The 72,089-nt window shown below is 38.0% G+C and overlaps 3 protein-coding genes and 2 long non-coding RNA genes across 5 annotated transcripts; 1 reads left to right on the top strand and 4 right to left on the bottom strand.

Annotated features, from left to right (window-relative positions):
- Nucleotides 1–36,151: 36,151 nt before the first annotated feature.
- LOC145765404 (uncharacterized) lies at nt 36,152–37,730 on the bottom strand. Its single transcript, XR_014288564.1, has 3 exons — nt 36,620–37,730; nt 36,365–36,438; nt 36,152–36,264 (listed from the first exon to the last, which is right to left on the bottom strand). It is a non-coding gene; the product is annotated as an uncharacterized LOC145765404 (long non-coding RNA).
- On the bottom strand, nt 37,731–43,261 carry LOC145788364 (uncharacterized). The gene is made up of 2 exons (XM_082600138.1): nt 37,785–43,261; nt 37,731–37,734 (listed from the first exon to the last, which is right to left on the bottom strand). The coding sequence occupies exons 1-2, from the start codon at nt 43,259–43,261 to the stop codon at nt 37,731–37,733; spliced, it is 5,481 nt and encodes a 1,826-aa protein (XP_082456264.1).
- Nucleotides 43,262–43,324: 63 nt separating this feature from the next.
- LOC145765577 (uncharacterized) lies at nt 43,325–44,217 on the bottom strand. Its single transcript, XR_014288589.1, has 3 exons — nt 43,820–44,217; nt 43,565–43,638; nt 43,325–43,464 (listed from the first exon to the last, which is right to left on the bottom strand). It is a non-coding gene; the product is annotated as an uncharacterized LOC145765577 (long non-coding RNA).
- A 51-nt stretch (nt 44,218–44,268) lies between these two features.
- Nucleotides 44,269–59,552, top strand: LOC145765082 (protein unc-93 homolog A-like). Its single transcript, XM_082576823.1, has 8 exons — nt 44,269–44,704; nt 45,595–45,744; nt 46,650–46,831; nt 53,168–53,512; nt 53,717–53,884; nt 54,714–54,948; nt 57,696–57,863; nt 58,253–59,552. The coding sequence occupies exons 1-8, from the start codon at nt 44,557–44,559 to the stop codon at nt 58,336–58,338; spliced, it is 1,482 nt and encodes a 493-aa protein (XP_082432949.1). The 5' UTR covers nt 44,269–44,556; the 3' UTR covers nt 58,339–59,552.
- A 6,321-nt stretch (nt 59,553–65,873) lies between these two features.
- On the bottom strand, nt 65,874–67,967 carry LOC145788363 (ceramide kinase-like). Its single transcript, XM_082600137.1, has 2 exons — nt 66,702–67,967; nt 65,874–66,513 (listed from the first exon to the last, which is right to left on the bottom strand). The coding sequence occupies exons 1-2, from the start codon at nt 67,965–67,967 to the stop codon at nt 66,019–66,021; spliced, it is 1,761 nt and encodes a 586-aa protein (XP_082456263.1). The 3' UTR covers nt 65,874–66,018.
- Nucleotides 67,968–72,089: the final 4,122 nt, after the last annotated feature.

The following is a 72,089-nucleotide window of genomic DNA, read 5'->3' as shown; positions in this document are numbered from 1 at the left end:
GCCTGATGCTGCGGGTTCTTTTTGGCAATATCAAATTACACTAGCTTTCGGAACACAGTTCCCTAGTCATGTGCTATGACGAATGGTGTTGAAGTGTTTTCAAGAGTTAATTTGTCAGAACAAGAGCTAGTAGTAAGAATATGGGTTTATTTCAATACATCACACCATCCATACACTGACTAGTATCATTGACTAATCCAATGTAGCTTTGTGCATATTAAATTGTGCTAGGCCATAGGCAGGTGAAGCAGTTGCCCAGGGCTCTATCCAGTGATGGGCATTATCGGCGATAATTCATCGGCGATAATTATCGGCGATAAATTTTTATCGCTTATCGTTATCGCTCAATTATTTCTTCAGTTATCGTTTATCGTTATCGCCAAAGGCAATATTTGATTATCGCCGATAATTAATCGCCGATAAATTTTATTTCGGATCAACACACAAGTGGTAAGACCATGAAAAGTAATATTTTTACTAGCCACCTAGTTAATGAAACTAAAATTAAAACCAGTTCTTCTTCAGTGCCTGAAGTGTGTGTGCACAGGTCGTTATCAGGGGAGGGGGCACGCCCCTTTGCAGCGACGGCCCTGCAAACACAATATTTTTTAGAGTTGCAAATTGCAATGCAATGAAATGCATGCAACAAGTCTCTTGTTGTTTTGCTGCAATGGGCAATCACGAGTGAATTTTACAATTAAAATGTAAGCGCACAGGCGGAACAACCTCCTTTGAAGCGAAGCGAAAGAAATTGGCAAGTGGTTTGTGAAAGTGTCGCAAGACGAGGCCGCTTTTACATCGGAAACGTGGTCTTTCGCGCCTCCTCACGATCAACTATTTTATTTTTGTGTTTTCTTTTTTTGTTGGAAGTGTTAGTTTTTAGTAATTGTCGTAAAAAAATAAAATCTCTCTCGTCAAAACATGAAACTTACTGTTTTAAGCGCATTAATCTTTAGATGAGTAGATTAACTAAAATTGCAAGAACTTGCCTTGAGACGTGCGGTTACGTCACAAACTCAGATTAAAAGACAAAATTCACACATCATAACAACACAAGATCGGTTATGGACTGTAAGATCGATTTTTTTCTAGCTTGGCGATATAACTTTAATCCAAAAATAATAACCAAATGCATAAGTGCCATTTAACTTAAAAAGTTAACCCATTTGTGCCGAAAGTGAAAGTACTTAAAAAAAATTTCGGAAAATTTAAATATTGCATAATTATGACCTAAAAAATATATCACAATTATTTTTTTCCTGATTATGCTTGTACTTTTTGAGAAAATAGCCGTCCTATATATAAGATGCTAGGCAAATCCGTTATCGAATTTCATAAGTTTCTTGTGCGTAATGCTTAAGCGTTATTACATTTTACTTATCGCTCAAAGTGATAAATGGGAAATGTCTTGTTCATGTCTTGTCATGTCATTATTGTCATTGAGCATTTTATTGAAATGAAAGTTCAAAAAATATGAAGATGAAAATTAGCAAAGTAACACAAAATCACTGAAACAAGTCATTGCGGAATATGATATTACTTGAAGCATTTGACATGCAGACCGACATCACATTTTTGCATCTTGTAGTAGTTTTTGCATGACAATAGGCGCATCGAGTTGCGTGGTAAAATTATGCTAAATACAGTATAACCTTTCTCATTTACCTATGCGACATATCCTACCTGTACCTCAATCAAATATTTTTATTCCCACTAATACAGTGCCTACATTGTAATTCTTATCTCAACAACCCAGCGTTCTGCCATTGCTTTGATGATGGTGTTCACAAAGAAAACAAAAAAAATTATCTGAAATTATCAGTAAATTACGATAATTATGTTATTGTTCTTAAACAAATCCGACTAATTTGACAAGCTTGATGGATTTCACAGTGTATGCACATTTTTACTACCAATAATGCTTAAGATTACTGAGAAATTTTCAAGCATTTTGCGGTTTTGGAAATTTTTTCAATTATTGCTGACTTTGCTGTAAACAGCCCTTTTAAGCAGAAAGCAAAATACTAAGTTTGGAATTTTTTATGGTATTTTCATTTGATTTAATTATTTTGCCTACTGCACGTAAGCGGCAGTGTAACTCAATTGATAAAAGCATCCAACTGCTGGTATCTGAAGGTATAATTATAAGCACGGCGGTTACCTCGGTGGTTTGATTCTGGATCAAGAGGTTAAAGATTCGATACCCACTGTCGCTATTGCGATTCTATTTATGCATAACTTACAAAAGCGCTTATCAAGAAAAAAAAAATTATCGTTATTGGACATTATCGGCGATAATTTATCGTTTATCGTTATCGCTTAACTTTTTTTTGATTTATCGTTATCGCTTTAGGCATTTTTCGTTTATCGATTATCGTTATCGCTTAACTGAAAAATGAGTTATCGCGCCCAACACTGGCTCTATCATCAACAAAGTCACTAATTTTGGCAAAAATGTATGTAATTAAGCAATGTTTGGGAAACTACAAAACTAGCACAATCTGATAAAGTAGGCTATGTTAATTTGTTGTTTGTAGGCTACAACTTCATAACAGGATAGCAATATTTACACCCACAGACATGAAATCATTTGTAAACCTTTGTGCATCTGCCTAAAATAGAAATTGCAAAAACCTGTAAACATACTGAATAGACCTACACTTTTTGCTACTTCATGTCCACCTGAAGAATTGTTTACTTGATTAAAAATGTTAAAAACTTTCAATCACTCCTTTATGAAACAGAAACATTTCTTCAGTTTAGGAATAAGAAATATATATTATGGAAAGACCTTGTTTTAGAGAAAATTGACATGCAGCTCTGCTCATCAGTTTTGAATACCATATATACTTTGTTTGCTTAATACTAGCTAATACAATACGATACTTTGTTAATATCATACTGACCATAGTTATTTTTTTATTCTAAAGGACCAAGGTCTTAGTAGTCTACTGCATAACAGACAGAGTGAACGTAAAGTGCAGAGTTGGCCAGTTTCACAGTAGCCGTAGTTGTAATATACGCTAGGCCTATATATTCTTAAACTCAGTCGATGGCTGTTTTGGTATTTGGGCACTTTCATTAAAATTGCACACATTTTTACCCCCTAAAGTGGCTCTGTACGGATATAGCTGTAGGCCTATGCTATAATATGAAGTACCGTACCGTACATCAGTATAGGCTAACTAAAGGGCTAGCTTTTTAGTAGTCCAGAAAGTTATTTATAAACAAAAGTATACATATGTTAAATTTTAGTAGCAATCCAAGGTTTTAATCTGATCTTTCATTTAGGTTTTATTGTGATAAATTCAGTGCTTTAATAATCTATATTTTTGAAATGGGGTTTGTGTGTTGTGTAACAAGCTGTAAAAGTGGGTACAAGTCTTGCAAGACTGCAGTGAAAGTACCAATGTTTTGATTTCCGAAAGATGAAGAACTGAAAAAAAGATGCTGCCTGTTTCATAAATTTAATTGCAATGTGTGGAAAATCATGTCTGTTACAACACCTACAAAAGGTAAGAATAAGATCAAAAGAATGGCTTTAGTTTGGTTGTTAAATTTATTTAATTAGGTTGAAATTGTGTAGAGTGACAACAGTACTTATTACGGCCCAGCAAATAAGTTTCTTTTCTCATTTATTCACCGTCTTCTGACTTTGATTCGAGGCAAAAAAGGTTCGTTCTGGCGAGGATAGTCGGTCTAAATTGTATGTTGTGTACCAATGGGTGTACAGTAGTACACTACTCAGAAATTACTAATGTGCACTGCATTTTTTCAGCTTTTCGAAAAAGAGATGAGATTTCAATTGAAGCTGATGGAATCAAACAACAACCGAGTTTGACCTTCTTGGGAAAAGCTAGAGATCTATTTATACTTTGGAAAAAAAGAAACCTTTCTGGGCTCACTTCACAGACATTTACTGCATGCATTTAGACCATGGGTGCGGTTCCGGAGTTGGCGCAACATTGATAACCAACCATCATTTCACCTATGTTCTCACTGGAAAATTTTTGTCCAATTTAATAAAAGGACGGTTTGGGTGGTATCAGCAAGCCAATGGTGGTAATTTTTTCATGTTTCTAAAACAAGTTCTGGAAGCTGAAAAAAAATTTGCACTCTTAGTTTGTTGCAGCAAAATGATCTTCTTGCAGCAGGTAACCTCACAACCCTTGATGCTTTTCCACTCGGCTTTGACGTTTCGATATCAACTGTTTCGTTTACAGATGTTTGATGGTTTACTAATTTTTTTCTGCGGTTAATGTGAATGACCTCTCCGATGCTGATGCTAATGTGACGTATTTTGTGAGCGGATACATTGGCCACAGTATCTCTCGAGTGCTTGTAAGATGTTATTGGTAAAAAATGTTGATGGGCCGAGTCTCCTTGAGTCGGTACCACATTATCGTGCACATCTTTTTGAAATAGCTGACCGTGGTGGTTTATCCGCTCCCACAGCATACTGCTTTGCAGTGACAGCGCTGGCTGTTCAATATTACACTGCTATATTGTGTGATGACTTGGCTAAGTCAAAACTGTTTAGTTTGTTGAATTAGCGTTTTATTTTTACTTCTTCAATCTTGAATGTCGAAGAGTCTCGTGGTATTGGCGATTTAGTTCAACAAAAGTGTGATAATGGACATTCCGACGTTAACTTAATTGTGTGCACTGCATTTAACTGTTTCGCTAAAAATGAACTGAAACGATTTAATGCCCCGGAGATTGCACCTTCCACAATGGTGACTAATCGAAAGGTTCGAAAACTTACTTTAAAAAGCACACACAAAAGTTAGTTATGTTTTGTTTACACGTTTTTATTGCTACTTTATTCTTATTTGTTATAGGCTACCTCACAATCACAGCCAATAGAGTTGCTACTCTCATAAACATCTGAACAGTTTTTTCAAGCTTGCTTGGTATTGTACTGTAATGTTTATTATATGCTTACTTCACATTTATTTACAACCAATCGTATGAAGTGAGTATTGGTGAAGTTGCTGTTGTATATTTACGTCTACTTGTCTATATTACGAAACATAGTGTAATCTAAATGGCGACATAAAGTAGACATTTACACTGTAGAATATTTGACTTGGGTAAAATTGATCAAGGTGTAGGAAGCATTAATTACGTTGTTCAAATTGCTTGTATCATCAATCTTATCATTTACTTGCTTCCTTGGTTGTCACTATTGCATGGTATTGTGCTCTGTCATGTTACACCATCTGATGTATCTTCTTGAAGAAGTCAATTATATTGATTGACGAAACGCACGAAAATAGATGTTATCGTTTTCATTACTGTGTAGCTGTTAATAGTGTTAGGTAACATGCGTATTGCGTAACTATAATGTGTCAATGACAGTAGTCTATATACGACTTGTACGTGCTTCAGTGCATTCAATGTTGTGCTGGACTAGTGCGCGTATATATTAACACCGTATAATAATGAATACCGTATAATATAATATTTACAAACCTGCAATAAATTTATATTTTCAACTACAATAGTCATGTATGCTTTTTGCGCATTAAAATGCAGTGGAACGGTTACGAGCAACCTATTTGTGCAAAAATAGTTGTTTGCTACAATCGCCCTTCTCCCAACAACGCCTGAAATCGCCTTCGCGTCCCGATACTCACTATGTCCCCGACAAGGTTGGTTGATTTTTTTTACTCAAGCAGCATTGTGTGTTAATTCTCTGTGTGTACTCTTGAGCAATGCATGTCAAAACAGTTATCCTTTTAGCGGCACCAGTGAATGCATGGCTTATCATCAACAGGCCTCAACAAGCGAAAACTGGACCATCCATGTCATCGCTAAAGGCTACAGAGTACATCGAGGGGCACTGGCTATGCTTTTGCGCTCAACATGGCGAAATTGCTAACGAAACTTGCAAATAGGAACGTAAGCATGAAAAGTGATATTTTAACGTAGCGTAAGCTGTAGCCTATTAGTAAGTTTTGACAATCACTTAATTTTGAACTGCTACTTGCTACGGAAAGTAATTTAACCAACAACAATTTGAATTACAGACACCAAAAAATTCATAATTTTTATCGTTTACTTTATGCAGTGAAATGTTGAGCCAATGGAGGCGCAGAAACTGAACCTTTTCTTAGGTTGCAAACTCGCCTTCCCAAGTAGCAAAGATTGGCGTCTAGCCAGCTCCACGCTAGCGAAGTTATTGGCGACGCGCCAGCGATAATCGCCAGCCAGCCGCCACCGATCTGCTCATCGTTTAACCGGCGTAACGCTGGCGAAAATCGACAATAAAGTTGGCGGCGCGTAAACGCCCAGAACACGAAAGTCGCTCAAGTCAGTTAACGGCGCGCTGTCTGTATGTCAACGAATTTCGCTAAACTTACTGGCACGTTTTTCTGGCTGCGCGCGCTGTCGCTTGGCTGACGAATGCCGCCCTGCTGAAGCCCTTTTTTTCGGCCACCAGCAGCAGCTGTTGTTTTGCGAAATTACCAAAACAAAACACTAAAACTTTTGGAAGCATTTTGTGTATTAATTGTCTTTTTGTGATTAAAGCCAGACGCAATTCAAGAATGTCAAACAACGAAAACAATGAAGATTTTTAATACACAGTCTTCCCACAGCTCCATTTTCGTAATAGCCTACAATGCTAAAAAATGTTTCAGTAATTAATAAATGGCGGTTTTTATGATCATTTGTAATACAAATAACAAAACAATTTACAAGTCCAAGCCATGTGAGAGCAAAGCTAGACTATAAACATGAGGTTATTTCATAAAAGCCCAACAGCTGTCAAGTGAATTTTGACAGTTATCGCGCAAACAATAATTTTTAAGGAAGAAATTCTATTAAAAAAACTTTCTTGGTTTTCGAAACTATAATGGGTGTGAGTGTGATTCAAATTTTTGCTTGCACGATTTACCCTAGGGTAAGGGGTAAGTAAAATTTACTCCCGATCATAAACGAATTGTGTACTACATACTACAGTATCATAACTATAGTTATATATCGTTATATATAACTATAGTATATATAGTAATATATAACTGTAAAGTTATACAACTAGTTTCGAAAACCAAGAAAGTTTTTTTTAATAGAATTTCTTCCTTAAAAATTATTGTTTGCGCGATAACCGTCAAAATTCACTTAACAGCTGTTGGGCTTTTATTAAATGTTATTATTATTATTTCCTTAAAAATTATTGTTTCCGCGAAAACTGTCAAAATTCACTTAACAGCTGTGGGGCTTTTACAAATAAGCAATAAGCATATATGGTAGGTATTCCAATACGTCACAGCACTGGCACTGGAAGAAAATACACAGCAACATCAAGAACACTATTGCTTCCATTGTACTCTATGAGGTAATTAATATTAATACACAGCCAGCAGAGAAATTCAAATTAATGAGTTTTTCGTGCTATCTGGCTTTGATGGTTGCCAACACGGCAACCACAATTATAGGGAAGGGCCGCCTGAACGACGACCACAACGCATTTTCGTTTGCACATTTGTTGTGGCTGTCATGCTGGTAACCTTCAAAGCCAGATAACACAAAATTCAAACCCTCATAACATAGCCTACCATTGCATGAAAAAATCGTAAACCCACTTAGGATATATGCAGTATATCAACAATCACTAGTGATTATTGCGTTTCGACATCCATTAGGTAAATATGAAAAAAAACTGGGAAAAGGTCGTTTTGACGACAAACAGCTTGGGTTCGGGGCAATGTTAGGGATTAGGACTGGCGGCAAAACACCCCTCCGAAAACACGTTTGAATAACAACAGTAAACATATTAAAAGTGAACACTAAAAGGTCAACAAACAATCAAAAAACAGATAGCGTTCATGTATTGTCGGAATTTTTATCTGCGCCGGAAGTTTTGTTTGCCCAGTTCTTTTTTTTTCGTTTCTGTCACCAGCCGCCTTCAAATATTGCTTCATTGCAGATTCGATATCTTTGTCCGTCGCCTTGGCTTGCCTTCGAATCACATCTGCAATAATACAAAATGAGCTCTCTGTGAAAACAATTTCGCTCACAACAACTTAGTTACACTACTAACTCACAATTAAATGTACTGTATATTGGTATAAACCTCCAATGACGTAGCAAGACGGGTAGTAATATAAAATATACTTCAAAAATTGTAATTAGGGAACGTTCAAATATTACGTAACGCCTTCGACGGGGGGGGGGGGGGTTATGCAAAGCGTTACGTTAGCGTCACATTGGGGGGAGGAGGTTCAAGCAAAGCGTTACGTAACGTTTTCGATAACGTAAGTGATATATATAATATACCGGTAATTCATCAGTGATAAACTCAGCATTATTGAAACATCTTTTGTGATAAGGTACTGCTGAAACCCGTGTTTTATCCAGCAACAACAACCACGCATGTGATATTGGGAAGGCAGGGCTAAATAGTAGAAGCTGATCTAATACTGGACGTTGTCACATTTTAACGTTTATATTACAGAAAAATATTCCATTCCTTGATAAAACTTCCAATTTGTCAATCCTCAGTTGATTTGATTTATATTTAACTTGCATTCATAAAAACAAAGAGGCCTGGCATTTTCCACCATCGTACTGTAGTATGCATGGTGTTAGCATTGGCAGCACTTATTACTGACGATAGCTCGTGAAACTACGTAAATATACAATTATATAAATACAAACTTACCAAATAACACTTTTTTTATTTTCAGATCAAGAAAGGCAGTTTTTACATTTTTTCCAGTCCAATTAATCTGAGCGGCCAGATCGTCATTCATTAAAAGTCGCATAACTCTCCAAACAAACAAGTTTTAAAAATTAAAACTGAGCAGTTGAATAATTAGAAGGTTCTAATCTTTTTTAAGTATGATTTACCGTAGTTACCACCTGCAAAGCGAAAAAAAAAACATGAACATCTGTAATGTAACATTAACTCACTTTCTGAAGAAGCAGCAGCTAAACGTTTTGATGCACCAGGTTGATATTCAGACGCATGAGCATGATAGAGCAATTTATAACTAAAATATAAATCAGGAGACAGACAAAGCTTAAATCTAAAATGACAGTCAATGGCGTTAGTGAGTGTTAAAAGTCCTTAGAATTTCGAAATAGAACTGAATTTCCTTGATAGTGAGAGACCTGAAATCATAGCCGTTGGAAAGTAAAACATTCTTTTTTGGGGGGGGGCGAACAAAATTTTTCCAAATTTGGCCTTTGCAAATATATTGTCAAAAATGCAATATTACTCACTATCTCTGAGGTAGTGTAGTCTAAGAACTCCATACTCATCAAATGTAAGCCGGCAAAATGCAAGCCTACCATAAGGTACGGTAGGCTACGCTAGCTACTTTAAACACTTTTCACATTCATTTGAAAATTTCAAGGGGTCAATCTTAACTTTTTTTTCACTAGCCCGCACGATTTTTCACTAGTCCCACCAGTTTACTGACTTTTCACTTGTCTGATGACGTATTAAGATAAGTGTTTTGGATTGCTGGCTTCTCTGGCCTCTGTGCAGGCGTGCTCACTACTACACGTGTCATGTCTAGCAAAGTTGTGAGAAAAAAGTAGTCACGTGCCCATTGACCTACTTTGCAGCCTTCTTCGCGCAATTTCGCCTCTGGCAAGCAAATATTTGAAGTATTTCAGAGTGACGTCACCAACCGCCATTTTGTAAACCAAAACTTTTCACCAGCGAATATTTTCACTAGCCAATCGGACTAGTAGCCTACTGCATTATTTCTACTAGTCCGCGCAAATTTTCGCTAGCCATTGGCTAGCGGACTAGCGTTAAGATCGAACACAAATTTTGTGTGTATTCTTTAAAGTATTTATGCTAAATATCTCAAATTTGGTCATCATTGGGTGTTACCAGACAAAAAACTTGCTGTCCACTTTGAAAAGCACTACAATCACATTGATACAACCAAAAAAAAAATAGATAAGGCTACTTTAAACACTGTCCAAACTTATGCACACCAACATAAAGCTAAATCGCTAAAAAAAAACACTAGAACACTAGATGCAATCCAAAATCACTAGATCTGGTGAAAAACACTAGGAGTGGCACCACTGACAATTAGACAAAGAACAAACAGGCTTCAACTCAAATCAACCGCTTGTTTGAAATGGCACGTGACTTCAATCAAGCGCAACTAAAACGGTATGATGACGAAATTTTTCTAAGGCCTGTCATAGGAAACTCGACGGCGCGTTGTCAGCGGAAAACGAGCGAATATCGAAAGCGCGTCTCTCGCGCGAAAGTCGATGGCGTGAAGCCAGCAGAAATCGATAAACATTAAAGAAAAAAATTCATGACGATATTCGCCATTCAAGCGCTAGCGCTAGCTAACGATTTTCGATGTCGCCAATGTGAGCGCTCGCCGCCCTGATGACGCCAGCTGCACGACGACTGTTGCTACGTGGGTTGGGCCGGGCCGCAAGTTTTCAAAAGGTACCATTAAAAAATCCCCTTCGAACTTTGTTTGGTAATTACGGAAGAAAAAAGAACATAGCAGCGGAGGGAATCAAACCCACGTCAATGCAATGACTGGGCCTACCACCGCCCTAACCCTCTGCGCCAAGTCAGGCAGTGGCAAACCGATGAGTTAATTTCGCTATTATATGCCTTTTTCTTTTGTTGCTCAAAGGGGATTTTTTAATGGTACCTTTTGTAAAGTTGCGGCCGGGCCCCGAAATTTTTTGCCACAAACTTTTTGTTACCTCTAATAGCGTTTGGAGGCTATTAATACAGTGTGAATGCAAACATTTTTCTTTGGCGTGTTTGGTTCAGTGGTTTCATCTTGTGCCTTATGTTCGTGAGGACAACGATTCGACGCCCATCGAAGCCAATTTTTTTTCTTTACATTAATTTTTGCGTGCACAAAAGCTATTCAAAAAAAGGAAGGTTAGGGTTAATTCTTAATCAGTTCGGAAAATCTTACTTTTAGAGTGACCAAAATCAATTTCAGTTAAAAACAGTTACGCGCGCCGCGCGGTAACCAGTAATGGCTACACTAGCAGAAATATGCAAATGAAACAGAAAGTTCGTGAAAAAAAATTCACCGCCGGGCCTGCATGTAAATGCTTATTGCGTAAAGATTTCATGACTTGTGTGTTCTTCAAACAGAGTAGTTTGATAAATTTAGAACCAGACTTGTCTTTAAAGTCTCTATCTGACTTATTTGTTAATCCATTTGCCCTTAAGCAAGATTCACATGGCCTACACATTAAGCCTATTCTAAAAAAGCAAAAAAAAGCATGGAAAATCCCTTTTCGAATCATTATTTTGGTTTTTAGACTACACGAAAAGCTATTTTCGAAAAAAATATATAATAAGTTAGAAAAACTTATATCATTAGAGAATTAGTATAATCATACTTTAAATATATTGAAACTTGCTCCCGGATTTTTAAAATATTTTCAATCGTAGGTTTGTCCTCAAATTTTCTAGTAGGCTTAGATGAATTCGATTCTAATTATTTTCTATTTCAGTGGTAGTGATTATGTTAGTTGTAAGTTCATGCAGTGGCGTATCCTGGTTGGTTGAGCAAGGGAAGCAATATAACTCGTGGGGGGTTAGAGCGTGCCGAAGGCACGTGTATTCTAGGGGGTCCGGGGGCATGCCCCCCCCGGAAATTTTTTGCAAAATTACACTCAAATAATGGATTATAATGCTTTCTAGAAACACTTTTCTAATATTTGTATGAAATTTATTAGCAGATAAACAGCTATTAACTTATTAAAGGTAGCTCTTACACACAAACGGGCAAAATATGCTGCTAAAATTAGAGAACACCAAAAACTCAGCTACAGCTACCTACTGCTGAAGTAGCTTAAGCCAGAATTCATTTCAGTCAAGTCAATTCTAGCCTAGACCTCACATATCATGTCTTATGCCAAAGTCTACCCAGCCAAAATAACAGTGTAAAGCCAACATTTGGCTCAAACTTTTGCTTACTAGGCCGATATTATAACCATAACAGCGCCTTAGATTTTCTCATTACCTAGCGTCCTAGCCCACTGACACAATATCCAACAAATCAGAATTGCCAGACTATGAAAAGGTCTTAAAGCCAAAATAATACAACAAAGGCCAAAACAAGGAAAATATTAGACAAAAAGGCCAAATGGATATAGGCCTATTTACCTGATTCTATTAAAAATTATAAAATGTAGGCTACATATATTTTATGACTTGTAGCGGATTTTAATAAACTGTAGCAAAAATAATTCTGAAAGTAGCCCAAAAAATAGCAAATATAAAAAGACTGTAGCGGATGAGTTTTAATCGGCCACATTACGAGTATAAACAAGTACAGAACATGTATTGAACAATGATGAATATGGTTTTATCTGGTAAGGTTACGATATTTGAGAAATATTGATTATGCATTTTGAAGAGTTAATTTAAAAAAAAGCCTAATTCGAGGAATTCGTCCAATCTGGCAACTCTGGAAGCAATTTAAATATTGCTTCCATCGATTTGTTAAAAGAAACATAAATCTCGCAAACTTTGCGCTGCTTTTTTTCCTTTCTCTCTCGCTTGTTTCTCCTTATAGCAAAAACGAGAGCAAGGGAAGCGATACAATCTTTGCATCCGTAAGCTTCCAACTATTTTAAAATTAAAACCGAGCTGAAATCATACGGGGACGTGAGTTAGAAACTGTTCTAATTCGTATTCAGGTAAAGAAATTACGAAATCGTTTTACTTAAAAATATCATCTTTCCTTTTTTCAGTTTTGGCAGGGGAAGCAATGCTTCCCTTGCTTCCATTGAGGGTACGCCCCTGAGTTCATGTTACATTGTTTTTCTATACTAGCATTGTAGCCTATAGATTAGTCTTATACTCTTACCATCTTTTTTATTGTTGTTAGCCGAAATTTGTTTAAACTTTCTAGTCTACTTAGGCTATAGTGTTGATTTTGTTTTCAATTGTATAGCAATAACAACGTAGTCAATAATTTCTAGAAAAGGGCAGAGAAGTGAACTCATTATGCTCCAAGGCATTTTTTACACCTTTATCGGTTCAGTACAAACGTCTTTGATTTATTTCTTTTTGCCAGATTCCTTCTCCACATAATATGTCTTCATGCCTTTCATTTCTGATCTGTACACAAACGCATCAAGCTTCTTAGCAACTCACGCTGATTGATTCTTCAACTGATGCGGTAGTGCCGAATTACTCATATAAAGGCATACGGGCCACGAGTAGAAAAGTCTTTCGACGATAAATCATTCAAGTTTTTGTATATATATATTTATCTGTTGATTGACGTCGTCTTTTTTGGTACAGCAATCATTCAAGCTTGCGCAAATGTAGCTTTTTCTTTTCAAGATCATGCTTTTTTCAATATTGGTTTGACTTGTAGGTCATTTGGGCGTTTAGCTGTGGCTTGTTTGTGCGATATCATTACTCCACATAATAGCCTATACGCATTTGGATTTAAATAAAAGATACTGATCGATGAAAAAAATTGTAATGTCAAAACTTTAAGATCTTTTCATAGAATGTAAGACTATTTAGATTGATAACAGCATGCATAGTTGCAACCCCTTGAAAAATATCTCAAAACTTATTAATCAAATGTGACTTGACATTTAGGCTTGTGTGTCTTTGGTTAACAAAGACATGCTTTATTAAATCTTTAAGCTTGAACTGTTTGTAAATGTCAAACGTAATATAAATTAGAAATGGCAAACGTAGAAGAAATCGAAAAGTTCATGACCAACATGGAATTTAACCTGAAAAAAGACTTCAAACAAATGCTGAAAAGAGAATTGTCAAATTGCATGGAAATTGTTGAAAAAAAATTAGAAGTAGTAATGCTTCAACTCAATACCCAAAACAATGAAATTGAAGAACTAAAAAAAAGTAAGCAATTTATAAGTGCAGAATTTGAAAAGATAAAAAAGACAACAAGAGTGGCTGAAGAAAAGTACAAAGAAAAAAATGAAATTTTTCACAGGACTATCAAAAAATCTGAAGAACTACAAACTGTTGTTGATCAAAATGGAAAGACACTCGATGACGTTGAACAATATGGGCGCCGTGAGAACTTGGAGTTTCATGATATCCTATCAACACAAGAGGAAGAGACTAATCTTATTGTAAAAAAATACTAAAACTTATCAATATCGATGTGCATGATTATCATATTTCAACATCACACCGACTACCTTCAAAGAAATCAAGTGGACCACCTGCTATAATTGTCAGATTTGCAAACAGAGACATTAGAAACAAAGTATTTGCTAGCAGAAAACAATTCTCAAAAATTAAAAACTTTGGAATAAAAGGTATGTCATTTTTATATATCAATGAAAACCTAACTGCAAAAAAGAGAGCTCTTTTTCAAAACCGTGCAGGCCAGGAATGAATTAAAATATAAATACATTTGGACTCATAACGGAGAAATTTTTGTCAAAAAGGATGAGACATCACGACGAAACAAAATATCTGATCATGCAGATGTTGCAGGGATGTAGGTATTAAACTTCTGTTAAAACCTTCTATGGTACCAAAATAATGTTTGTATAGCCTGATGGCTATTAAATTTCCCTGTTTAAATTGCAAAAAAAGCTGCAAAAGTAACAAAATTCGATTTATTGTGATATTTATGATAAATGGACTCGTTTAAAGTGTTCTAACTTGACTCTTTCTTAATTCCCACAATCTCTCCAATAATGTTGATACCTACTTCTGCAACATCTGCATGATTAAAACTTTACCCTTTGGCAATACGGATAATGTTGTGTTGGACAATCTTCTAAATGTTCATAGAAAATTGTAAATTGTAATAATAGAAAATTGTAATAATAGAAAATTGTAAATTGTAATAATAGAAAATTGTAATAATAGAAAATTGTAATAATAGAAAATTGTAATAATAGAAAATTGAAAATTTAAATGTAACAAATTGTCCAAAAGTACATTTTTGCCACAAAACGTAAAGTTAAAATTACCAGTTAAAACCTCAGATAGTGAATATTTTTTCCACAGGGATTTAAAGGAAAATTTAAAAAGCCACAGCAAAAACAGTATTTCCTTGCTCCATTTTAACACGAGAAGTCTAGGAAAGAATAACACAAATATTGAAGAATTCTTTGATACAAGTGATCATGTTCCAGAGATTTTGGCAATATCAGAAACCAAAATTGGCCCTAATTCAGTGTACAATTATGCTTTGCCTGGTTATAATATGTTGCATAAAGACTTTTGCAGTAAAGCCGGTGGTGTAGCGCTGTATATAAAAAAAACACTATGGTATTTATAACACGTACCCTCCAGACAAGGAAGGAACAAAATGATGATGATGAATTATCTTGAAATTGATGCGCCTGAATGTGAGAATTTATGGGTCGAACTTAAGCAAAAAAACTCAAAAAGCCTCCTTGTAGGTGTTGTATACCGCCATCCCACCAAAAGTTTTTCTCTGTTTCAAAACAAGTTAATTGCCTTACTAGATGATTTTGAGAATTTCAAACACAAATACCTGCTTTGTGGAGAAGTGAACATTAATTTGTTGAAAAAAACTGCATCCTCTGTAATATTTGACTATGTAGATTGTAGAATCACTTGAGTCAATTGGCTGCAACTCTTTAATAACCAAGGCAACAAGATTCTGTGGAAATTCTAAACCTTCTTTGTTAGACCATATGTATACCAACACCGATGTTAATAAACAGCTGCATGGGGGATGTTTGCATGATATATCCGATCACCTTCCTATATTTTTATGTGTAAAACAAAAATCTATTACAACAGAACCGCCGATTAAATTGACTCGAAATTTAAAGAATTTTAATCTAGAAGAATTTTTAACTGATTTGGCTGCTAACCTAAGCATTACAAATCCTGACAATAGCAATGCAAATAATTTAATGCGTACATTTATTTTACAGTTTCAAGAAACACTTGAAAAAACATGCCCAATTAAAAAAGATGTCCAAGCGTGAGATAAAACTTTCAAAAAAAGCATGGATAACAAAAGGTTTATACAAATCTATACAAACAAAAAACAAAATGTTTAGACGTTGGATAAGAACCAAAAATGAATCAGCAAAAATGAAATACAAAGCATACAACAACAAGTTAACTCACTTAAAGAAGCTATTAAAGAATCAATACTTCAGAACAAGATTTGAAGAAAACAAAAATGACAAAAAAACATGGAAAATAATTAACGAGATGATATGTGGCCGCGACAAATCTCAGTGCAACAAAATTCCACCCACTATGTTTGTGGAGAATAAACCATATGCTACAAGCTCAAATGCTTTTGTCAATCTATTGAATACATACTTTACAAATATAGGTATTGAAATGGCAGCTTCTATCCCACAACAAAAGATCTCTTATCAAAACTTTCTTTCGACTTCAAATTTTTGTTCCTTTGGTTTTGAAGACATAAGTGAGGATGAGGTATCTGATGTGATAAGGAACTTCAAACTAAACAGAGCTGCAGGAATTTTTGTAATTTTATCCAAATTTATTAAAATGGCTAATGTATAGTTGTCACTCTTGTGCTAACAAAGTTATTAAACATATGCATTGCTACAAAAATATTTCCAGATGTTCTTAAAATATCGCAAACAGTTCCTATTCCAAAAGTGAACTCACCAAAAATTATAACAGACTTGCTTCCCATATTACTGTTACCAACATCTTCTAAAATTTTTGAAAAAAGTTATTCACAAAAAAGTGATGATGGTTATTGACAAATATAATTTACTGACGACATCACAACATGGTTTTCGCGAAAACAATTCAACAAGTCTGACTGTAACCACAATATATGAAGAATATCAAGTTTTGATGACGGTAAATTTACATGCTCGATTTTTTTAGACCTCTGCAAGGCATTTGATACAGTTGATCATAACATACTTTTGAAAAAGATTTAGGCTATCACTACGGTTTTAGAAGAAAAATCCATAACATATTAACTTCGTATTTAACAAACTGGTTTCAATGTATAAAAATAGGATAGTACAAGATCAAATTTTTTGGAAGTCAAGAGTGGCGTACCACAAGGTTCAATACTTGGACCATTATAATAAAAGTAATTTGCGTTCTTCTGGTGACTATTTACTAGGTTACCTCCTGATGTTAAAGATGATAACTAGCTTTTGTATTTCCGACGTTTCGTCAGTCAGCACGACTGACTTTATCAAGGTGGCTAAAACAGGTTAACACAACCTGTTCAGCAACGATGGCACAACACAAAAACGTACTGATAAAATGAATAAAGTAAGCAGCAAGAATCAGAATTAAAACACGCAACAAGACACCTAGAGGTTAAACTGAATGCAGTGAATGCCTAAAACCAGTAGGCTGCTTTCCAACAGCGTAAATTTATCTATCTATTGGGCCACCGTCAAGAAACATTGAAAAGTCATCAGACAAGACAGAAACCAAGGGAATTGGCAATAACAATGATAGAGAAGACGCACTGAGAATGGAAAAGGTGAAGTTAAAGGTTACCTTTAACTTCACCTTTTCCATTCTCAGTGCGTCTTCTCTATCATTGTTATTGCCAATTCCCTTGGTTTCTGTCTTGTCTGATGACTTTTCAATGTTTCTTGACGGTGGCCCAATAGATAGATAAATTTACGCTGTTGGAAAGCAGCCTACTGGTTTTAGGCATTCACTGCATTCAGTTTAACCTCTAGGTGTCTTGTTGCGTGTTTTAATTCTGATTCTTGCTGCTTACTTTATTCATTTTATCAGTACGTTTTTGTGTTGTGCCATCGTTGCTGAACAGGTTGTGTTAACCTGTTTTAGCCACCTTGATAAAGTCAGTCGTGCTGACTGACGAAACGTCGGAAATACAAAAGCTAGTTATCATCTTTAACATCAGGAGGTAACCTAGTAAATAGTCACCAGAAGAACGCAAATTACTTTTATTATAAAATGCCTGGTGAACAGTCTCTCTCTGTTTTTACTTGGACCATTGTTATTTTTGATTTATGTAAATGATCTTCCAAATGCATCTTCCTTTACAACAACTCTTTTTGCCGATGACACAAAATTTCAAATGAATGACCACTGCTTGACATCTCTTCAAAGTAGAGCCAGTTGTGAAATAAACAAAATTGATGTTTGGATGAAGTCTAATAAGTTATCTATAAATTATTCTAAAACTTGTTATATGTTGATCTGCTATAACCAAAAAATCACACAAAAATTTTAGTTTACACATTCAAGGAAATGAACTTGAAAGGAAAAATTGTATGAAATATTTAGGAGTAGCCTACTACTAGATGAAAAACTAAATTATTGGAAGGAACATGTAAATAATTTACGTAAAAAGCTAACAAAGGTTTGTGGTATTGCATACAGGTTTCGATACTGTGCTCCATTAACTGTATTAAAAATTGTGTACTTTGCTCTTTTTCAATCTAAGGTTCAATATTCCATTTTGAACTGGGGGAGGTCTAACCAAACACTTATTTCTTCAATTCAAGTACTTCAAAATAAATTTATTCGTTCATGCTTATTTGTACCAAAAACAACCCATACAACTGAGCTCTATCGTGCTTTTAACGTTTTAAAGATTGAAGACCTAATTAAACTTGAATATGGAAAATTTATGTTTAAAATTGTGCATGATATGTTGCCAAAATTGTATGATGCTTACTTCACCAATTTGGATAATATCCATAGTTACAACACTCACCATCACCAAAAATGTACGCTGTTTTTACCGCCTGCTCAATCAAATACTGGGAAAAAATGTTATGTTTTACTGGTGTGAAGTTATGGAGTGACATTTCTAATGAGCTGAAAGATAATACATATAATGTCTTTATAGCTAAGTACAAGTATTTTCTTCTTGGTCAATATGGTAATTAATTCATATTTGCTTTAATGTTGATATTTCTTGTTTTTTATGTTTGTATTGATGTTCATATTTCTGTTTTTTTTTTAGTTTTTTTTTTAGTGTGATTATTTGTTTTTTGTTTATTTTATTTTTTTATTACTGTGTTACCTGCAACAGGTTAGGGTGGCAGCTGACATAGATGACCTTACAGGTCTTTCGTTGCCATCCTGTTCTGCTGATACACTCAATTTGTATATACTTTATGTTTGTTTATCGCCAGCAAAACAATAAACTGAACTGAACTGTAGGTTACGCTTACGAAAAGACTCTTATTCCACTTAAAAACTAACTGCAACATTTCGTTTTCAGAATGTTTCTTTATTAGTGCTGGTTGCTTTTTCTTGTTTTTTTGTCTGGTTGAGAAAGCTAACAAATATGCTTTAAATTTTTGATCTAAAGTCTTACTGCAAAATATTTTTTATCACAGGTTAAAAGTTATTAATCAGATAATTGCTAGATTACTGTCGTTTAATAAAAACAAGGTTTGTTTTTACTTGCCATTTCAGTTAGCATTTCGCCTTATATTGACATAATCTCGGACTCAGGGCCGTTGATAGGATTTCTCGGGCTCGGAACCAATCTATTTTCGGGTCCCCTTCATCGACAATGTTATAAATATAAAGATTGTGTAGTGTACAAACTTTTATTGAAATGCTGTTAAAATGAGGATGGCACATGCCGTTCAAAGTAGAAAATTAAGAGGAATATCATTTATGTATCTATTATTATATTCCCAAAGGCAATAAAATTTTTCTACATACCACTATGCGCTTATCATCAATCAATCGTCAATCATTTTATTTTTCGTCATTATTGCGTTCGGGACGAAAAAGATACTTACTACAAAATTCGATATAGACCTACCAGCCACGTTAATGAACAGGAAAAGGTGGCAAAACCTTGAAAGGTTTAAAACGTGCCTGAATAGAAAATCATGTAGTATCCAGTCGTTGCAAGATTCCAACTGTTTTTCAAGAGCATTCAAAAACAAAAACTAAAACAAAAACTTAACTTACAGTTTCTTGGTGGTTTAGATGTTTGTGCAAGCTTCAAAAACGATGTTCTGAAAGACTTGCCAGATACATTGCCGCAAGACCCTGAAGCTTTCTGGAATGTATATTCAACTGCCATCAAGGAAGCCGCACACACTAATATTCCTAAGATGGACACAAACAAGAAAACTTCAACATATTGGTTCAATTCTGAAATCAAAAATTTAATGGACAAACGTCGTAAATTGAAACAAAATCCAATACAATATCGTTTAGTAAACCTCGAAATTAAAAAAGAGTGTTATAAAGCTAAAAAAAAATGGCTTGAAGAAAAATGTCTAGAAATTGAGAAACTTTGTCTTGATGGAAAAAACATGTTCAAAAAGATAAACGAGCTGTAGGCAAAAAATCCGCACCAACATCGAAGTGTATCAGAGCGGTAAATGGAGACATCCTTCATGACCCAAAAGATGTAACTCAAAGATAGGAAGAATATACTGTATACAGGACCTCTTTCGTGATGCGAGCAGAAGCAAGCCTGCTGAAGATGCATCTCGTGATGTAACAGGTCCACCGATATTGAAAGCAGAAGTTAAGTGGACTATGCATCAACTGAAAACAGGAAAAGCAGCTGGCCCAGATGAAATACGTGTAGAAATGCTTAAAGTCCTGGGCGACGAAGGAATAGACATCATTTGAAAGCTCTTAGACAGAATATACGAAAGTGGTGTGATTCCTGAAGACATGTTAAAATTAGTATTTATTGCACTACCCAAAGTCCCAGGAACACTTGATTGTGACTAACATCGCACTATTAGTCTGATCTCACACACTATGAAATTGCTGCTAAAGATCATCCTCCAACGCTTAAGAAGGCAATTGCTTCCAGAAATAGGGGGCAATCAACTTGGCTTCATGAAAGACAGAGGAGCAACCAACCCTGCTCGGACTGAATAAAAACTATTTGATGAACTTGAACGATCTTTGACGTTTTCACTCGCCATGAATTCCATCAGAATTCAAAATGTTTTTATACCTACAATGATATTCCAACATGTTTTCCGATGATTTGCATAAGAGAGAGCAAGAAAAGCTCAAAAGAAGATGAACATAAGACATCTAAAGATGATATGAAAGCCGTGAGGTTGAGTAACAACAAGGTCCAGCAGTGTAGTCCGGGAACATAGTGAATCTGTGGTGGTAAAAAGATAGACTCTCGGCCTCAGAGACTCACACAACAACGAAGAAGAAAAAGTATAACAATGTAAAGACAGATTCTTGTACATATGCAAAGTTCGTACTGGATACTGCACACAGTGAGAGTAAAGACAAAAGAAAAAGAAAATGATCTTGATAAACTGAAAAAGTGATGTCTCAAAAATTAATGCGCCAAGCAATACAATCGGCAATGTATAAAATGTGTAAATAACTACTGTAACATTGTGTGCTACTTTTCAGCTGTAAATCATATGTTTGATTGTACTGTAGACCAATGGTTCCCATTCGTTTTATCCTAAAAGACCAAAAAAAAAAAATGGTAGTAAATATTTTGTAATGTTTTGTTGGTTAAGTTGTTGCGTATACCGTCATGCAAGATCAATGTAGCCTCCCATAATGCACATTGCACATCCTTTGCATTTAAGATGAAAACTACAACAAAACGGCATCCAAATTAACTCACACAACAAAATGTCAATCCATTGGCATACAAAATCAACGTTATTTGGAAATTTGCTGTTGTTTCTCTGCTAGTATGCGAAGCATCAAAAAGGTGCTGTTCGATTTACTTCTTCGACGCACCAGACTAAACAAAAGTTTTTTCAGATTTTTTTCCCTGAAAGTGTAGTTCAACCAACACAAAATATTTAACAGTACAACTGGTTGCAAATTTGTAACATCAGTGTAGGTACAAAGGGTCGATTGAAAGTTTTTTTTATTTCATTTTCTTTACAAATATTTATTAGACTCTACAGAAGTGATGTAGCCTACTTAAGGGAGTAAAAATCAGTTGTATCAGTTGTCAAAAAGTTCCAGTTTCTGTTTGAAAGCATCTGCCTTGTTTATCATTACAAAGATATTTGTGCAAAGCATGGCCGAGAAGTGTTAAGCTCATTCATACACTTGAATATAGCTGCCAAGTTCGCAAGCTTACACAACCACACCTCATCTAACAAAAATTATGCCAGTGGGAAGTTAATTTCCATCAAAAAATATTCTGTTCAGAGATCCCTGATTCTGTTTCTTTGATTGAGGAGTTCAAATAGGTGAGAAGGAACTCGTCTCTACGACAGCCATCTTAGGCTAACATTTAAGTAAAAAAAAAATGATCGTGCTACGAATCCATACTTTCACACGATTCTTGGAAGACTGTGAAAATGTAAAGGTCGACTTCTAATTATAAAGTACATTCAGCTAATAAGGCCCGCCTGGTAATAAAACCCACTTGCCCAATCTTTGTAAATCGAACAGCACCAAATTTCATGACAACTGTTTTTGAAAGTTTAACCAAGGTCACACCGATTGCCGAAGCGGAGCTGGCCAGCTTCCAGTACTTATTTAAATAAATACAAAAAGGACAAGTCTGGCACGACAAAAGAAGCAAAATTTTATTGTTTCCATTTTTTTTTGAATTGTTGGTATTTACAATTGAGCGTTTTTTATTAGATTTTGTAGGGTTGTGGCACATTGTCAATCATAAAAGCGTGGGAAAATTCCGCTTTTATGCGGAAATACAAAACCAGACATACATTGGTATGTCAACCAGACATTTGTTGACAAGGGCTGGGGAGTGGGGAGCACTTAAACAAAAACCTAACAACTAAAAGTGCAATTAAAGAGCACATATCCTCTTGTGAAATGTGCACTGACAACGTCTCGATCGACCAATTTAAAATCATCTCTCGAGCAGATTTGATTTTCAGACTAAGATCATGGAAGCCTTAAGAATCAAATGTAACAAATAAGTTTTTCGCCTGTGGGTCATCGTTCCTTTCGTGTGTGTTCTAATTGTTTGTCCAATGCCTGTAGTTTACACCTCATGTGATCTGTTTCCCACCGCATAATTTACTCGTAATCTTTCTTGTATCATTTGTTCAGTTTGTGCTTTTCAGTCCAGAGTGTCGTTACAGTTGTAGTGCAAAGTCAAATTTATCTTACGATTTTTCATTTTAGGCCTATGTATTTTGCAGATTTAATTCCTAATGAGGACACACATACGTGTCGAAAACGTTTGAGTTTATTTTAATTATGTTATATTTTTTGTGTGTAAAAAAGTATGTTAAGCCCGCTAATGTTATTCTGTTTTATTTGTCTATGGAAATAGTTTTCTAGTGTAATATTGAATCTAGTTTAACTTGACGGAGCTGGTATACAAGCCCCCCCCCCCTGGCAACTCATGACAAAGAGGAATTGACCAAAACATGTGAATTGAAGTGTGTGAACAGTAAAGCAAAGGTAAAGTAGTTTCACCCTATATGTTTGGTTGAGTCCTGTCTTTGTCATGAGTTACCAAGGGGGGGGAGGGGGGACTTGTATACCAGCTCCAACTTGACTGATAGGCTACTGGTAATAAGGCCCAGCATGTACTAGAATTCTGAGTAAGCAGCATGAAAGTGTTATTGGTTGATAGTGTGCTTTTTAGTTTTGTAATTGTTACATTGTTTTCAGTTCAAAGCCCACTGTTACTGCTAAGAAGTTTAAGACAAAGCCTGGTTTATGCATTTGATCACTATCTATCACTTTCAGTAGCGAAAATTGAATGATTAAAAGCAAAAAGAGTCGTATTTCCAGCATGTCCTAATCAAAAATATGGTGGGCCTTATTGCCAAGACACGCGAGTTTTCACTGAGTTAGCAAGTACGTTTTTCAAATCGGGGAAAGCTTTTTCGAAGCCAAATTCTCTCGCTGAATGATGTAGTGAGAAAACACTATTTCTTTATGCCAAGCTTCTTATTTTTGCACCACACTAGCGTGATATGCAGTCATAATTGCAGCTCTACCAGTACACACTCCAACGCAATTTCCCTGTCCAGTCCATTTTTTATCTTCTTTGCAGTATAATCTGTTGTTTAATGTCCTTTGCCACGTCTTCAATCCATCGCTGAACTGGGTTTTAGAAAGTGCTTTCAAATTCCCCCCTGTTAACTCAGTGGTTAAGCGCTCGACGCAAGATCACGCGGCATTGGTTCGGCTTTTGGGGTGTGCGCTTGAGCAACGCTTTTCAGGACTGCTCTTTATTCAACGGCACCTAGTGGATAAAATAATTCCCAAAAATTTAAACATTGGGAAACTTCACTCTGTCAATCTCGGTAACCGGCCATGCGTCAAAAGCCTCTATAAGTATTCGAAAATACCAGGAACAACCTATCAAGGCTTTATCAGTTCGAGGATAAAGGTTCAAAAACCAATCAGCCAAAACCAAATTTGCGAGCTGCATCATCCTTTTCAAAGTGCTGTTTCCAACCATTTTCTACATAATATGTAAAAAATATCTTTATTTACTCAAACTTTGTTTCCGGTAGATTTCTAAGGAAGGTCTTGGTTTCCGGTTCTTCTTTTCACAACCTCAAAATTTGTTTTAACTAAGCTAAATTTTGTTACGTTATTGATAAGTTTAAAATCAAATAGGAAAAAAGTAATTATACTTTGCAGACTGGCAAAATTATCGGCGATTGGGAAACACTGCTATAAACCATTTCGAGTTCGATACCAAGAAATAGGTTTGTACGTTTTTCTGATCTGTCTGTTGGCTAATGTCATTTGATTAGTTTGTTCTGATTATTTCTTATAAAGTGTTTTTCTGTGACACTACCTTCATTAGGATGTTTTTTCAGCAAAGTACTTTCAGAGATGTACACAAGGCCTACAACGCGATGCATATACTTGAACATCTGCTTTGCACTATACAACAACATCACGACAATTGGGTTGCTGAAGTGGGCGGTATGTGCTGCCTCAAAATAAGATTCTGATCTGGAAACATCGAAAAGGTGAAAGCAATGTTTGTTTTGTTAATTTCACAAGTGAACCCGAGATGTGGTAGTATTACAACTAGTTCAATATGTAGGCTATGTTACTTGTGAAGTAGCCTACAGTCACAATGCAGTTACAGTAGCCCACATAATGGACGGGTATATTTTCATTAATTTAAATCAGTTAGCTGTGACCTTAGAATAAGTAGCCTACCAATATCAGATTTCTGAAAAGGTATTCCAACAGACAATTGAAAACAACACTTCACTGGGTTTAACCAGGTTTTTAAATCAATATTTGACAAGCTTGTAAAAAGAGTAAAGTGCAAGCAATATGACAACTTGAATACATAAAGAAAAGCAATTTCAATTTAATTTACAGATTATTGTTTTGCAAACGCTAGCTTAATGCAATTTGAAAGGAATTTTTGTATGTTTTTGCCAAATAAAATATTTTTATTCAAGGACGAAAAGTTAAATACCGTAAGGCAGTATTTTCAAGAAAAAGGATTTTATACTCGAAAGCTTTAAGGTTTTTAAAAACAAGTTTGGTAAAAGCTGTTTTTTTTCTTATCATTATTTGAACAGTTTAAATACTTTATTTTATAATTTTTCACCGTAACACATGGAGAATGCAATAAATGCATAGTTGCCGTTAGGATAAGCCTCTACCAAAGATATAGCAAAGTAGGTTTAGAGTAAATGAGCGAATTTGTTGTTTTACACAGTTATAATTAAGCTATCAGTTTTCGTCACTGCTTGTTGACTTTTGCAAACTATAAAAATATAGTTGAAGCCCCATGGTAAATGTCACAACCCAAATAATAAAATTCGTCATTTTTGCATTGATTCAACGTCTGCAGACGTTGAATCAATGTAAAAAAACGAATTTTGCTGGCTGGGAAGTGTTGTATTTGTCACATGTCTAACTTTTGTGTGTTTAACCTTATCATTTCCATGTAACAACAAACTTCAGCTTGGAGGCTACTTTCAGTTTTTATGACTTTGTTTTTGAAGTTAAACATAACTACAGTTACAACGAGTGTAGGTTGCATAGATAAGTTCTGAGAATATTGGTACGAACCAACGGTGCTGGTTCGACACCTCTCAAGAGCATGTAGCTGTATCTTCAGCAGGCATTTTTTAAAAGAACGCTTTTGTATTAAACCATTTTTAACCAATTTTGTTCGATTTACATGAGAAGCTTTTTTTTGTGTCACTAAGTAGTTTCAACTTTCACCGGATTATTTGCATCTACCCATCTGGCAACTCAGGTACTGATGTCTGCAATCAGAAAAGTTTAGAGATCAGACAGACCGCTCCAAAATAAACTGAAAACAAAAATGAATGCAAAAAAGAGGCAGCATATGCTTTCATATTTAATGGATAGTCAGACCCAAATCTGTTCTTCCTCTGGTTGATTTACTGCAGTGGTTGTTGATCTTTTTCCTAAGCGGCCCTTTTCAAAGATTTCCATGGTCTTGCGCCCACCATAATATGAAGGCAAACGTTTTTTTGCAAACGTTTAATTTCCTGTGATATTAGTGAAGTGCTAGACCATAAATAAAGCATTTTGTATTATTGAACCATGCACACGAAGCCGAGCAACGTTATCAAGTTTAACATACTGTATTAAAGTTTATTATTATTATTATTTATTTGCGTCAGACAAAGTTGTCCATATCGAAAACAAAACAACAAAAAAATACACAAACTGCAAATGCACAAAGGTCACAGAGAGCCACTTCGGATGCCGTCGATTTAAAAGCTCACTAAATGGGCAATCTATTGTTACAAATTTACATACAATGAGCGTTGGAAGAATTGAAAGTATTCAGAACGATAAAAGCAATCAGATGACATCAGATCTGATATAAAGCGATTTGAGGTGTCAATGCAACGGTTGATAAACGAAAACATGGTTTTCCTCAATAAAGCATCAAACGTTGTTATATTATTCATTACTTGATATTCACGGGCACTGACATAACGAGGCAAGTTGTGCAATATTCTAAAAGAATCATTGTAAGCAACACGTAATCGTTTTATACTGGAAGATCTAAACTTGTTCCACAACTGGGATGCGTAAAAAGATATAAAATAACAGCGAAATACAATGTTTTTTGCAGCAGGTGAGCATTTAGCGAAATGAGATTTTGCATTGTTTGCAGCACAGTACTGAGAGCGTACCTGCCTTGAAATATCATTTTTATCTGAGAGAGAACTCTCAATAAATAGGTACACCCAGGTATTTTATAGAGTCTGTGAACAAATTTCAGATTTACCTAGATGTAGCAGAGGAGCACGTGAAAAATAAAAGTTTTTTGGGAAAAATAACATACCAAATGACTTTTTAGAATTGAAAGTAATTTAATGTTCAGCAGCATATTTGTGGCATACATCTAACAAATTTTGTAAGCCACACAAACTAGGCGAGATGCAGAAAATGTCATCAGCAAACATAATATGATTTAGACAAGAGTTGCCGACATAGCAACCAACTTTTGTTTTATTGAGCTCATCAGAAAGCTCGTCGTCGTCGTCTGAGCTTCTGGGGCCGAGGGTCTATCCTTTTACCACCCCAGATTCACGATGTTCCCGGACTACACTGGAAGGCTGCTAGAGAGCAGCCAGTCTTTAGTTTCATCATCCATGACGCGCAGACCTTCCACTCCGTTAGGTGGCTTGAAGATGGTACAGTCATTGATGATGTGGTCTGCGGTCTGTTCCTCGGCACCACATTCACAGGAGGAGGAAGAAGCCATTCCCCATTGGTGCATGGTTGAGCGGAAAAGCCCGACGCCCGTACGGAGACGGTTGAGGCGCACCCATGCCTGTCTTGGTAGTGTTAGACCGATGGGGCGTGTGTCGGCGTCGGGGATGAATGAATGAAGTCTGGTGGTGCTTGACCTCCATTCAGAATGCCATTTATGGTCCGCCCAAGTAGCCGCAGAGATGTCTTGTTCGTCAGCTTCGTTGATCAGAAGCCGAGCGGCTGGCACGAATGGGTGTCTTGATTTCAGTCGGCGGGGGTGCCCGTTTGGGAAGGCAGAGATCTTGTGGTGGAGAAGATGATTAGGCTCCAGTGCCCGTCGACCGAGGGACAGAGTGGCTTCTTCGCGACGAAGCTCAGCAGGTTGGATGCCAGCGAGAATGGGGAGATTGTCCAATGGTGTGGGACGCAGGCATCCGGTCACTGTGCGCAGGGCGCTGTTTATGGCAGTGTCGATGTTGTGGCAGTGAGCACTGCGGCACCAGACAGGTGCACAGTACTCTGCTGTAGAGTAGACAAGGGCTAAGGCTGCTATTCGCAAAGTGTCAGCCCTCGCCCCCCAGCTAGAGCCTGCCAGGCGCTTCAGTAATGCAGCGCGGGATGTCAGTTTCTTGCGCAGTGACACCAAATGGTGGCGGTATGTGAGCGATCTGTCTAATGTCACCCCAAGATACCTTGGCTCGGGGCAGAAGGACAGAGGTTTTCCGTTGTTGTGGACATGTAGCTCACGATCAGCTTCCCGATTGTGTAGGTGGAAAGCTGCCGCCACAGTTTTGGTTTCGCTGAGTTTCAGTCGCCAGTTCTGGAGATAAGCTGAGATGGTTTGCATGTCCTGGCTCAAGGTGTCTTCTAGATTTTCCCACGACTTTGTGGAGTGGAGAATTGCCAGATCGTCCGCATAAGCGTATTTTGCGGAGACCGTGGTTGGCAGGTCGTGGGTGTAGATGTTGAAAAGAAGTGGAGCCAGGACCGATCCCTGTGGGACGCCGTTTTTCAAGCGTCTCAGTCTGCTTCGCCGTGGGTTGCCGGTGGTGAGGGTGAAGCTTCGATTCCTGACAAGTTCCATGATCATATGGACCATATGTCGGTCAGGAAGCAGGCGAAGCAGCTTGTAAGTAAGGCCGCGATGCCATACAGTATCGTAGGCAGCTGTGAGATCTAGAAAGACAGCGCCGGCCTTCTTTTTTGCCTCAAAGCAGTCCTCGATGTCCTGGGTCAACAGTGTGACCTGATCTACAGTGGATTTTCCGCGCCGAAACCCAGCTTGCTCTTTTGGAAGGAGCGGGTCGATGATTGGGTTGACGCGGGCATAGATCAGTCTTTCGAGGATCTTGAAAGGAACACAGAGGAGGGATATCGGACGATAGCTCTTTGGGTCCTCTGGTGGCTTGTGAGGCTTAGGGATCGCAACTACTAAAGCTTTTCTCCAGATTTTTGGGATTGTGAGGTGGTGCAGGCAGGAAGAGAAGAATCTACGTAACCAGGACTTTAGGGCATGGCCAGCATGGAGCACAAGCTCAGGGCAGATCTTATCGGGCCCTGGAGACTTGTGTGGTTTCACTAGGCGGAGGGCGGTGGCGAATTCCTCTGGAGTGAAGTCTCCAGAGATTGTTTCTTCTGGTGGTGTTTCCACTCGCCATAGGGCAGATACTTCCTTGGCAACAAGGCGGGATGCCTTGCGGTCCTTTGTCTTGTACACCCCGTTCTGCACTAGCTGGGAAGCGATGGCATTAGCAGAAACGGGGCACTGACGAGGGGAGTTTGCTGAGCGCCCAGTGAGGTTGTTGATGATGCTCCATGCTTTGCGGCTTGAGTGTGAGAAGTCGATGGTTTGGACAGCTTCGTTCCACCGCTCAAGCTTCTTTGTGTCCAGCCGCTCAAGTAGTCTGGTGGCGGCGGTGTTAGAAGCAGCACCACTTGTGGCGGCTAGGTATGAGCGGTAGAGAGCTTCACACTCAGAGTCCCAGCATGGTTTATAGCTGGTTCGATGGCCACGTGGTATTGTGGCCTTTGCCGCAGTTATTATGGCATTGCAGAAGTCCTGGTATGCCTCGTCTGCGTTGCATGTTTCAGTCGGTGGTAACTTTGCAGCAGACTCATTGGTCAGGAGGCTGTATTGATTCCAATCGGCTTTTTTGAAGTTCCATCGCTTCACCGGTGAACTCGGGACAGGAGCCACAAGTTTTGGGGCGATGATGAGGGACGGCCGGTGTTGGGACCGCGGGAACTTCTCAAGCACACGTCTGTCTGGAAGAGAGCTGTCGACACTCGCGAAGGCCAAGTCAGGGTTTGTCCCTGTTCCCCAGCGGCCGGAGTGAAAACTGGCTGGTTCCTTTGGATTGAATAGGAGGGCAAGATGGTTTGTAGAGGCCCAGTCAGCCAGCAATTCTCCGTCGCTGCTTGTGTTGTTGTAGCCCCAGTCGATGTGCTGGCAGTTGAAGTCGCCAGCGTAGAGACTGGGGGAGGGGAACGTTGGAAGGGATGATGGCAACATTCGCGAGGGTGGGGGCTTGTAGATGTTGACGATGTTGTAGTCTGAGATACATATGCACACCCACTCAATCTCGGCATCAGTTGGAGATTGGTCGACAAACGTCCACTTAAGGCTCTCATGCACAAACGTGGCAATGCCGTGCTTCCTGCTTAAGGTAGACCCGGCTAGCGTGTAGTTGGGAATGGCTAGCCTATCTGCAGAAGTGCAGTGGGTCTCCTGGAGGAGGATGACGAGTGCCCGGTTGGTATGGGCAAGCTGCTCCACAACTTTGGTCTTGCTTGTTGTGTAGCCTTCTATGTTGAGCTGCAGAATGGTGGGGCGTCTGAACTTATCAATTGCCCCTTGCAGCTGTGCCGTCCGGGTGGAGGCTCTTTGTTGACAAATTTCGTTTCTCATCTGGTTGAAGGCAGATGGTACTCACAGGATGGGGCACGAGGAGCCATTTGTCGTCCATCAGAAAGCTGATCAATATATACTGCAAAAACATAGGGGCTTAACACCTCAGCTTGTCTGACTCCGTTGGACACATTAAATGATTGGGACAGGTGACCTCCCCACCTCACTGGCATGGTTTGTTTACTATATACCAGTATTCCAATAAGCGAAGAAAATACATAAGCACGTTGCGTGTGATAAGCGTTTTAAACAATAAATGATGATTGACTTTGTCGAAGGCTTTTGAAGCATCCAAAAAGACAGAATATACAGGAATGTCATGACTGATATAAGAGGATACTGCTTGTTTGAATAAAAAACACTCATGTCAGTACTATGACCAGACTTAAACCTAAATTGATTGTCACTGGTATTCAAAAAAGGCAATGGATGATTTAAAATAAAACGTTCAAACAGTTTTGAGATTCTACAGCAGTAGGTCTATAGTTACCTGAATCTTGAATGTCGCCATTCAAATTCTTTACAATTGAGACTAAGACAGTGTCCAGGCAAGAATTTGGTACAGTACCATGACTAAGACACATATTAAAAAGTACACTAATATAAAAACGAATAGAATAATCAGTATAAACAAGATGTTTAGCTGAATTTTATCAGCACCAACAGCGCGATTTAATGGCAGTTTGGCAAGCAAGGTACCAACTGTGTCCATGTTGCAACAAAATATTGAAAGATTATAATATTTGTCCCTAGAAGAAATATACGAGTTAAAAAATTCTTTTTCAGTGTTGGTTTTGCTAGAATTTAGCAAAGCACTATAATGATGCTTCCACATCTCAGCAATTGCTTCAGGACCTTTTGCTCCACCAACATTTACAGGAAGAGAACTATTTTTGCAAGTAGACTTTTTTACCTTCTGCCAAAATGACTTTTGTGAGCTGTCCAAGTTGAGTGCTGAGGCAAGTGCATTAGCTCTATGTAGTTCAGAGGCATTTCTTAAACTCCTTTCGTTTGTTCTGCATCAACTCATGCAGATAACCATTTCGTTGTTTTCCATTTTTTACCCACATGATGTAAGTTTCTCTGGCAATAGCATGAGCTTGCTTAACATCATTATTCCAACCAGGGACAAAAAAATTGTTGCATTTCTTCGTATTAACAAAGATTTGATCAGAAGCTGCTTTGAGAGCAGCAGTTATATTATTATAGAAAGAGTCTATTGAGGCAATATGAGAAGCATCTGAACAATGAGAATTATTGCATTCAATACTTTCAGTTAGCAAAAAAATTTTGGATAGATATTTTTTTAGATTCCAGACCAAAGACATATTTTTGCTCAGAGAAGACACAGTTCCAATTGATCGTATTATGAGAAGAGACATTTGAAACTTCTTCAAGAACAGGTAGATTTGTACCAGAAAAGTACACAGAAAGTGGTCTATGATCCGAAGAGATGAAGTCATGCAATATAGTCATTTAGAAAATTGATTGATGAACAGAAAAAGAGGTTAGGCAGTGATCAATCCAAGAGGTTGAGCATGGCAATCACTTACATAATATGTGAAAGAGTCAGGTTAAGAACCATTGATTTATTATAACAAACCAATTTACGTGATCTGTAAAGTCGAGTTTTTGTATCCTCGCCACTCCAAACTTTTGAAACATCCAAGCTTTAGTCAAAGAAAGCAAATATTTTTACTTCTTTAAGACTAACACAGAATGATTTTTTAATTTAAATTGGCAGCACTGACCTAATCTAGTAGAGGGTAGGCAATTTCACATAGGACAGTTTTCCGTGCGAACCAGCTACCACCATTGCGCCGCGGCGCATTGGTTAAGAAAGGTAGGACAATTTTCCTTATAAGGTCAATTGATTACAGTCATTAAGATCCTTCTTGCACTCAGTGGCCGAGTGGTTAGCGCGTTTGGCTCGCAGTCGAGAGCCTGCGTGTTCGACTCCAGCCACCCGCACTTGCTGTTGTTTCTCTGAGCAAGAAACTTTACGATAATTGCCTCTACCCAGTGACCGATTTCGAGTAATGGGTAGTACCAAACTTAATTTATAAGTAGGGCAACCAAAAGTCAATAAAGTCAAAATTTTTCTGCCTTGTTCAAAGTTTATAAAACGTCCATAAACTAAATTTCAGGCTGACACGAAGAGAGGTTTCAAAAGTCAAAAAAAAGTCAAATTTTATGGTTAGGTCAAAATTTTCTTTTAACGAAGTTTTTCTTCTTTCAATTGATATTTTATTAAAACTACACAGATATTGATTTTTTGTTGCAATTTCTGACGTATTAATTTTGTTTCACCCACTACTGACGATTAAATAAGTAGGCTAGGCGTGGAAGGCAGGTAACGTGGTCTTTGTTCTTGGTTAGATGAATGCTCAAACCATTATACATTTAGTATTGAGTTTTACTTTCCTGATGTTCTCAAAGTTTTCTTTAGCTGGCCTATAATTATTTTTAAGATTAAACAATCAAATTCTTCTAAAGTTCGTAGTAGGCTACACTGCTTGATTACGCTTCTGAGTTTACCAAAAACACCTAAAGGTGAATGACAGAAGACAGGAACTTCAAAGGCGATAATGCAAAACATTACTTGATGTTGAAGTATAATATTGCAGAACCCTCTCAGTAATTTCGGGATATTTAAAGACACTCCATATTTATCTTTTGCAGTTTTTCGAGTGACTTTCATTACCTGTTCGTTAGCTGTAGTGTCGTTGAGTCTTCCACATTTTTTTTTATTTCATTAGAAAAAGACGTTCCGGCACACCTTACAAGCAGTCAAGAACTGCTCAACCAACTCAGAGACATGCCACGAGGCACCCTGAGAAAATTGAACTTCCATTTCAGCCTTGATGTAACAGCAATGTACAACTTCGTCTCGTCCCTCCTGAAAAAGCGATCAACAACATGATCCAAAAACTGTCAACAGGAAAAACGCAACTCTGCAGCCCGTTCCACCCTGAAGAGATCGGTTCCCTCCTCGAGATTATCTTTCAGAACAACGTCTTCAAATTCAAGGAGATGTTCTATAGCGAAGTTGACGGTCTACCAATGGGAAACGCCGTATCTGGAGTCCTCGCCATCCTCTTTATGGACACCCTTGAAAAGCAGACACTGCGGAACCAGACAAACCTCACTGTCACGATTTCTTTCTATCTCTTACCTGGAAAAAGACTTGGAAAGGTTCAATGACGTAGTTTAATGGGTCAAACCGAAAAGCAGTCAATTAAATGTCGAATAATTCTACTAGTGAAATGATAATCTGACTTCTTGAAGAACTTTAACGAACGGCTTCTCAAATAACTCTAATTTCGAACACAATTTATATCAGCACCAATTCTCATCTACTTGTATTCAATTACTTCAAGTCTCAATCACCAATAATTTCTGCATCAACTACCAATCCACAACTCATAGCACAACTCTCATAATCAACTCATAATAATAATCATAATAAACATTACACAAACTACACCACTATTTATAAAAGGCTTGTTCGGTCTAGTAACTTCGAGAAGGTTACGTAGTGTTGCATCACACGAACTCATCGTCGGTCACGTAACATTGAGCGGCATAAACAAGCAAGTTTAAAGAAGTCTAAAGAATGTCACGTAGGGCAGAAGGTTGTAGAAAACACGTTACATAATACAGATTTCGTCATCAGAGGTTACTTTAGGTCAATACCCGATAATAACACATCGCTCAAAATTCCATAATGAAAACAGCACATTCTGTCAAGACGCAAAGCAGCCCGACGCGAGGCCTTGCACATTGATTGTGACACTCACCCTCCACAGACGATACGTTGACAGTACATTTTTGCTGACAGTCAACAACAAAGAAGCCTTAGCCACCCAAAACGCTCTCAATCAAGTGCACCCAGCTATTAACTTTGAAATATAACTACCACCAGCAGACAACGCCATCTCACTACTGGACTTCACCATAAAAATCGACAGAGACGGCACAATCTACCACTTCTAACAGAAAAAAAGAAAAGGCAAAACTACAGTACTCCCACACTTCGACTCGGCTCTACCCACAAGTACCAAGAAGACCATACAGTACTCCTAAACGAAATACAGAGAAGAAGAGATAGGATGTTCCCCAAGGACTTTTTTAAGCAACCACCCAGACGACGACGACGACACTAGCAAAACAGACAACCCCCCCAGACACCATATAACCCGATACATTTCGGATTTCCTTTTATAAGCGACGACGCGGACCGTAAAGTAAAGTCTTCAAAGACTTGAATTTGCCAGTCCGCCTGTTTCGAATCTCACGAACCCTCTGAAACACCCTTCAAAAACCACAAAAATCCGAACCTTGCCGGCTACAAAACTGCCCACTACCAAACGACGACATGTGTACCACCAAGAACTGTGACTACAAGATCATATGCAAGAAATGCAGGGAAAGCTACATATGCAGCATGATTCGCCCACTCCACTCCCGCCTGAAACCTTTGCTCAGATAAAAGTTCAGTTTTTGATCATCAACAACAGTGCTTCGCTGATTTTGAATTTACAGTCATTGCCAGAGAAAAGACGTGGTTCAATTACGCTTCAAAGAGGCCATTTTCATAAGTAGACAGAATCCAAAAATTAACAGCCGTGGCGAAAGGGAAGAACTACGTCACCTAATCTATTAATCAACTGATTCAACAAAATTTCACAGCAATAATAACGCCTAACAACACAGAAACTCAACAGCCAGTAGCATCAAGTCAAACAAAAGAGCCGCATTGAAGAACGACTCACTGACTTCAGCACCATTCGTCATAGCACATGACTATTGACTAGGGAACTGTGTTGATCCATCGTTGACAATTCTTTCGTAAAACCAGCTTGTTCTTTAGGTTGTTGATAATTTAAGTTTAGTAATTCTATTATTAATTGATCTGGTGGAAAGTTTGTGAACTATCGGAAGTAAGCTAATTGGCCGATAATTTCCTAAGGCTTTTTGATCTCCTTTTTATGTAATTGTATGATAAAAAAACGTCGGTAATAAACGCTAGGTAGGCTATCATCCTTAACATCAGGAGGTAACCTAATAGTCTATAGTCACCAGAAGAACGCAAGTCACTTTATTTAGAAGTACTGTATGAAGATAACACTTTGCCAGCTGAAAGAATTTGACTAATTTTAATGCGTTGAGAAAACAGGCCTGCAAGAGGTGGTAAAGTTATTTATTGATCTTTAATTACGGTATTTCAAGAGGAATGTTGTTTTCGCCAGCTGCTTTATTTCGCTTCCTCTAATTCATTACGTGCTTTATTTGTAGAATATTTATTTTTAAAATGATTGAAAAATCTTCATTTTGTTATCGTAATTGCGGTTGCCCGTTGTTGTTGAGTGATAGAATAAAGGTTTTGATAAAATTCTTTTGCTCTTTATTTCGTGATAGTGCCATCTTGTTATCTTATGCTGATGACATGTGTTTTTTTCCAAGTTGAGCGTCTTTGTGATGGATTTAAAGTCATGGCTTTGTCGGATAGCTTCTTCAATGACTCAAGTTGAAGTTGAGCGTCTTAAGTCCAAGTTGAAGTTGTTAAAGTTGTTAAAGTCCAAGTTGAGCGTCTTTGTGATGGATTAAAAGTCATGACCTTGTCGGATAGCTTCTTCAATGACTTGTAGTATTTATCAGAGTTGTGTAACGTACGAACACGCACACAGAGTGACGGTAATGTATTCAACTGTCGACGACAACGACAGCGACGACAACGAACAAGCAGAAGGTCAAACGAAGAAGAAGGTTTCTGTGACAACACAGAAAAACAACGATTAGCAAACAAAACTTACGAATTAGGCCTAATGCGGAATTACAGATGACGAATTATAGGCCTAATGAATTCTTACCGACTATTTTGTGGCGCACGGAACAGCACAGGGAGAAACCCAACAATTGAAAATTCTACCGTTGTAGATCGAAACTGAACATATAAACGGTAAACAGTAAAATGTTATGCTATAAATTTCACATCATAGGTGAGTCCCGTACTTGATTTAAACATCGGGAAAATGAGACGAGGTACTTATTACACTTAACCATTGACACTAAAATTCACATTGGCCTAGCCTATCACAAAGGTTGCAGTAGGATGTTAAGCTTACCGTGAACTGTGATAATCACTGATTTGGCCACATAGGCCAACGGCAACGACAGATGAAATTGCTGCACAGAGTTCAACTATGCTTCAACCACACAGTACATTAACGCAGTAGGCTAACTCTTATTCAACTAAAAAACAGCAGCACCGTTATGTCCGTTAATAGCTCGAATTAACTACCAGTCGCTAACTATAGTTGCTGTAAACGTTAAGCTGATCTTTACATGTAGCCTACTGCCACTTAACAAAACTCAAAGCACAAAGAAACGTAGTAACGAACGCAAAGGCGCAAATGTAATTATGACGTAACGATCACACCTCGAGGTGAGACAGCAGGGGTTGCCAGGTGCTACTTAGGGAATCCGAATTTAGTTTTTAAACATAGAAAAGGAGGCGGACAAATACGACGTAACACCCCCACACAAAAATAGGAACTGAGTGAACATTTTTTACGATCAAACTAAGTCGTGTTTGGAACGATATGTTTCACAATCCAATCAGCCTTCAAGAGGACCCTCATGAACAAAGGGTTGCAAAATGCAGTCACTTATCACAATTAAAGGCAAATTTCGAAGCAGGTAGTGTGTTTTTCACTATTCTCAACAAGAAATGTTTGTTTTTGGCTTTATTAGCCAACAGAAATTCGTTCAATAGTTCATAATACACAATTACACATTGATCAATGCCTTTAACCCGGCGACAGGTAAACAGTCCATTTTGTTCTGCATTAAGCAGTTTCCAAAATCAAGCACAGTTTCGAAATTGGTCTCTTGACCACATTGTATCGAGTTTTCACCGAAACTGTGCGTACAGTCCCTTTATTGTCTGGGTATGTGTCAACCACTCGCCCCAACAGCCACTTCGAACGAGGTTGGGAATCGTCGACGAGGAGGACAACATCATCTTTTTCAAAGTTCTTCTCTCTTTGAAACCACTTCTGTCTCTGAATGATAAATGGGAGGAACTCACGGGTCCAGCGCAACCAAAATTGATTGGCTAGGTATTGCACCTGGGCCCAGCGGCGTCGAACATAACAGTCTTTTCTATCAAACAGTCCAGGGGGCAGGTTTGGTGCTTCTCTCAACAGCAATAGGTGATTGGGAGACAACGGCACATCATCTTGTGGGTCAAAGGTGATAGGAACAATGGGTCGCGAATTTATGATTGACTCCACTTCGACCATCAAAGTAACGAGAGCTTCATCTGAAACGGTTTGCTCCTTCATCAGAGCAGTTAGGATCCTTCGAATGGAACGGATCATGCGCTCCCATGCTCCACCGAAGTGAGAGCCGGTTGGCGGATTCCAATGCCAGGTCACATTTTGTTGGCACAGATACTCATTAATCTTCTGTTGGTTCCACAGTTGTAAGGACTCACGCAATATTCTTTCAGCACCGACAAAATTCGATCCGTTGTCGCTATAAATGTCGGTTGGGAGACCTCGACGACCGATGAATCGTCGAAGGGCATCAATAAACGAGTCGGTAGACATGGTGTGGGTAATTTCAATGTGGATAGCTCTTATTGACATACACGTGAATACGCAGCCATAACGTTTGAGTGAACTGCGGCCTTGCTTCACCATAAAGGGTCCAAAATAGTCGACACCGACATGAGAAAACGGAGGCTTATCGGGTTGGAGTCTTCCAGATGGCAAATCAGCCATAAATTGTTTGCCAACTTGTGCATTCCTTTTTTTACAGAGCAAGCACTTCCCAAGGACACGTCTAACGGCGACGCCTCCCTTCAGAATCCAGTACGTTTGTCGAAGAGATGCCCATGTATGGGTCATGCCAGAATGGCCCACTTGAGCATGGTGACTTGTAATCACAAGATCTGTAAGATGAGAGTCAAAAGGTAACACGATCGGGTGCTTGGCATCTTCTTCGATTGGTGCTCGCTCCAAACGGCCGCCAACCTGAAGGACCCCATCAACGAATATAGGGTTCAATTTAACCATGGATCGTGAGAATGTCCTTTTAGTTAGCATGGCACCTCCAGATAATACGTTTAGCACCTGTCCAAAGCGACTTCTTTGCACATATTTAATCAGTTCCATTTCAGCGAACTTCAACTCACGGACTGTGATAGGAGACCGGGCAAGTGGGGCTTGGCAAAACGAAGGTCGAGTCTTCATCATGAGGAACCTTTTGTAACGCATCAACCATGCTGTTGCTTTCTTCAAGCGTATCAGCTTGGAATATCGATGAATCAATCGGTCAGTAGAACAAGAAGCTTCTGAAGCGGCACTCACGTAAACTTGTTGTTTCTTGACGGGCGCAAACTCTGCTGGAAGATCAGGTAGTTTTATTGGAGACTCTGGCCATCTTTCTTCGGCTTCCCACAAAAACGTTGGGCCAGACAACCAGAAGCTGGAGCTAATCAGCGTATTCGCATTCATACCACGGGACGCACAATCGGCAGGGTTTAACTTTGAAGGCACATGTCTCCATTTCGAAAGGTCTGTATTTTGTTCAATCGTGGACAATCGATTGGCAACAAATGTAGGGAATCTTTTCCTTGCATTACAAATACTTTGTAAGACAGCGCTCGAGTCTGTCCAAAATCTTGATGTGCAATTGGGTAGGTTCAATTCCTTTCTCACTATTTTATCTAACCTCACGGCCATAACAGCAGCAGTGAGTTCCAGCCTCGGAATGGAAACTGTTTTAAGTGGGGATAAACGGGACTTTCCCATCAGAAATGCACAGTGAATCCTTCCTTCATCATCAACAAGACGGAGGTAGGACACAGCTCCATATGCCACAGACGAGGCGTCGGCAAAATAGTGAAGTTCATGCTCCGTTACCACGCCAAAGTGGGGAGGTTTGAAACAGCGAGGCAAACGTACATCGTGAAGCTGGTGTAGCTGATTTATCCATTCATTCCAAGTGTCCACTTCAGATGCCGAAATTGGGTCATCCCAACCGAGACCTTGCTTGCACAAATCTTGCAACAACAACTTTGGTTTCAAGGTTACTGGAGCAACAAACCCCAGGGGGTCATATAGCGAGCTCGTCGCAGACAAAATACCTCTGCGGGTCAGGGGTCTCTCAGGAAGTGACACGTTAAACCCAAACTCATCGGTGAACACGGTCCAATAGACGCCCAATATGTGTTCGTTAATGCTATCCTCATTAAAGGTGTGGTTCCTTAAACACTTAGAGCGTTCATTTTCCGGTATCAATTCCAAAACACCTTTGTCGTTCGACAGCCACTTGGTTAAGTGAAAGCCACCTTTGCTCAACAGCTGAGTGAGTTGTGACATCACTCGTATTCCTTCTTCCCGAGAGCTCACAGACACTAAGCAGTCGTCAACATAAAAGTTATTTTTGACGATGTCTGGAATGCCTGGACAAAGAAGGCTACCAAAGTCCTGCGCCGCCTGTCTCAAGCAGAATCCAGCACAGCTGGGGGAGGATGTTGCTCCGAACAGGTGAACTAACATTTGGTGTGGGACCGGTTGTTTGTCCATATCTCCTCCAGGCCACCAGAGGAATCGTAGTGCATCGCTGTCTCGAGGCTCCACCTTAATTTGATGGAACATGGCCTCGATATCAGCAACCAAGGCGATTCTTTCCTTCCGAAAACGCATTAACACACCCACAAGATTGTTTACCAGGTCAGGACCTTGCATTAAGGCGTCATTGAGTGAAATGCCATGATGTTTTGCAGCGCAGTCGAACACCACTCGTAACTTGTCAGGCTTCCGAGGGTGTAAAACCGGGTGGTGCGGCAGATACCATGTGGTATTTACTGTTTGGATTTCCTCTGTTGGAATCTCTCGCGCATACCCCTTCGAAAGATAAGTTTCTATTACGTCAACATATTTTTTACACAGCTGCTCGTCTCTTGTCAAACGTCTTCGCAGGCTAAGTAAACGACGATGAGCCATCTGGCGGTTATCTGGTAGAGTCAAGGAACAGGGTCTCCAAGGTAACGGGAGTTGATATTTTCCATCAATCTGCTTGACTGATTTTGTCATCATGTCATATGCCATTCTATCTTCACGTGAGTTGGGCATGTCAAGTATTGATTTTTCATCACCAAAGTCCGTTTTCCACAAACACTCGATTTGTTGCTCGATGGCAATGTCTCTTGATTGAGCAAAGTTAACTTGATAAGAAGAAGAGGAAGTTGGTGACAGAGATGGGCCCAGCAAGGACCAACCCAACGGGGTTTTTATAGCGATTGGCTGATCGCGTGATCCCTTCCGTGAACGCTGAATGCAAAACACTTCTGGATTGTCGACACCGATCAACAGAGTCACACTTCCACCCTTCACACAGGGAAATTTCAGATCACCTAGATGGGGTAGTCCAGACAGTTCCTCTTGACTCGGAATGGCATTTGGAGTTGTAGGAATTTCATCAATTGACAGGACTCCAGACAGCTCAAACTTTCGTCTGTCATCTAGGGAGGACACAGACAAGCTTACAGATATTCCATCATATATTTTAGACGTGTTAGAAAGAGTCTGTAGTGAGATCTCTCTTTTATCCCCAGTGATATTCAAAACGTCTATTAATCTGTTAGCGCAAAAGGTTGCTGTAGAACCTTGATCGAGGAAAGCGTAAGTCAAAACTTCATTTCCATTGTATCTAACCTTTACTGGTACAATGCACAGGTAGGCCTTGCAGACACTCGCGTCTTTATCTGGCGGCCGCGGTTCCGTCACTGAACAAGAAAGAACTCCCCTTTGTTCTTCATCACTGCGTGGCTGAGATGAATTAGGTGGATTAGGGTTGTGGAGCAAGGTATGATGGAAACGTCCCTTGCACCCTTCAATGGTACATGTGCTGTCAACTTTACAGTCGCGAGTTTGATGCTTTGTGCTAGTCAGGCACTTATAACATAAGTGTGCATCGTAAACCAGTTGTCTACGCTGTTTGTACATCATGTTTTTAAACTCGTCGCAATCAACAAGCTTGTGCGACTTGCGTTTACAACATAGACAAACATTACTGAAAGATGGCTTTGACACACCTTTGAGCGGAGGAACGTCCGTGTTAAATGCTGAAACTCGATCCTTCCGACTGGGTTTCTTTGCCAGGGTCTGATGAGTTTCCTTCGCCTTATGAATCCTACTTCCATAGAGGGAGTTCTGGATCTCTGCTCGCATGCCAACAAATTCTGCAAGATCTCTGAATCCTGCTTCACGACTTGTGTTGTGCAGAACCATAACCGATCTCTCTGCCCATGCCTCTTGCATACGGAATGGCAACTTCTCAATCATTACCATCATTGTGTCCAGAGAGTTCAGTCCAGCAAACTCATTAATGTCATCCAGGGTTGAGAGACACACATCCATGGCATTGGCTAGATCCTTTAAACCTTGAGGATCGTTATGCCCAACCTTTGGCATCCTCTTCAGTTTTTGCTCTGCTGCATTTGCGATGATATGAGGTTGGCCATACTCCAAGTACAACTTCTTCCTTGCCAGCTCATAGCCATCGGGTTTCTTCACAAGATGTTCTATTGAACGCTTTACGTCACTATGACAATGTTGTAACAAATAGACCAACTTCCTTTGATCGTTATGTACCAGCGGGACGATCTGTGTGTCAAACGTCCGAACAAAATTTTGGTAAGTTAAGGGGTCACCCTTAAATGAAAGTATTTCTGGTCGTGGTAAGAAACGTTCGTCACTATAAGAGAAATGTCTACTTGGTAGTTGGGGCTGCTGATAGGAGCACCCTGGTTGTTCACCGACATGGGACATAGGTTGGTAATCTGGTCCATACGAGTCACGTTTAATTGTTTTCGGTTGCCAAGCCAAACTTGGCGAACTAATATTTGCTTCAGGAGTCCAGTGTGCTGCAGGGACCGTAGAATTAGGCTTGTTAGCTTTAGCATCATGAATGCCATAAGGAGATGAAAGGACAGGAGAAGATGTCTCTTGAAATTGCACAGAGGGTCTCTTTGTCAAACGGGGGGAAACATTCGCCTTGCTGTTTGGTAGACCAGGTGACATGAATCCAGTTTCATCGACAGTAACGTAAGATGGATCAGCGTCACTCATCGCCTCTGCCCGAGATTGCAATTCCAGTTGTAACATTTCAATTTTGTGGTCAGCTTGTCTGCTCTTCCTCTCAGCTTCTATCCGAGCTTCTTCTTTCTTCCTCTCTGCTTCTTCTTTCTTCCTCTCAGCTTCTACCCGAGCTTCTTCTTTCTTCCTCTCTGCTTCTATCCGAGCTTCCTCTTGAATATGAAGCTTTTCCCGCTGAGCCAGCTTCAGTTGGATCAGTACTTCACGTTGCCTTGAGCTAGCCGTTGAGCGGGTGCTTCCAGAGCGTAGGCTCACGGAACGATGCGAGGAGCTAGACTTCTTGCAGGACGTAGATGGCCCCGGCAAGTTGGCAGTTCTTTCCAACCACTCCTTGCAACGAGTGTCAAACTCGACCTTATTTTTTTTCATTAGGGAGCGTTCGGTTTCCCTATCATCTCCAATCAGATTGACAACTTCCTGATATTTTCGGTTCACTTCGGAACAGTAGGAGCGGAATACCTCCAACTTAGTACTAGGATGAAGCATTAGCTGCTCTCCATGCAGATAGGACTGCTGCAAAGTTTTTGTGGCCCTATCGAACTCAGCTTTTTTGGCTGCTGACGCATCCTCGAGTGGACTACTGCCTTGGACGCTCATCATAAGTAAACGTAAGAACAATTAAGCCTACGGCAAACCTTCGGAACTTGAGTGCTGCGACTCCGAGGACTGTCCACAATAGTCGAAACGCTTCTATGTAACGTACGAACACGCACACAGAGTGACGGTAATGTATTCAACTGTCGACGACAACGACAGCGACGACAACGAACAAGCAGAAGGTCAAACGAAGAAGAAGGTTTCTGTGACAACACAGAAAAACAACGATTAGCAAACAAAACTTACGAATTAGGCCTAATGCGGAATTACAGATGACGAATTATAGGCCTAATGAATTCTTACCGACTATTTTGTGGCGCACGGAACAGCACAGGGAGAAACCCAACAATTGAAAATTCTACCGTTGTAGATCGAAACTGAACATATAAACGGTAAACAGTAAAATATTATGCTATAAATTTCACATCATAGGTGAGTCCCGTACTTGATTTAAACATCGGGAAAATGAGACGAGGTACTTATTACACTTAACCATTGACACTAAAATTCACATTGGCCTAGCCTATCACAAAGGTTGCAGTAGGATGTTAAGCTTACCGTGAACTGTGATAATCACTGATTTGGCCACATAGGCCAACGGCAACGACAGATGAAATTGCTGCACAGAGTTCAACTATGCTTCAACCACACAGTACATTAACGCAGTAGGCTAACTCTTATTCAACTAAAAAACAGCAGCACCGTTATGTCCGTTAATAGCTCGAATTAACTACCAGTCGCTAACTATAGTTGCTGTAAACGTTAAGCTGATCTTTACATGTAGCCTACTGCCACTTAACAAAACTCAAAGCACAAAGAAACGTAGTAACGAACGCAAAGGCGCAAATGTAATTATGACGTAACGATCACACCTCGAGGTGAGACAGCAGGGGTTGCCAGGTGCTACTTAGGGAATCCGAATTTAGTTTTTAAACATAGAAAAGGAGGCGGACAAATACGACGTAACAAGTTGCATCAGAGTATTTATCACTTGTATCAGATTTGTATTTTCTTTCATCTTTTTTTTTTGTTTTTTACCAATGTGTAGTATTGCTTTTTCGATTTTATCCTATGTGGACTTTGTTTGTGCTAGATTTCTGCGCTTCGAGACTACCTGGACTATGAAAGTTGAACAATGAAAGGTTGTAAATAAAACTACAACTTTGCAGAAATTGCAGTAAACTCCATTGCTAACTCTTAATACTTTCAACAAATTTAAGTTTACTTAGTTCACCATTTCCTGAAAAACATTTATCGTGCAAAGCATATTGACTGAATTTTTGACAAACTGCACAATGAAAACGGAATCTTCAAATAAACATGACTTGAGAAAAAAAGTTGTCATAAAATTTAGCATTTTTACTCTCGGCATATTCTTGAATTATTCTGGATATCTGGTATTACTTAACCTCCAGTCAAGCATCAACATTGAAGCTGGAGTTGGTAAGTTGTAGGTTAATTAATTTTACACAAAACCCTAGATTTTAATTTTTAAGCAAATTTGAACAATTTTTTTTCCTTTTTTAATTTTGTGTTTCGTGTTTTATTTCCGTTTTAGAGCTTAGCGCATTTTTGTTCATGTCACAAATGAAACAAAAGGGTTGTTGTGAAGGTTTTGTCTGGCATAGTAGCCTACATCATGGAAAAATGCTTTTTGATGTTGTCTGAAAAGCTCAGAAATTATCTTCCTTATACTAGGTTTCCTTTCGATTTCCTACAAAAAACAATCTGTTTTGCGTATTTTTACCAAATGTTAGATGCAGTAGGCCTACATCATTAACGTCTTTATGGCATAAATAGGTATAACAGCAGTGCTCGCACGGTTGAGATGGTAGTTTGGGCTTGGTGGCAATCATTGCCAGGAAATGACATTTCTGGATCCTTAAAAGTAGATAGAATTAAAAAAATCAGTTCTTAGATAACTTTGAAAAAATTACCATTTAAATCATCTAGGAAAAAGATTGCTTTCTCCAAAAAACAAAGTTTGTCCAATATTAAACGGAATTGGTGTAGCTGCACTTCAAAAAAAATTAAAGAAGCTGTGTTTTGTTAACTTTTTGGGCCCGTTGGAGTGATTTAATGCCTATAAATTTACGATAGAACAAAATTTCAAAAACATTAGGCTATACCAGAAGCATTAGAATATACTCTTGTATCCTAAAATCAAAGATAAATTAAACTAGTTTTTTTCCTATTTATAGTACTATTCCTTTATTTATTTATTTTAAAATTTATTTAATGTGTCTATTAGATACAAGTTTATTTTTGAGTTTTATGCCATATGCATGTTGATTTTTTTCATAAGTTTGATATATACCAAAGTTTGTTTTTAGGAGCTGCCTCCGTGACGGCAACTTATGCAACAGCTGCGGTATTTGGAGTTACGTTCACTCCAGTTATTCTTCGTGAATTTGGAACAAAAGCATGCATCCTATTGTGCGAGCTAACATACCTTATTTACATTCTGGTTAATTATTATCCAGGTAAATTGAGATTTAAAGGTCAATAAACTGCATTTCCAGTGAGTAAGAACATGCGTGGGATGCCATGTTAGTACAAGAGTGATCTTCTTCTGGCTTTATCCCCACTTCAAGTGGGGTCGCCGGTGCTGCAGTCCTTCACATCACTCTGTCAACAGCACCTTCTTCCTTCACTCCCACTATTTCTATGTCTTTTGCCACTTAGTTGTTTCATTTTTTTCGACTTTCCTCGCTTTCTTTTACCAACTTCCAATGTCTCATTATTCTTCCCACATAATCTTCTCTTACCAGAGGACCGAACCATTTACGACGTGTCTTTATCAACTTACCTTTCAGTTGTCCGACTTGCATTCGTTTTCTGATCATTTCATTCTCACTCGGTCTTGCTTTGTTTACCTAGAGACCATCGCAACATTTTTATCTCAGCCACTTGATACAAGAGTTTAAAAGTTTATAACGTTAGTTAACTTAATGCGTCATTGTCTTTTTTTGCAAGCCCAAGACCACAGTTGTCTTTACTTGTTCGGACCCCGATGTTTGCATTGTCCATTCTCTTTTACATTTCTTATCGCCTGAAGTTTGGTGTCCACCCAACATTTTCTCCAAACCCGCTACTCCTCTGATAGTCACAAAGTTTTTTTCCATTCAGATGAATTATTGAGTCAAGCTGTTGAAATAACAGAAGTTAACGTAAAGCCAACGTACGTTAAGTTGACGGAATTAACTTAAATCTATTATATTTTGATCGAGATTTGCTCTACCGTAGTTATAATGATATTGTTCAGAATGATTCTTATTCTTATATCTTAATTGTAAATTTCATAAATAAAAATAAGCGATATATTTATACATTGAGCTTGTTACTGTAATTGAAACACTTAACCAGCCAATTATTTTGCTTAAAACAGAATCGTACACCCTCATACCTGCTGGAGTTATTGTCGGCATTGGAGAGGCCACCTTATGGCCAGTTATGATGTTGTTTTGTGTTTACTATGGACGATCCTATGCACTTCACTGTTCTAAGGATCCATCTGTTTACGTCATAGAGTTTCTTGGAATATTCTATTTTATTTTTCAATTCAGCGGTGTAAGTAATCCAATGTACTTTACAAAGACCCTTTTTCGTTGTAAGACGTTTAGGCAAATTTGTGTTTTTTCTTGTGAGAGTAGATTGTTTATAAGGTGAATTCGTCCGCAACTTTTGTACTTCAGTATTATCCGGACAACATTAATATATAGGAGTAGTGTTTATAACACTTACAAATAAGGTTGTATTTCGAAAAATAGCAAAATTAAAGTATAAATTATTGAATGTATCGAAACGAATCAATATCTACATTGAACTACATTCAGCAGTAAGAATTTCATAATTTCATGGAAGAAGTTTAATACATTTTTGTTTTCAAGTTGACATTGACTTTTTCCATTATTTACACCATTTTAAGTTGCATAATTTGGAAGGTTTTTAATTTTGTTTTGTCGTGTCCCGTTTGTTAAAAATTTCACTGGTTAACAACAAATTTTAAATGGAAATTCGATTAAGTGATTCTTAAAGGTTTTTTGACGCTGTTTCCGAAAATGTGGTCATTTTTTATCTTTTTTCTCCAACACACTAGGTTTTTGAAATATTTGAATTTTGTTGCCTAAAGTGCAACTGCACAATCGAAATAACATTGGCTAGAATCCATTGCCAAGACATCTGGTACCAGTTGAAAAAGTCACTTCCTTACAATTGAGGCCCACAGCCCGACCTTTTTCCCAAGCTCTCTAGCGTTTCTCTCTTACGCTACCTGGAAGTGGCAAACTCGTCAACGCCATCTGGTGATATGACGTCAGTTCAAGGCGAACTGAGTGGAGACCAAACTAGCCGAGATGGCTTGGCATCAAATAACGAAAGGACTTGTAAAAGTGATTGTCGCTTTGAAGTCTGTCTCGAACTGACAATCCGGTGTGTTGTGCAATACAATCCGCCATTGTACCAAAGTGGCCAAAAATACAAGCGCGTGGAGAACAATGGTTTTGATAATTTTTATTGAGATAAACATAGCCTTAAAATGTAACGGCGAGGTTGGTATTTATAGATTGAAACATGCTCTTTCAGATAAAGTGCGTTGAAAGTCATCGTGCAGTTGCACTTTAAATTTGACCGATAGCGACGCAAATGCAATGCGTTTTGATCTGATACAATGGTTCTCAACCTTTTTTCTTTCGTAGCCCATTTTCGTTGCACAAAAACTCTTATGGCCCATTAATTGTTTATGCAATAAAAATTGCAAAATAGATTTAAAAGCAAAAACAGCAGAAAATGTTCCAAAATAGATTATACCGTGCATCAATGAGATGCGTGCTCCTGAACGTTATTGACTAACTTGTAATTACAGTGGTTCTCAACATTAATGCCGTATTCCTTCTTTGAAAGACACAACTATTGTCTATTTTTCCCCACAATAATTCACAAAATACTGTAATACTAAAAACAGATCTGCACAAATTTCAGTAGGCTACCGCTTTCAGTTTGGCTATGACTTGATATTAATCACAAAGTGGTCTATTAGCCTACATCACAAAGTGGTCTATTAGCCTACATCATAAAGTGTTGAAAAAACTCGACGTTGATCTAAAATTAGGCGATGTGCTCAGTCATAAATAAATTAACCATTTTAATAGATTATTTAGATAAATTTACATTTGATTTACATTTCTTCCCAATTCCTTTCAACACGATTATTCCTCTTTTTAAGTTAAAAATTTTTCTTTACGGAGCCAAGTGGCTCCCTATAAGAACCACACTGTCATAGTTGCTTAAAATCAATGTTCGTATATCAACAGACGGCATTGACTACATCACGCCACCAAAATAATTATTTCAATAATTAAAATGGAAATTACCATTCTACAGTAAATTACAGCAGCACTCTTCATTGTTGCTACAATTAAAACAACAAAACAAAACACACAAGTGTAAAATTAACTATAGTAACAAATGAAACTAAATTTTTCACTAACTCTGGCAAAATTTTCAATAGGTCTGTGGCCCACCTCAAAATCTTTCCATGGCCCACTAGTGAGCCATGGCCCACCGGTTGAGAACCGCTGATCTAATAGTTACAATTTTGACGTTAAGCTCGCACAATGCGGATTTTACAATGAATTGTGAATACCAATTTCATGTGAGGAGCGTACTTATTATAGCTTAATAAGTAAAATACGTATAAATACGTAAAATATTAAAGTGCAAACATAATCAAAACTTGATTTGCTTGAGAAATATCGAGAGCAGATTCGGAATCAGTGGCTTACTTGTATCTTTGAATAAAAAAGTTAGGTAAAGTTTTTTGAATATAATTTATAATATAATAATATAATACATAATAATTATATAAATCAAATATAGTTATTACTATCTGAAGCCTTTACAGTCTTTACAGTTTATCTTTAAATCCTTTTTAGTCTGCTTTGCCTTTTTGCTTGGCATTGAGCACTTTTTGTAGTATTAATAGTTTTCATTGTTTTAATAATTATATAATATATATATAATGCAGTAATATTTATATTAATATATATAGTTCTTTTTAGTAAAGATTCGGAACCAATTCTCCTAATCCAGTGGTTTTCAACCAAGGGGTCCGTGAAGCGATTTCAGGGGGTCCGCGAAAGTTTCCGTGTTTTCAGCATGATTGATAAATTACGACATTTAAAAAATTGTTTGTGCTTTGTTTATGTATTAGCCTACAGTGATTTTCAAACTGTAAGTCGCAACCAACTGGCGCGTCGTTTGAAATTGCAAAGGACATAGCACAAAAGTTTGGTTTCTTAGCTAAAAAAATATCATGTAAATGACTTAAACCTTTTAATACGGCTACTTTGTAACGGTCGCATGTATTCTATTAACTTTTGATAAAATTTATAGAAAAACATCAAATGAGCATATGGATTACTGATGTTTGATCCCGTGTGCCAACATATAGCTCATAACATAACTTCGTCAATCTCATCAATCGTCAAGTGCGTTGCGAATTCAGCAAATTCTTCTAAGTATGTTGCTTTGAAACTTATATGACATATCGTCAGACTAATAAAATAATGGCGTAACTCACTTTTTGACGAAATTGAGATATTAGTGTTTTGTAGGTCCCTAAAATGTAGCGCATCTGCCACATAATTTTCTAAGACCTACGTTAACGAGAAAGTGGTATTTTCGTAAAAATGTCAAATGGCCTAACTCAAAGGCATGACTTAGGCCATTTTACAAATCTTTTTAATCGTTTGCTGGAAGTAAAGCTTTCCTCCAACAGAGCAGATGGTCAGAAGACGACGATCTAAACTGTACAGAAATAGAGCTTCCACTTTATTACAAGTCAAGACGATTAATTTAGCACAAAATATTTATGTTTTTTCTATTCTATGTAATCTTGGCCATTTTCAAGTAACCACCCTACTTAAATCTATCTGTTTTCTCTCTGTTCCTTTGAGAAGCTTCATTTTCCTAGCACTCTGGTAGTGCGACTTATCACTTCACACTGTGATACAGGTCAGATCTTCTCAATGCGCCGTTTCTCGGAGTCTTCTCGCACCCATGGCAGGTTTTTGTAGCAAGTCATTGTTGGATACGGTACCTAATTAGTTCTCAGCTTAATATCACACTTAGCGACTTCATAAGCTCGTTGCTGAGTTCTTCGCCATCATTCTTGAGTTTCACAGATGGGAGAAGGAAAACATAGGAAAACATAGATTTTAAAACGTTTTAATTGACTTTTATGTGTAAGTAGCTTAAATGTGCCAAAGTGGGAAAAGAGGAAAATCACTTTTTGGCGAAATTTCTCAATGACTTGCCTACTGTAGATTCCCATTACTGTAGAAAGGTCACAATGTACAGAAAAAAGAAATTCTTGTACCCTGGAACTATACCATAACCCAGCCTCATCGGCAATACAAAGAGCTTGCTTCTTCTTCTCTCGTTTGACTTGTAGTAATAGCTTAGATTGGCAATGCCTCATCGTGCAGCCATGATACGGTAGTTGCGTCCAGTTGTCGAATATCAATGATTTCACTTGGGGGCCGTAAGATGGGACATTCGTGGAGTATGTGTTGCATTGTTTGTTCTGCCGCTCCGCAGACACATATCGGCGAATTATGCAACCCCCACCTAAGTAGTTTAGCTCCAGTGCAGCCAACGTCACATCTGATCCTGTTCAATGTGACCCATGCCTTTCTTGCGAGGTCTGCTCCAGGAGGGATGGATAGTGCTGGTATAACTGAACACTGGGGAGGGATATGTGGCAGCTCGTTCCACTCCTGGGCCCATATCTCCATGCAGCTGAAGTTCTTATCCACAAGCTAAAGAGCTTGCTGAATCATCAGGAATACTACCATTGAGCACAGCCTTTTTTAGGGAAGTATTTCATAATGAGAACTTCTCCGTTTTCATCGTCGGATCCAGCTCGTGTCCGAGCATTGGTTGATCTTTAAATTGAGTTTGGATGGTGATGTCGTATGTGGCTTTGGAGGCTCAGTCTGTGATGGAAAAGACGTGGGCAAAAGGCACTGGGAGACGATCATCATATATCCGCCGCCAATATGTGAAACCAGGCTTGAGGCTTCCAACTCTACCAAGCCTGTCCCCGTTACCCGTGATATCATCGCCATTGGGCTTTGTTTGGTCCAGGTCCAAATTGAAACAATTTAGGCCATTTGCTTGTATGTTTATTTACGGTGGTCATAACTAAGCGAGGGCCACGCACACACTCTTGGCCAGCTCCATGTCCACTGCGGCCCAATAACATCGAAACGTGCAGCTTCAGGGGAACATGGTTGCAACGGGCTGCCGGGTGCTCTGTTCATACCACGTAAAGGTCAGTGCGACGTGTGTGTTTCATTCACATACAGTATTATTACCAAGGAACAATACGATGACCATATCAAGTTGAAGATTGAAGCTTGAGATGAGAAGACGAAGACAAAGAGTCCACTAGCACAGTAAAATCCGTATGGACAATGAATTTACAGGCTGTACTTCTGTGTCCTAAAACTAAGGCAAGCAGTAGCCTATTTATGTAGCCTACTATAAAACCAAGCTGAAGGTACACAATTTTACACTATTCAATCTTGAATCAAAAGATGCTTATTGCTCTATTTGGAATGAAACAGAAAGTGATTTTCGCTGTGAAGTATTCTCTTTCTTGCAGTTTAATCATTTCGGATGGATAATTTGTGGAAGCCCCGGTCTGGAGGAGATAGTTATTTGGAGTGATGGGTGTGGATATCAAAATAGAAACTCTAATGTCTCTAGTGCCTACTGTGCCCTTGCATGGAAGCATGACATCACTATTACTCAGAAGGACCTCGTGGCTGGTCTCACTCAAATGGAGTGCGATAGCATGCACAGTATTATCGAGCGAAAATTGGTAAACAACATTTTTACGACAAGAGATTACGAAATTATCATCCAGAATGCCAGGATCAGACCGCATCCCAACAATGTGCAGAGGATGCAACACAGTGATTTTATGATAATCGATGGATGATGCTTGTTGAATATTAGGCCTGGAAAGAAAGCTGGAGATCCCACGGTTCATGATCTTAGAGGCCGAAATCATGAAAGCAGTGAAAAGGCATTGTACAAGGTCCTATTATGTGAGGCTGCACAATGGGAGGATCTGCCACAGCGGTCACCAACAAACTTAGACGACACTACATGGATTCCTATTTTTTCAAGCCATCTTCCAATCAAATTGAGGAAATACAATGATCTCCAATCTATGAAACATGTTATGCCAACATTGTGCCACTCCTTTTTTGATAATTTGCCTCATTACTGATAATTTATTCAGGTTGTCTTGCCAACTGTGAACTGTTTTTGGGCGAAATATGCAGTCTAGCATGACATATAACTCCTATTGTTAGATTGGAGTTGCTATTAGGGATTTTCCTGTTAATTCTAGTCGTATTTTCACTGTTATTATGTCACCGTTAAAAAACTCATATTGATAAAGTCAAAATATCAAATGGCCTAAGTCATGTCAGTGCATTCAGAAAATGGCCTAAGTCATGCCAGCCCATTATGGGATGCAAAATGAAACAAATCAAAGTATACATGCTCATTGTACTCGCGTCGACATGCTATTTTTGTTTAACTGTACAATAAATATGATAAAAACAACCGTGTAGACAGTTTTTTTCGATTATCTCAAAACAAGAAAAAATGAGTTACGCCATTATTTTATTAGTCTGACGATATGATTTTATAAGGAGACGCGATATACCAAAATTTCAAATATAAATTTTTAAGGGTTTGCGATCTCTTCGAAGGCACCAAGAAAGGTCCACCAAGATAAAAAGGTTGAGAACCACTGCCTAATCGAAAACTAGAGAATGCAATAATAAAGATAAGTAATCTCTCACTTAAACTGCTATCATTGTTTAGACCTTTGGAAACTTAATCAGCTACGCAATCTTATATGGAGGTAGAACACCTGTTCCACCAGATAATTTTACGACAACTTCCTCTACCCCAACAGTTCGAGATCTATCAATTTGTGGAAGAAATGATTGCCAAGACCCCAATGTGACCATTCAAAATATTAACAATTATATTCCAACTTCCCAAACTCTTCTATACATTTTAATTGGAGTTATGGCTGGTTTAGTTGTGACAGCAATGTTTATTCATGGATGTTTTGTCAAAAATGTGGTTGATCTGAATGAAGATTTGAGAGAAAGTGACCAAACACAGGAGAAAATATCAACAAATGAAACAGAAAGCAATATAGTGAGTAGGATCTGAATTTTAAACAATTTCTTACTCGATTGTGCTTTACACATGCTAATTTGGGCCTTTAGTTATTGATTTACTTTCATAATGTTTTTGTGTTCACAATGTTTGCATTGAAATGATGGGTAATTACCATGTTTGTAATGAAGTATCAATCTACTGTACTGTAGATAAGTAAATAGTTACTACTTTTTTATCCAGAGCACAATGCAATCTGTACTCTTGACTTTGAAGCAAACAGGGTTGCATTTGGTCCATCCAAAGCAGTTGCTCATCACACCATTTGCCCTTTACAGCGGTTTTGTAATGTCTTTTGGATTTGTTGAAGCTACAAGAGCGTTTGGATCTTGTATAATTGGAGTGGAATACGTGAGTTTTGGCTTCTCATATTATTATTGTACTGTTTGATGTCAAATACTGTACGGTAACTTGGCAGTCGTACCTTTCTATTCAAATCGCACAAATACTTATTTACTTATTGTTATGGTTTTTGACTTGATTCAACGACAGTAAAGTCTAAAAGTAGTGAGTCGTATTTTGAATAATGGTATTTATGCAGTATAACATTTTGAAATTTATCAAAACTCTTCAGTTGTTTCATTTTCAATAAATTCAATTGCAAATCAGGCTACTGTTCCAAAAGGGCATCCAACATTATCACTTTAAAAGAATCTAACAGGAATTAAAATATTTGAAGGATAAGTACCAATTACTAGTATACGCTGCTAAAACTTCTGCATAAGTTTTACCATAAAGAAAGCAAATTAAAGTTTTTTTTATTCTAGTTTGGCATTCTCTAGAATCTAGATGTTTTCGTGCATACATTTTGCAGTGCACGTTTAAGATATTTGGCTTATATGTTTACAATTTGACATCATATGGCTTCAGCATGTCATTACGAAGTCTTCTAATAAGAGATTGCTAAACAATTACCAGATAGTTGCTTTGTCGGAAATAATGTGCGAATGAAACAGGGAATGAAATCTCATCTTTTTAAATTTACTTTGGAAGAGTTTGATGATAAGAGTCTTGCAATTATAAAACGCTTCTTTTATCACAATTTCTCTGCTTCTTCGGCAATTTTCAGCCGTCTAAATTCTCTAATATATATTTAATAGGCTAAATTTATTTAATAACGGTCCTAGTGAGGGTATTACTATAAAATCTATTTATCGAATTTTGTATTTTTTAACATCAGGTAGGACTACTCTCCGCGTTGATGGGAGGTGCTGATGCTGTGATGTCTTATGTGTCATGTAAAATTGCAAGCAAGACGAACCGACACGTGCCAATGCTTTTAGGAATTTGCTTGGACATAATTAACTACGTGGTTATTCTGTGTTGGGTTCCAACAGAATCAACAACCTGGGTTGTGTATATTATTTTTTTAATGATTGGTCTCATAGATGGCATTTGGCAACCACTGGTAAATGGTGAGTGGAGTCATGATTTGTCACATTTGCATAATTTTGCAAACTGCTGCAGTGCAGTCTGACTAAAATTGATTCAAACTCAATAACTTTCCATCCATAGCCTACTTGGGGGAAGCAGTGATGGATAGAATGATGTCATCTTCAAAAAAAAAATCAGTTAAACTCTCCTAAAAGAATTAAAAGTCTAAACTTTTCTAAGAGTCAACTTTCTCCTATCTTTTACTGACTGAAGACGTTGTAGTCTCTGTGTTACCGATGGAGGCAATGACAAGTAAGAAAACCTCTTAACCCTTTAAGGGACAATGGTACATATGTGTACCATAAAAGTTTTGAGCTTCCGCAACTAAAATAAACATTTTTTTGTTAATTTTACATTTTTATGGTATTCTGCTACATTGATTGTTCAATATAAAATTAGAATTTCGAAACTCTGGATCATTTTTCACACATTTCAAAGGTTGGTTTTTGAGCAGTTAGCGTAGTACCACGGTAACGTCTGTTCATGGTATGCTTGTGGAAACAACAAGCAGCAGTTTGCTCTATTTCATTCCGAAATATAAATGATAGTTGTTGTATTGTAATATATAAACGTTTTTACCATTGTTGAAAGTATTTTAGTATTGAAAAAAATCATCTAATTTTTATGGTACATATGTGTACCATTGTCCCTTAGGGGAAATATCAGATAACTTTTCAGATCCGTTGAGGTACCTGTAGGCAGTGTGTTTTCGTGTTGTTGCTGATTCGTAGCTCTTTAATTTTAGAAAATGTTAATAGCCTATGTACATATATGCAAACATTGCACCAGAAAAACACTCTAAAACAGAACAAGCAATATATGTATTGAGTGTAGTGTCCACCTGTGCTATGTAAATGGTAGAAATTGCTTCTCATTGTACCATGAGTGTGGCTAACTTTACTGAACTGTCACCACTATACTTGGAAGATGTTTCTGTATGAATGTGGGAATTTCTGATTTTCATCATCAAGTTATTTTGCATGGAAACTACACTTTCATAATAAAAGTGGTGAATATAGGGCTGAGTTGACCCCCTATATGTGTTGAGTGCAATGTCCACCTGTGCTTTGTAAATGGTAGAAATTGCTTCTCATTGTACCATGAGTGTGACAACTTTACTGAACTGTCACCATTATACTTGGAGGATGTTTCTGTATGAATGTGGAAATTTCTGATTTCCATCATCAAGTTATATTGCGTGGAAACAACATTTTCATAATAAAAGGGGTGAATATGGGGCTGGGTTGACCCCCTCAATAGCTAACATTGAATAGTCATGTGGGTAAAATCTTTAAAATCACAAGACTGTAAAGCGAAAGTGCTTATGAAAAACAATAGTGCTCCTCATATGAAGCAACTAAAATCAAAATAGCTATTAATAAAATTTCCCCTAAGGGACAATGGTACACATATGTACCATACCGTTTTATAATAAACAAACAAACAAATTTAAAAAAAAATTCTTAAATTCAATTTAAGTTGCCATTTTAAACTACAAAACATATTTATTTGGAAAAAAACTTTCTTAGAAATATTATATCCCTTAAAGGGTTAAAAAATTTTGTCACGCCATCAGCAACAGTTGCAAAATTTTGAAAAATTTGAAAAAAGGTTGGTAGCATGTTTAAGCAGCCATGAGGTTAAAGGTAATACGAACCGTGAGTTGATTTTGATACAAAAACAAATGAAAAAACAGCGCAAACCCCTCAAGAATTAAAGTGAATGTAATGGAAGGAAAATAATTAATTTAGAGCAAAGTAAATTGAATTTTATTTCTCACTAAAGAAATGACTATGCTGAAATATTTAATTGTATGGTATTGAGTGTAATATGTAAAACAAACCTAGTTTAGTTCTACATTTCTACAGTATTCAAAACGGTGTTTAGCTTAAAAACAGTTTAAAAGTTTTGTTTACAGCTACTGTATGCTTAATAATCAAAATTAAATTCAGAATAACTGGCTCTTTCGTTCTAAAGATGCAATTAGCAAGATGATTTTTCTTTTCCGTAATCAACATATATTGTATTGTACAATAACATCTAGCTTGGTTAGCGAATTTAGAGAATTATAAGTATAAGCAATTTAAGCATCCATGTATTGCTCAACATTACGGGCAAGCAATTTTTGTGTAACGTATTTTTAAACACTCTTTTATATGGTGATTTTTTCATAAGAATATGATAGATTGTTAATATAAAGTAGACCGAATACTGAAAAGTTTGGGTGTTTATCAGGACAATTATTGTTTCTAGCACTAGTTGCTACGTTCATCTGATGAAATTGAAAGTAAAATTAACAACAAACAAGATGGTTTATAATTACGTAATTGGTTTTAGTGTTACTGTAATAGGTACTATAACATTTAATGTTACTGTAATTGGTTATGGTTTTAAATTACGTAATTTAACGTGGAAAGTAACCGCTCACACATCATTGTCCAATTTTTTAAAATATCGTGTGTTTTATTTTTTCTTGCCTTCAATCGCACTGCAGTATATAACCTGGTGAAATTTTATTTTGTATGTTATTCGCTCTGAGGATGCGCATTGTCATGGTGCGCGAAACGTCAGTGAAGCAATAAACCATTTTGTTTTTGTTAATTTTACTTTCAATTTCATCAGATGAACGTAGCAACTAGTGCTAGAAACGTAAAGTAGACCGACGACCAAATATTTTCCATAAAAGAAGTTGAACAACATTTTCATGAAGCAACTTCTTTTTAAACAGAACTTCACAGCAGTTACTTCCCGGGAAATGAAGACATAGCATTGGCCGTGTGGAACATGTATACCATTGTTGGAATAGCATGGCAGACGGGTTGGAGTACCAGCCTTTGCGTGTACGAAAAAGTTTATTTTCAAATCTCTTTGCTCTGTTTTTCCGTCATCTGCTATGGTGAGAAATGAAGTGAGATGAAATAAAAAAAAAAAAAATTAAATTGATTTTATTGTAGATTTTGAATTCATGACTATCGCACTTCCTATTTCGACTCCCGGCTTCAGCTGATTGTTGAAAAAACACCGATCACTATCCAGGGTGCAATAAATTGGGTGGACTTAGTTGCTGAAGGAAAGGTGACCGAAAGGAAGGAACTGGCCACCTTACTCTCGTTAATGCCAAAGGCTTAGTATACTAAAAACTTTATTTTCTTCTCCCCAGATGCTTGGATCAAGTATGGGATTCACCTTTATCTTTTACCTCTTTAAAATCTTAGATTGTTTAACTCTGTTTTGAACAAAAAAGCATTAAAAGCGATTTGACTGTATTGTGTTTTATTTTTTCAGGAATTTCACAACATGTGTATTACCGAAAAGGTCCTAATCAAAAGAGAGAAAACGTAACTGGAGTTGTAGCAATGACCAAGTTGTAAAGATATTGACCACTTCAATTTTTTTTTACTATTGTTTTGTTTGTATATTGTGATTTCAAAGTATTAGATTCATAAATTATCTTAGGTGCCCGTAACCTTTCCAGAGAGCCTAGAAAGTCAAAGCAAACGTTGCATTAACTTTTGCCAAAGTGCAATTTTTAGCGGTGTCTTAGTTTTGGGCCGAGGAATAGCATTAGTGCCAGGCCAACGTAAGCCCCTCAACGGCCTTGTTTGTCATTGGTGTATGGTTTACAAGCTTTAATTCTATCAAAACGCGGAGAAGCTAATAACAAAAGTTAACTTTTTGTAAATAACTCAATTTATCACTTAAAATTATAAGGTCGATTTGTTTTGAAAAGGCTACTAACGAAAAATTATATTTCAATTTTCATATCAGGCTCTTTGTTCTTTGTTATTTTTGTTTTTTGTAGAATAACAGCGCTTTGTTCTGCTAATTTACCTCTTCCAATTTTTACATTACTAGAACAAATAACTTTTGCACAAATAGAATGAAATCACCTGTGTGAAATATTTGTCTTAACTTCAAGCGATATATTGTGCAATTTAGGGAGCATTTTTATCACACATTTCAGTGATTGATTGTCGCATTGTTATGGCATTTGAAAGCCACGCACCAAATTTGAGGCTAATTAAACTCGGTTTTGCCTATCGACTTTTGAATTGAAAATTAACACTTGACTCCATTTTATGAAACTACAATAAAGGTACCAAACTTTATTATCTCCGCTCTTGGCTCAATGCCAGTCTGCACGCGTTTGCTCACTATATGCCCAATGATATTAATGACTGCTGTAACATCATTTGAGCTATTTCTTTCCGTTCTTTTGTTTCAAGCTGTTTTGTGATATAACCTACGGTCACTGGGGTACGCAGAGGAAGGGCGGGAAGGTGGGCTGAGGGTTTGATCCGGTCTAGAAGAATACTTTAAGTATTCTAACGAAGTAGAGTACGGCATTCAATATGTTTTGGATAGCACTGTTAAAGCAAATAACAATATTGTTATAAATTAAGCACACTAAATCCATTGCTTAATAACCCTCTTTGCGTACTCTACTGCATACAGTTGTGGGCCGTTGTAGAATTTTTTGTGTGATGCAGTGTTGTTAGTTTCTCAACCATATTTTTACACGTTTTTATAAAATGTAATGTAGTTTTGGCACTTTTAGAGTAAAATGATATTATATTAAATACATTTAGTTTATTATTCACTAAAAAAACTTTGGCAACATGTTTGACCCTCTCTGAAATCATCAAAAAGTTTTTAATTGAATGGAAAACTTCAATTTATAATAATATTTTACAAGAAATACTATCAACACCACAAAACTTGCTAATGCCAAAGAGACACAACTATATCAAATATAGTTACATTCACCAAAAAACCTTAACCACCTGTTTCAACTTTATTGTGATCATCGGTAGTTTTTTTTTTCCCGATCTGGTTCAGCCACAGCCCTGTTGACAAGGCTGGACTCAAAGAGGAAGGAGCGCTGGACAGAAGCTGTTGAATCAATCAACTTCACGCACTCCAGGCGCATAGCATGGAGTACACTGAACAACCTAACTGGCAGATGACGTGCCTCTCGTCAACTATGTCCCGTGGAGAACGGGAAATACAAACCGAGAAATCGTGCATCGGACAGATCCGTCTTACAAGAAATGACGGATCTCTGCAGGGTAACAACCCCAGACGGGGAAAACACCTCAGGTGAGTTCACCCAGGAGGAATTTTCTGCTGCCCTCCAGCACATAAAGCTAGGTAAAGCCCCGGCCCTGACCACCAATGCCGGAGTTGATATTCCATGCTGCTGCCTCCTTAAAGTCCTGGTTAATCTACATCTTTTCCTGATGCTTGTGCCACCTGATAATTCCTAGAATTTGGAGAAGGGCTCTTGTGGTTGCAGTTCATAAACCTAAGAAGCCCTCAGGGGACCCGTAGAGCTACCGCCCAATCTCACTGCTCTGCATCCCTGCAAGATTCTCGAGAGGTTCATCTACGCCCGTATCAAACCAATAAACATCAGCTCCTCCGTGAGCAAGGTGGCTTCCGACACGGACGAGCAACCGTAAACCAGGTCACACTTATGACCCAAGACATTGAGGATAGATTTTTGGCTAGGAAGAAGGCTGGCGGGGTGTTTGTTGATCTCACGGCGCCTGTGACACCGTATGGCATAGTGGCCTTACCTGCAAGTTACTCCGTCTGCTCCCTGACAGACACATGGTTCATAATATGATGATGGAACTTGTGCAAAACCGCACCTTCACCCACACAACCGGTAGCGGACGTAGAAGTAGACTACGCCTACTTAACGGCGTCCCACAGGGATCGGTCCTGGCTCTTCTCCTGTTCAACATATACAACTACGACCTGCCCCCCACCATCTCCAGAAATTATGCTTACGCAAACGACCTGGCGTTCTTGCACTCAGCGGAAAATTGGCAGTCTGTCGAGAGGAACCTCAGCCAAGACATGCAAACACTATCAGCATACCTCCAGAAATGGAAGTTACAGCTCTGCAAGGTAAAAACAGTGTCGGTGGCCTTCCACTCAACCGGGAAATAAACTCAACATGGGTGGGGAACGCCTGCCCTACAGTGCCGAACCTACTTATCTCGGCATAACCCTGGACAGGTCACTCACGCACTGCCGACACCTGCAGTCACTGCGCAAACAACCATCCACACGCGTCGCACTTTTGAGGAGATTGGCGGGTTCCGGCAGGGAAGCTGGTGCCAAAAATTTTCGTACAGCTACCCTAGCCCTTGTTCATACCACCGCTGAGTACTGCGCACCAGTCTGGTGCCATATTTGTCACACCCACTACATTGATACCGCCGTCAACGATGCGCTGCTTACTGTGACTGGATGCCTAAGTCCCACCCCGACGGACTACCTGCCCATCCTGGCAGGCATGCAACCTGCTGCACTACGTCGTAAAGAATCCACGAGGTTTCTCGCTTGCCGCGCTTTGGACCCCGACCACCCCCTCCATGTAACATTCCATCAACCAACACCTATAAAGCAGCAGCTCAAATCAAGACGCTCCTTTGTGCCTGCCAGAAGAACTTGGTTAAGTGCAGAACACTGGACGAACCACGTGTGGAACTGGCAAAACCACACCTCCACGCTCCGTGACTTCATACCCGACGCCGATCCCCGTCCACCGGGGATGTTCTCTCGCAAGGCTTGCGTGGGTCAGGCTTAACCTCCTGCGAACTGGCGTCGGCCGATTTTGCTCGGACATGCACAAGTGGGGCCTGGCTCCTCCATCAGAATGCGAGTGTGGCGCCACAGAACAGACCGCAGACCATGTCATTCATCACTTCCTCATCCACCGGCCTCCACAAAGTGCGCATGGACTAAGGGCCTGGACGACAAGACTGCTGAGTGGCTGATGACTTCCTTAATTCATTCCCTTCAGTCTAGCCTGGAAAGACCTGCGCATACGCCGACGACGACAATCGATAGGTTTTTATTCAAACAGTAGAGAAAATGGTTTATGATCTTGCTGCCATTGAACGTGCCCCTCTCTGGTGTCCAGGTGGAGCACTCTCTGGAACGGAGTATTAATAGTATATTTGCCACTGCTCAACCAAGTAACCAACTTCAAAGTATTGTTAACTTGTTAGTGAAGTTCTCTGCGCCATGTGGTTTCAATCAAGAGACATTTGTACATGACAAATTGTCTCTACAACATTTTTGTATGGTTGCTTGCAGTTGTTCAAATATCTAAACAGCAAGCAAACGAAGTTTGTTAAGAAGGTGGTGCAAAGAAATGTATTTTTTACTCATTCAAACCAACTCCTGCTGCTTGCCATGTGTTCAGATAAAGATAAAGCAGCGAGTAGCGACTCTGTTAATAAAATCAGGAAGCTAATAGATCAATAGTCTACATTCTCAAAACTGCAGATGGAGCTTTTCTTGAAGTTGAAAAGGATGGGGAGAGGCTTCACATTGATAATATTTTCTTATTCCAACAGACAATGAAACAAGAAATACATAGAGATGATAGAAAAGTCGTTTTACAGGTCTTGCAAAAATATCACGAAAGTAAGTTTTTCATAGCTGAACTTTCACGCAACGAATTAATATCATATGATTGATTGGGACACTGAACTTAAAATTGAGTCTCTCTTTTTGTCATTCCTCAGTAGTATAATACATTCTTGAAGTTTCAAAGTAGTCCAACCACACTCAGTCAGTGGAGTGAGGAATTAGATCATGACTAAATCTTACACAGAAGGCACAGGTTACAAGGCAAGCGTTGGTTAGGGCTACTCGAGGTAGCGGCTTAACAGCAGAAAGATTGTGCTTACATAGGTTATTGAACCAAGAAGCATTTCAGCTTTAATTAACAATAAAAGTCATTGATGCTAAGGCATAGTAATGTTTTAATAAAACTTCTTTAAGTTTTTGAACGTTGGGTAGTGTTTGCATACATAAACGCTTTGTAGCCTAAAGTACTATACAAGGGGTAGGCTATAGGTTTCATCAGCAAACTCAGCTAAAAATTGACATGAAAAGTTGGCAGGGAAGATGAGCTCATTTTAACTTAAGCCATCATAACAAACTCAAAGTTTTATATTTTTTCATTGCTCCTATTGTGCATGCATGAGTTTGATGAGTTTCTATGCAACTGTAAGCATTGGGAAATAAGCTAAAACTACTTTACAGTTTTATGATATTTACATGAAAAAATCCTATGAAGCTTGGTAATCTCTATATTAGAGATAAACTCTGTAAACTCTATATTAGGGATATTAGGGTCTTGCCGCTGCTAGTTATATTATCTTGTTTACCAAAGTATAGCAAACGTATGTGCTATACATTATTGCCAACCTATCCATTGTATTGAGGTGAACGGTTCGTCTTACGGAGAGAACAGCATTAGGGGAAGACGGGGCAAAGCGGGACGAGGGGCAAAGCGGGACATCGCGATTTCTCACGTTTTGTATTCTTTGGCTCCCTCTAACCGGAAGCACTAGTTAGGCAACTATAAACTGTATTTGCTGTGAAAAAATGGCGACAGGCAGAGCACAACGCGTGTCGTGAGGAAGTAAAATGTGTTTTGGCATGATTTGTTATAAGAAAGAGTTGGAAAAGTAGCTACCACATTCGTTAGCATAAACGAATTTGTTGGTAGCTTTGTTTTTATCTTAGACATTGAGACAGTATTTGTTGGTAACAAAAGCAACTTTTACCTGAAACTTTACAGGTTTCAGCAGAGCTGTTATTTTCCAAAGGCCATACTTTGGGGCAAAGTGGGACAGCTGTATTAGGGCAAAGTGGGCGGTGCATTAGGGAAACATGAGACTCTAGAAGTCTAGATTGTATCTGTGGTTCTTCTGTTGACTGAATTTTTGTTTATAACTCTTTTAGCCTTCAAGATTGTAAAATATTTATCAGCATTCATTTATATTGTACCGGTAGGGCTACACAATTTAATTCTGACAATGGTTCGTCGCTATAAGAGACAACTGCAATAGGTAAATGGACGGATAGGCTATCAATATTAAGAATGCAATAGAAGATGTGAAAAGAAAGAAGTTGTCTTTGAGAGAAGCGGCTAAACAGTACCAAATCATGCAAAAATGAAGTGTCCTGCTTTGCCCCACGGCTGGGGCAAAGCGGGACATTAAAAAAAAATTCTTTTTGGATTTGTACTATAACAGTAGAAAGATTCCGCTTGATCTTCGAACCAAATATGCTGACCAACTAAGGCTTTCAATTAAAAAAGAAATTAACTAAATCCAACCATCACTGTTGCTGAAATTAAGTTTTTACGAAAAGTGTCCCGGTTTGCCCCGTCTTCCCCTACACTGGTCAGAAAGTTGAAACCAACTTTCTGGTGCATGAACAAAAGGATTATTTTTAGGATATATTTGGATCGCTGAGTTTGAAATTGAGGTTGAAATTTGCACATCAAAGCTCATTTCCTCATAAACTCGGAAAATATCTTGAAATTGAAGGCTTACGCAGTGTTATATGGTACATGCCAGCATGACATTTTGGATTAGTGTGCCGTGCAAACTTAACTGTATAAGATACTGCAGCGGAAAGAAATCACAATTCACGACACAAATGCAATTTGGATGAAAATAGAAATTTCCTAGAGTAGCCTACGTACTAATAGGCCTACAACTTGGCTACTGCGAAAAGGAGAAAACATGGAAATAAATATTTTTGGACAGGTTTAATTTGTGGTGCATATGTGTGCCACTGGTCCTCAGAGGATTAACGTATGATGGCTGCAGTTAAAAAACAAAACAGACTTGATACAAGAAAACAGATCTCGTTTTCGGAATGTATACCCTCGAAAACCCCCAAACCCCTCTGATCGTAGTTGCACCAAAAATTGTGTTGACCAGTGTTATCAGAGTGCCTCTCTACATCTTTTCCAGTCTCTGATGTCTGTAGTAAAACTGTATATTATCTAATAAAGATAAACTATTTCGTACATGAAGGCCTATTGTATTCTTGAATTTGTCAAAAGTCTTCCATTCTGTGAAACATGCTTTACTGTTAAAAAAGATTGAAAGCTGTTATGGTATCAGGGAAGTTCCTCTATGTTGGATAGCGTAAATAATTATCTGAATAACCGTTTACAATATATTCTATTATATTATTTTATATTTTATTATATTATATTATGTAGAGTTTCACAAGGCTCAATTCTTGGACCATTATTGTTCTTATTGTAAGTCAAAGAAATGCTGTTAGCTTCTTTTACCACTCTCTTTGCAGATGACGAGTTTTTTTCGCTGAAACTTTTCGGTCATTCGTCCGAAATGACTTGATAAAATTTGGTCATTTGTTATTTATTTCGATCATTTTTAGTCATTTTTGGTCATATATAGTCAATTTACTATATATTTTTTCGGACATTTTGCTAAAAAATCGGTCAATGACCGATAAATGACCGAAAAAAAAAAACCCAAGATGACACTCTGTTATCTATGTCAGCAAACACATTAAATGGTCTTCAAGATAACAAAAACTAATGCAAATTGACAATTGTCTTTAATACAACAAGCTTTCTCTAAGTAAAATGAATGTATTTTTATATACATATATAAAATCACAAAAGTCTATTTTACAGAAATTTCTGTAAAAAAACGCATACGCCGGTTATTAGTCAGAACATAAAATAGGTGAATTAATCAACCCAGATGTAAATTGACATAACAACTACGTAATTACAATTTACCAAATCTATGTGATGTACAATCGTTTCTTACGAAAATACCTCATTTCTATGGCATCGCTGCTGCCATATTTCTTATGTAAAATCACTTTTTTTACAACGTATACCTGCAGCCGTATGGAGACACTGCTGAGTGCATTTTTTGATTCTTCAGGCCAGCAGCTTTTTGATCGATCAAACGATCACGCATATTCAGGTTCTAAAAAAATAAAGAATCAACTGCGTATGTTTATGTGCTTTGGACTGATGACAAAAATACAAAAAATAGATACTGATGATGCTACTGATGACTTTGTTTTGCCAAAGTGAAAAAAAAAACAACAACCCGGGCCATTATAATCGTAATCCGGCTCTGCATTTAAATCATCTGCTATGGCTAGCGAGTGTCTATTGCATTCTGCAGATACTGCATGTTACCGTATATAGGCCTACAATAGTTGAAGCGGAAACTTTAGACACATGATTCTAAAACTTGGTCTTTTTCTTTGCCCTTTGAAAACACATTGATCAGTCCTTTATGACCCCAAACTGTGAGTTCGTCGTATCCAGATAGAACCTCACCATCTACAAACCAGTCTTTTCGGTTGAAAAGTGAAGCAAAATTGTTTTCTTGATGATATGTTTTCGATTGTGAATGAACAGAATCATTGAATTCTTTTAAAGATTCTGTAATACTCGCTGCTGCAACCTCGTCTTCTGACAAAGAACGAATGTGGATTCCTTTCACTCTAGCAGTTTCAAAGAAAGGTTGATCCAAGTAATTTTTTATTGGTGAAACATAAGATCGAAATACGTTCAGCAATTGTGCCTTGGTCGCTGTTTTTCCCAACAGTATATCTATATTTCCATCTGATAAGTGCGCAGCCCGGGAGGCCCCCTGCGGGCAAACGTGGTAGATGCACGAGAAGTTCATTAAATTCACCATGACAAAGTTGTCTTGCACAACCTGTAAAACATTACTTTTTTTAATTCCGTAGGCTACTTGTTAGCTACAAAACGGCCAAACTAAACAATGTATTTTAGCTTAACATGTTCAGTGCCGGTACATTAGAGTATTTTGCACGAATAATTAGCAAATCTGAAAAACTACAAATAGTATTACTTAATGTAGCAGAATGAGGGGGATTATATTACCTTCCAACATTTGCCATCATCTTGAGTGTCACTTTTATGGGAAGGCAATTGGCAAGATTCTTCAATAATGCGTTCGTTAGACACAAGGTTTGTTGTTTTTTGCAATCTAATTGTTTCTTTGGTTGATTCTAAACATGTATGGCATGGATATCTACACCTGGTAGTGTCCTTACTTAAATCAATCAGATGATTGTCGCTAGCTGGAAGGTAGGTTACTTTGCATGGATAACTTTTAAAGTTAACAATGGTCCATGGATAACTGAAAAAAGTTCGATTTGCACCCAGGAATCGTAACTTTTCAGATAGTTTGTTGTTATCACTGACTAAACCATAGCAAATCGACAGAAGACAAAAAGTAAGAAAGTTCCCTTGGTTATCATGAACCGAAGAAAGGCCAATTGGATGATTTTCACAACTGATTATTTGTATAGTTGCTGTTTCCGGATCGGTTGTTCCTTGACTAGTTGCATTGAAAGAATTATTTGTACCTCCAGGTATAAGGCCAAGTTTTATTGAGGGTTTTGAGTAGAGAATGGGTTTGTCAAGACAAACACCATACCCAGACAAATCTACACCTCTTCTTCGCTGTTCGGCAACTAAGACTCCATTTAAAATTTCACTAAAAGTGCCATCTCCGCCTACCGCTATAACACCATCATATGAAGATAAATCTGCTTCTGCAATGTATTTTCTAGCGTGACCTTGGTACTCCGTGACAATCAAAGTTTCTTCAATTCCAGCTATTTTGAACAGAGATGATGCAATCGTATCGTGAACTAATTTCGCCTTTTTCTTTCCGCTGTGTGGGTTTACGATCACCAACAAGTTTTGAGAGCGAACGTAACCTTGCTTTTTCAATTCCATCTTGAGTTCTTGTTGAATGAACAAATGCATGTCCATGCAGGACTTCTCTTTATGTGACCGAAGCTTGATGGTTTGAAGTTTCCGGCATTGTTTTTCCAATTTCACCCAATAGTTGATATGCAGCGAAAAGCATGAAGACACTTTTGGTCTTTGAAAACTGAAATAGCTAATACTCTGAAGAAAGGGTTTTCCGTCTTTATCAACTTTCCATTTGTCTTCTGCGTAGCTTGTAGATATGACGTTGACTAGATCGATGTACTTGTCAAACGTCGACAATCGATCGTCGCTCGACACCGATGTTTTAACACATCTCAAACAAAGGAATCCATTTTTTAGTTGAATGGTGCAAACCAAATTATCCCACACGAATTGATTTGATGCCATTGTCATTTCACTTGACATGTTGTTTAGATATCGAAAATTCTATTGGTTTAACTGAACAAACTGAAAATAAAAACAAACTGAACGGACTGAACTGTTTGGTTTTCTCCTTTAACTGAACATCATCTGAGTTATTAAACGTAGTTTCAATTGTAGTGCCTAAAAACTTTCATTGGAGCCACCTACAAAAGGTGTTTTCTTAACTCAAGATTTCAAAAAAAAACAAAAAACAGTTTTCTTGAAAGCTTTCACATTTCCTGATGGCATGAAAAGTTTTTTAAAGCTAAATTTACGAAATTCGGCGGTAGGTTTGTTTTAGTCTACTTTATTTACATTTTCATTAAGTGATTAGACAATGTTCCGTTGCCGCACCTTTAAAGCATAATCTTGATTGTCTCTCAAACTTTTATAGGTTCTGAACCACTGAGGCAGACATGGCCACTAGGGTGCCACAGGCGCCCTCATGTGGCCGAAATCACCTGAAATTTTTTTCTGGTGTGACATTTCACATATTAAGGCACTTTGCAAAGTTTTATTGAGATTGGACAAAAATTGGATGTGCAGATTGAAAACGAAAGTCTAAACTGAAATACAGTAAAACTAGGGGATTTTCCTAGTTTGAACATCAGTTTTTTGCTATTTCTCATCTTTTTCTCAACATTGAAACAATGTAAATCCAAGAATTAGGTTAGCCTGTTACATTGATTCACCATCTTGCAACATTGAATCAACATAGCTGGCTTGACCTAACTCAGGGTCTTGGAACAATGGCTTTAGTATTTCTTCTTCTGTTGAATCAGTGTTGCAGCGCCCAGGAAAGCTTAGTATTAAACCCATGCAAGTTGTGACTTAATCTGGGAGAATATAGCGGACAGCAAAGATAAGGCAGGTAGCCTACTGTAAGAAAGGGTTATGTTACCTTCGCTTCTTGCAGGAAAGGCTAATAATGTTGCAAAACCTATGGTTGTATTGTTTTTTAGGTTATTCTACTAATGATAATTGATACGGTAGTGCTTTTACAAATCGGTCTGGTTAGTATTACAATAATGAACAGCCAGTCTCAGAATGCTGAGAAACAGTATCTTCTTCTTTCTACTATTCCAACGAAAGATGATCAGAAAATCAAGGGAAGTAAACTGCCAACTTATCATCAAGTGATTTTAAGCTTTCTTGCCTTTAAGCAGGAGCTTGAATCTCAAAATCCCACGAAAAGGAAAATCCAAATATCAGTAGATGCAGCAAACGAGACAGTGGAGGACATCTTAACGTTTTCCTACAAAGCAATATTCCAACAATTCATCCAAAAAAAAGGCTCAAAAAATTCAATCTTTTCGAGATGAAATGAGTCTTATCTTCAAATTCAGATCAAATACTTCCCAGAGTGATGGAAAGCAATCGGAAAGGATTAAGGAATTTAAAAAGAAACTTCAATTGACCTTTCCTTTCTGGCCTCGCGATGTAATGAAGAAGATGTCAACTGAGAAAGATAAAGAATTTTTGTGGAGCATGCAAACTACCAGAGAGGCGTCAATGGCAGGGAGAGACAATGCTTTGCGTAAGACGTTGAAACTAAAACATTCTAGAAAAGAAGCAGAAGTGCAAAGGAAAGAAAAAGAAATAAAACGTCAAGAGGCTGAATCCAGCAGCAAAAGTAACATTTCACTTTCTTCTAGCGATGAAGTGACTGCAGTTAACACTGCCGAGCCTTCTACATTCACAGGAAGTAAAAGGAGTCACCGTCGAGTTGTAAAAACCGGTACCACAATATTTGTACCACACGACATTTTACGATCACCTGGTTTAGTGGCCACAAGTTTACCAATCAGAATAACACCAACTGCATTATCTGCAACACCACACTCGTTAATCAAGAGTTGTTCTGGTGAAACTATTCGCGTAAACTTAAACCACATGACGGCTCAAAGGAATAGAGTTGAAACGATTTTCAATATTTCTGAAGCGGTTAAAAAAGGTTGGGTACCTCCTGAAGTTGGAACCATTCATTGGGATGGTAAAATGATGGAGTCACTATCAAACCCTAATAAGCAAGTTGATAGGCATCCGATATTACTATCAGGTATTGGAGGCTCAAAACTGCTTGGTGTTCCTTATTTGCCTGCACAAACATCTGATCCAAAAGGAAAGCAAATAGCCAATGCAAGCATGGAATTGTTAAACAATTGGAACTGTACTGCATGTCTTGCTGCAATGGTGTTTGACACCACAAGTAGCAATACGGGCCACAAAACTGCGGCCTGTATTCAAATACAAGATCATCTTGGAAAAGACCTACTTTGGGCAGCATGCAGGCATCATATTGGGGAGATAATCTGACGCATGTTTGGGAAGAACTCAAAATAGAAAGCAGCAGTGGACCCAACATTTCCATATTTCAACGCTTTAAAAGCAATTTTCAAACTCTTTCTGATAGCGCATCAGGTTGTTTTCATACATCAAAATCGCACGAGGAAATTGATCTGCTTGCCAGCAAGCGGGAAGAATTGTCTGAGGTGATAAATCAGATGAAGCTCCATCCAGAATCATCCAAACTTTTAAGAAGCGACTACTTAGAACTTTTAAATTTGTGTCAATTGTACTTGAACATTGAGCCACCTACCAGTAAGGATATGTCTCTCCAAAGACCTGGTGCATTACACAGAGCCAGGTGGATGAGCAAACTTATATATTTACTGAAAATTGTGCTCTTACAAGACGAAATTCATAAATTGCCCCAAAAAATGCCATCATGAAAGCTTCTCAACTCGAAAAGTTAAAGAGGTTTCTACAATTTACAGTTTATTTCTATGTATCATGGTGGTTTACATCTCCCATTAGCTGTGATGCTCCGCTGAATGACTTACAATTATTACAAGCATTGTCTGCATACAGAGAAATTGATTCAACAGTTTCTCAATGTGCACTCAAAGCTTTTAAAAAACATTTGTGGTATTTACCAGAGGAAATGATTCCATTATCACTGTTTAGTGCCAATATTTCTAATGCTGACAAGGATGCAATTTCTCAGAAATTGCAACAACAACAGAACAATAATGGGATTTTCCTGAAAAGATTTGGAATTGGATTTGAAGCGTTTAGAACGAAAAGTGACTAAGTCACATTTTCACTCGAATTGAGTTAAGTACAAAAACGTATTGTTTTCATTGTCCTTTGACACCAGACACAAAAATATTTTGGTATGAAGTTTGCTAGGTCATCATTTTCGAATACAGGTTTTTGATCGGAAAGGTCATTTTTTCTTCTAAAAGTAACTAAGTCAGTTCTGACCAATAGCGTCGAGTCATTTAACCACGTGACATGATTTTTATATTGCTTTTTGATCGAGTTCCATTTCAGAGGACATAAAGAAGAGTTGCCAGATGGCTTTTTTTAGGCCAAATTCCAAAAATCTGGCCTTTTTAAATTGCAGTTGGCTTAAAAAAATTGATGCAAAAAAGGCCAGAAAATCTGGCCTTATTTGGCCCTTTTTATGGCTGCAAATTTTGACCGGTTAAAGAACCAATTTTATCAGAAACAGTTTTATTTTAATCATTTTTTTGAAAGGTTAAGGTACTGTCCCTAGGTTAAGGTATAGCCTATTCCCAAGTATTTAAAATGAGTAAGTATACAGTAAGTAAGGCATACTGATGATGAATTAAAGTGATAATGGTTTCTAGTTTTTCTGCTACTACAGTAATTTTTTATTAAACAGATTATGCAAACGAGAGAGAGAAACCTTTTATTTTGTCTGCTGAGAAAAATAGTATATACGGTACAAATATATTGTACCAAACGAACCGGTCAGTATGCTCTGACAGTTAAATTATTTTTTGTTATGCTTGATCGTTAAATGGCATTTACAAAAAAATATTTTAATTAAGTTGTTAGCGTTTAGTTAGCCTTAATAGAAGTAAATAAAAAATTTGGCCTTTTTTGGCCTTATTTTATAATGAATTTGGCCTTACTGTAGCTTGAGTATCTGGTAACTCTGATATAAAGTCATTAGCTGGTTACCGGTTATTTAGACTGGGACACTGCCTCTGGTTTAGGTAGGGTAGGTGAAGGATTGGGATCATTGGTAGTGTTAAAAACGGTAGTGTTTTTATCAGCTTTTAATTGTAGATATTTTGCAAATAAGTGATCAAA

Source organism: Aplidium turbinatum, chromosome 2, assembly GCF_918807975.1.
Source record: "Aplidium turbinatum chromosome 2, kaAplTurb1.1, whole genome shotgun sequence".
In the NCBI taxonomy this organism is placed as follows: domain Eukaryota; kingdom Metazoa; phylum Chordata; class Ascidiacea; order Aplousobranchia; family Polyclinidae; genus Aplidium; species Aplidium turbinatum.
Note: the sequence above shows the minus strand (reverse complement) of the source record. Positions and strands in the feature narration are given on the sequence as shown.

What these genes read in the sequence shown, in the direction of transcription:
- LOC145788364 (XM_082600138.1), bottom strand. Translation starts at nt 43,261, where the DNA reads ATGAGCGTCCAAGGCAGTAGTCCACTCGAGGATGCGTCAGCAGCCAAA.
- LOC145765082 (XM_082576823.1), top strand. Translation starts at nt 44,557, where the DNA reads ATGAAAACGGAATCTTCAAATAAACATGACTTGAGAAAAAAAGTTGTC. An exon ending in TCTGGTTAATTATTATCCAG is followed by an intron (nt 45,745 to 46,649) that starts GTAAATTGAGAT and finishes TGCTTAAAACAG; the next exon opens with AATCGTACACCCTCATACCT. An exon ending in TTATTTTTCAATTCAGCGGT is followed by an intron (nt 46,832 to 53,167) that starts GTAAGTAATCCA and finishes ATCATTGTTTAG; the next exon opens with ACCTTTGGAAACTTAATCAG.
- LOC145788363 (XM_082600137.1), bottom strand. Translation starts at nt 67,967, where the DNA reads ATGTCAAGTGAAATGACAATGGCATCAAATCAATTCGTGTGGGATAAT. An exon ending in ATGATGGCAAATGTTGGAAG is followed by an intron (nt 66,514 to 66,701) that starts GTAATATAATCC and finishes AATGTTTTACAG; the next exon opens with GTTGTGCAAGACAACTTTGT.